Source organism: Acipenser ruthenus, chromosome 34 (assembly GCF_902713425.1).
Source record: "Acipenser ruthenus chromosome 34, fAciRut3.2 maternal haplotype, whole genome shotgun sequence".
NCBI classification, from domain to species: Eukaryota; Metazoa; Chordata; class Actinopteri; order Acipenseriformes; family Acipenseridae; genus Acipenser; species Acipenser ruthenus.
Genome location: NC_081222.1, coordinates 7422775 through 7494863, shown reverse-complemented (window position 1 = coordinate 7494863; position 72089 = coordinate 7422775). Strand labels below are relative to the sequence as shown.

The 72089-nt window shown below is 40.4% G+C and overlaps 1 protein-coding gene across 1 annotated transcript; it reads left to right on the top strand.

Annotated features, from left to right (window-relative positions):
* Nucleotides 1–13046: 13046 nt before the first annotated feature.
* On the top strand, nucleotides 13047–60786 carry LOC117402132 (adhesion G protein-coupled receptor E1-like). The gene is made up of 22 exons (XM_034913664.2): nucleotides 13047–13143; nucleotides 18661–18750; nucleotides 22711–22919; nucleotides 26396–26561; nucleotides 29234–29380; nucleotides 30260–30406; nucleotides 31859–32005; nucleotides 35032–35178; nucleotides 38217–38363; nucleotides 40028–40074; nucleotides 40769–40864; nucleotides 42794–42971; nucleotides 43999–44112; nucleotides 44708–44880; nucleotides 49378–49548; nucleotides 49929–50129; nucleotides 50917–51152; nucleotides 51767–51833; nucleotides 52426–52517; nucleotides 54472–54631; nucleotides 55102–55197; nucleotides 59324–60786. Exons 1-22 carry the CDS (start codon nucleotides 13122–13124, stop codon nucleotides 59351–59353), a joined length of 2883 nt encoding a protein of 960 aa, XP_034769555.2. The 5' UTR covers nucleotides 13047–13121; the 3' UTR covers nucleotides 59354–60786.
* The last annotated feature ends 11303 nt before the right edge of the window (nucleotides 60787–72089 follow it).

Here is a 72089-nt window from a genome sequence, read left to right as displayed (position 1 = left end):
GTCTACTCGTTTTGACAAGAAATTAGTTAGGTATTTAGTAATCTGGGAGTTTCTAAGAAAATATATAATAAACGATTTACTGTTTGTATATCTAATCTTCAGAAAGCATGACACTTGATAAAAATGCACCATTCCGGCTAAAAAAAGTGGACGTTAATCACACCTATAAATTTATGTTTCCAAAAACAAGATAAGAAAGGGATTCTTTGCAACATATAAATCAACATTAAAACTTAGCAGCCAAGGTCTTAAGAAAAAACCTGTTTCGGCTAATGGATTTTGTATGAACAAAGGACAGGGTCAAGCTTAGTTCAGTCATTATAAAATATAGAAAAAGTTGAATGCATTTATACTGGCCTATATTTGGATTTAAATCTTAGAGTGATTCACCAAAGAAATAAAGTGATATTATAAATTCCAGGAGCAACTGTTAAACTGAAGTAAATTAATTAAAAGTTTATCTTATAATGCCACAATTATAGTTAAAAAAGGTTCAGTGCTAATTGACACTGTTTATATTTTATAATGGTCAAAGAATAGAAATTAGACACAAAGGTATTGTAAATTAATAAAATAAATGATTAACACCTTTTTTAGACAGCACGATATTTGAAACTAAAAATAATCATTTGATTTCATAAGATTAATAATATGTTTTAAGTATTTGCTATAATAAGAAAACATATTATTTAAAACTGACGAGTATTATTGCTTGTTCATGACTTCACTGTATTGATAAGAAGATTAAAAGCTGGAGTAGTATTCGATTTAATTAATTGGGAAAGTGGTACAGTTTCTCCTTCTATTGAACAAAAAGACCTCTAGACATTATGATATCCATTGAATTATAGAATATAAAAAGGTGTTGTGTTATGTTTTTGTTTGTAAGTTTGTAATAATATACTATAATGTACCTTGTTGTTAATCCAGTATACTGTTGTCTAATGATGGTAGATAGAGTTATTATAATGTGGTTCTTTGAAACTGCTGCATGGAAAAAGGGGCCTCTCTCCTTATCAAAATGTACGGGCTGTAGAGAAAGGAGGGATCTTCTTACATTCCACTCCAGCAAAGCTGCAAGTCTTATAGATTTGGAATTTAAGGTTTATGGAGTTAGTGGCCTAGCACAGATAAGAATATATCTTGAAATAATATGCAAAAGTTATGGCTTAACAGACATTGATAGGTCATATATCTAAAAAAGTGTTTGCACAGACTTTGGCCTTGGGATGGGATTGAGATCAGGACTTTGACTGGGCCACTGTAGGACATTCACCTTTTTGTTCTTGAGCCACTCCAATGTTGCTTTGGCCTTGTGCTTGGGATCATTGTCCTGCTGAAAGGTGAATTTCCTCCCAAGCTTCAGTTTTTTGGCGGACTGAAGCAGGTTCTCTTGCAGTATTTCCCTGTATTTTGCTCCATCCATTCTTCCTTCAATTTTAACAAGATGCCCAGTCCTTGCTGATGAGAAGCATCCCCACAGCATGATGCTGCCACCACCATACTTCACTGTAGGGATGGTGTGTCTTGAGGCATGGGCAGTGTTAGGTTTGCGCCACACATAGCGCTTTGAGTTTTGGCCAAAAAGCTCTATCTTGGTCTCATCTGACCACAAAACCTTTTCCCACATCGCAGCTGGGTCACTCTCATGCTTTCTGGCAAACTCCAGACGTGCTTTCAGATGGTACTTTTTGAGTAACGGCTTCTATCTTGCCACCCTCTCATACAGGCCAGTGTTCTGCAGAGCTCTTGATATGGTTGACTGGTGCACCATTACTCCACTCCCAGCAGTGCCTGGGTGGTGTGATGCAGCTTCCACTTCCTGATCCAACTGTGCTCACTGGGATATCCAAACACTTGGATATTATTTTGTACCCTTTCCCTAATCTATGCATTTTTATTACTTTATCTCTAACTTCTGTAGAATGCTCTTTGGTCTTCATTTTCCTTCAGATTCACAGCCTGACCAATGATCCTTCAACAGTGGGGTTTTTATCCAGAAAATGTGACAGCAACTTTAATGGTTCACAGGTGGAGGTCAATGGTAAGGTAATTGTGTCCTCGTTAAGGCAATTTCTTTCATCGGTGTAAACTGGGAGCTTCCACAGCACAGGGGTTGAATACTTATGCAAGCAAGATACTTCAGTTTTTTATTTTTCTTAAAAATATTTTCCAACATAAAACCAATGTCACCTTTGACTGGGCCACCATAATGTCACCATATCACCATTGATTTTGAGTTTCAGTGTTTTAAAATAAAATATCAAACAGAACGAAATTTCAATGTACCATTTGTAATTCAGTAATGTAGCTATCTACACAATCTTGAGCCTCCCCAAGCCTTATGGCAGAACCTCCCAACATGTTTACTGAGTGTAATGAATGTTAAAATATAGGTAACATCATTAATTTGCAGTCGGTGTGATACCTCGAAAAAAATGCGCTGAGCCAATAAAGGCCCATGTAGAACACACGCGTGGTTGTACAGGAGTTCAAAGTAACAGTTAAAATGGATGGATATTTTTTAATGCCTACCCCATTACCATTAATGATTGTACATTATTAAATCAAGATTACTCATGACTTGAAGGTAATGTTGCATTTTACTTCCTGTAAATACATTTTACTCTCTCAGTGTTAAATTAGAGGGTGTTACTCCCAGATGCAAAACTTTATTTGGAGCGCTGGCAGTGACACTTGGTGCTTTCCTTACTGAGTTAGGAATATATGGTATTAAAAGATAATTTAAATAAAATCTATCCTGAATGGGACTGGAAGCCAGTGCAGAGATGGTACAGGAGTGACGCGATTTAGTCTCTTAGTCCCGGTTAAGATTCTAGGTGCAACATTTTGTAGAAGTTGCAGTTGAGATATAAGATTGCTATGAGTACCAGAGAATAGGGAATTACAATTCATGAGAAGGAAGTCAGTAGTTACAGAATCTTTCCTTTCTGTACTTCCTGTCATGTACAATATGTCTCAATTGCTTACTGCGTGCAAATTGCCTTGCAAATATCCTACTTTGAAAGTAAATGCCTCATAAACTTTAAATTTGAAATATAGCAACATGCATAACATTTGTTCTTGATTTCTTTTAGTCATAAACATACACAAACACACAGCAGTCATTGACTTGGTTTACATGCAGTTAGAAACTCCACATTCTATCTCCATTGTCATGACAATGTGACGCAGCAGCACATATCACACACACACTCCTCACACTATAGGAAGTGTAAGGCCAAAGCATTGCCATCTTATGCTAAAATATGTGCAAATGGACCAAAATGTGTTTTTTTTGCATGACAATAAGTTCAACAACTGTACCATATGAGACTTCAGCAGTGAGAGCCCATTTGTGATGTAAACTCACGCAACTTGCTACTATAACTAGGGCTGGGACAAATATCCGAATACTCAAGCGAATATTCTTTGACATGTATTCGGATACAAAAATCAGATGTTCGTATTCGCTAGAAATTACAAAAATACCTTGCACTTATTTACACCTCACCAGAAGTTGCGCGACAGTTTCAAAAATGGCAAATGAATAGAGTAATATGTGAGATTAAAATATTAAACAAAAACAAAAAAACAAATGCAGGATCAACACAGCAGCTCTTGAGCCTCTGTTTAAAAGTTTTAAACAGCAAAAAGTAAACAAACCAGATTATGCGCGCACGCATAGTGATCTCTATGGAAAGCCATCTGGGACAAAAATGCACAGTGCTGCTTTAGAGCTAACTAGAATCTCATGGGGCAGAAAAAAAGGCAAGTACGCCATTCTGATCCTGAGCAAGTCACTTAACCTCCTTGTGCTCTGTCTTTCGGGTTAGACGTAATTGTAAGTGACTCTGCAGCTGATGCATAGTTCACACACCCTAGTCTCTGTAAGTCACCTCGGATAAAGGCACCTGCTAAATAAACAAATAATAATAATAATAATAATAATAATAATAATAATAATAATGATAATAATAATTCTGAAATGCCTCACTTAAACAGTGCCCAACGTGCTGGAAATGTTGTATAGTGAATTATATAAATTGTATATATTATATATTTATTGTAGCGACTTTCTGTTATATGGAATATAATAAACGAGAACCAAAAGGTAATTTTTTCCCCCTTCATTTTACAACGCCATTTCCACGTTTGTTTTAAAGTTACATTTCAGTTTTTGTTTGCTTGTTTAGCTACAGAAAGTCACAAGTAAACCTCATGTTATTACTTCATGAAAACGTGTCGATGGCCCTTGTTTACCGCGAAGAAACGGCAATGGATGAAAAAAAAAGTAAATAAATATAATAAAATGCGGCGTCAACTTTATGTACTATTTATTTCGGGAATAAACAAAACAACGTTTAACTTGAACTGCTATTTGGCATCCGTTGTTTTGTAGTTAATTCACTGGGGTAAAGTAAGGCCTACACAATATTCTTAGTGATGGAACCCCGCTTCCATGTGTTGGGCCTTCGAAGAGGTGGAGCCCCTCTCTTTTTACATTTCATCTTGTCGCAGGTGACGCTGATAAAAAGATAAAAGCGCTGCATCTTTTATTATATTTAAAAACCCAGTGAGGATGCATGGCTGATCAGCTACTGATTATTTAACTAGCTGACAGTCATGCATCCTTACCAAACGCGTGCAGACTCTGGCCGAGGGATAATAAGATAATTAACTACTAGTTAATCCCTCGGCCAGAGTATATAAACCTGCAGCTCTCTGCACTCATGGTTGAGTGTACAGAGGAGAGTACGGGGAGCGGAGAGAGCGAGTCACATTTAAAAAAACAATTGCTAAAACATGCTGGATTATCCAGCACGACACTTACTTGTTTGTTTGTTTATTCGTTTGGCCCTCGTGCCCTTTTGTTTTGTGTTTCGTTAAAATCATTTGTTTGTTTATTAAATACGCTGAGTGCACTAGCATTCAGCTTCACCCGCCCATCCACTGTTTTGGTGTCAGTTACTTCCTGGTCCGTGACGTCATCCACCTCACCACTGCGAGCCAGACTGTCACAAGTGCATACCTTGCAAAATGACCCTGTGTGAACAAAAGGAAATATATAGAAATAATATGTACAGCTAAACGTGTCCAAGTATATTATAGGAATGAAGTCAGACCATGGAAATCCACACCTGTGATGCTAAACTTTGGATCAAGGGACTTCTTGTGGAACCAACTAGAGCTGAACCTGGTACAGAAGCTGAATCCTGCTGGGAACGGGCAGATATGCTGGACATGGACTAGGCAATTTCAAATATGGAATGTACTTTGATATAAAAAATAAAGGGTTAGAGGTTTTTTGAAGGAAGGATAAAGAGAGAGTATCCTTGTATTGTCAGTAGACGGCTCCCTTGCTCCATGAAATAGGTCAGTCTACTCGTTTTGACAAGAAATTAGTTAGGTATTTAGTAATCTGGGAGTTTCTAAGAAAATATATAATAAACGATTTACTGTTTGTATATCTAATCTTCAGAAAGCATGACACTTGATAAAAATGCACCATTCCGGCTAAAAAAAGTGGACGTTAATCACACCTATAAATTTATGTTTCCAAAAACAAGATAAGAAAGGGATTCTTTGCAACATATAAATCAACATTAAAACTTAGCAGCCAAGGTCTTAAGAAAAAACCTGTTTCGGCTAATGGATTTTGTATGAACAAAGGACAGGGTCAAGCTTAGTTCAGTCATTATAAAATATAGAAAAAGTTGAATGCATTTATACTGGCCTATATTTGGATTTAAATCTTAGAGTGATTCACCAAAGAAATAAAGTGATATTATAAATTCCAGGAGCAACTGTTAAACTGAAGTAAATTAATTAAAAGTTTATCTTATAATGCCACAATTATAGTTAAAAAAGGTTCAGTGCTAATTGACACTGTTTATATTTTATAATGGTCAAAGAATAGAAATTAGACACAAAGGTATTGTAAATTAATAAAATAAATGATTAACACCTTTTTTAGACAGCACGATATTTGAAACTAAAAATAATCATTTGATTTCATAAGATTAATAATATGTTTTAAGTATTTGCTATAATAAGAAAACATATTATTTAAAACTGACGAGTATTATTGCTTGTTCATGACTTCACTGTATTGATAAGAAGATTAAAAGCTGGAGTAGTATTCGATTTAATTAATTGGGAAAGTGGTACAGTTTCTCCTTCTATTGAACAAAAAGACCTCTAGACATTATGATATCCATTGAATTATAGAATATAAAAAGGTGTTGTGTTATGTTTTTGTTTGTAAGTTTGTAATAATATACTATAATGTACCTTGTTGTTAATCCAGTATACTGTTGTCTAATGATGGTAGATAGAGTTATTATAATGTGGTTCTTTGAAACTGCTGCATGGAAAAAGGGGCCTCTCTCCTTATCAAAATGTACGGGCTGTAGAGAAAGGAGGGATCTTCTTACATTCCACTCCAGCAAAGCTGCAAGTCTTATAGATTTGGAATTTAAGGTTTATGGAGTTAGTGGCCTAGCACAGATAAGAATATATCTTGAAATAATATGCAAAAGTTATGGCTTAACAGACATTGATAGGTCATATATCTAAAAAAGTGTTTGCACAGACTTTGGCCTTGAAAAAACAAGAGACTGTGGAAATTGCTTGCAATAGCATATTCTCAGAGTCAGGTACAGGTCAGAGCCTGGTTAGTGCATCTTTTAAGGGATAAATAATTGTAATGGAAATTATTACCACTAATTGACTTGAATGTTGTATAAGGCAATCTTTTGTCAAATACTCTGTTAGACAATAGTATATGGAATCAAAACTGACTAATTAAAAACATGATGAAACACAGTATGAGGTTAAAAGAAACACATACCTTTAATTTAGCAAAATATAATCAATTAGAAGATGATTCACATTAAGAACATCTCTCATATATAACACATATAAAAAGAATAATGTTTGCATGCACATAACAGTAGTGTTTTTATATTATATTATAAACCAAGATCCTGGGAACCTTGATTCACTTGACTTTTCAGATAAAGGAGGGGCTCGGAGGAAAGCAAGGAATGAGATCATAGGTTTGGAGTTGGACAAATGTGAAGTCTTGAATTTATTGGTACATGACTCCCATTAATTTTGAAAAGTTGGTCCGGATCTTTTGAAAACTATTATTTGTAAAAGGGATAAGAGCTGCCTCAACAGATTAATGACTGGATTTAATTGAGGCGTGCCATGTATTCCAATGAGACAAAAAACCTATATAACTCCTAAGTAATTACAATGGAGTACCACACTCACACCAGGCAGGGAGAGGTGGTCCATTATCTGCAGACCTACACAATTGAGCTGATTGAACTCAGTTTCATTTGCCTGGTGAAGACAGTCATATTCCTTTACGATTTATATTAAAGGGTAAGCATTAATCAATTATTATTTTATCTCACATGTATTGCATGTATTGCTATAAGGGACTCACGCTATGTTTAGAAAATAGGAGAACATTTGTTGAATGTGCTGAAATAGGCTACTGGGTGTTTTTAGTGTCGTGGTCATGGCCGGCCTGCAGGCTGCACGAATACATAAAGATGTATTAAAGTGTTAATGTTAATATCTGTTAAGACACTGGACTGCCCAGAACGTCTGTCAGCTGGGGATATGAAGTAGCCTGCAGCTACTCAATCCAATATTTAACCGTTAATAAACCGAATGAGTACTGATCATATTCTGATTCGTAAAAAACACTTTAGATACATGAGTCTGTCAATTTCTTGGGTACTATATTAGTCATCTGGATATATTGCGGGTCCAGAGCACGAACTATACCCCACTAGGAGTAATAACATCTCTGTCCTCCTAACGTCTCCCCTGAGATAAGAGTGTATGCTGAGCAAATAAAAAGAGTACGTAAAGAAATCTGAACACGCAGAATTCGTGACAATCTGTTACTAACTCCATGTTGTTAAACATCACCCCAGTGAACCCTAAGTAATACTAGCTGTTGTTGTTGTTGTTGTTATTATTATTGGTAACAGGGTCTACAAAGAAAAAACATTTGCCAAGGAGGTAAACAATAAATCTTGTTGTGACAGGATTGACCGTGGTTTGAGACTCAGAGACAGTTTGAAGTTCAAAAATAAAGTTTTTAATAAACAAAAATACAAAATAAACCAGCACAAGGGCCAAACAAAAAGGTTTTAAACATAAAATAAACACAAAGCAAAACTTACAAAATAAGCTTTCCAGGCTGGGCGTTGCCTTCACTGGAACCAAAAACTTACAAAAACACAGCACAAACAAAACACTCTTCTACTCTTCTACTCTTCTACTCTTCTACTCTTCTACTCTTCTACTCTTCTACTCTTCTACTCTACTAGAACTCTCCTCCAACTCTCCTACTCTCCTCAGCCAGGGCCTCTCCCCTGGCTTTTATCCCCTGTGGCTGGAGCCCAATTAATCAATAATTGCTGATTATTCAATTAGGGCTCCAGCCACATTCTCACATGTTTTCCTGGCAGGGAGGAATTTTAACCCCCTCCCTGCCAGTCCCAACCATGATCATAAAGACGGGGCAGTCCCCCGTCACACTTGTATAAATCAGAAAAGATCAAACTCTTTCCTGATGCCACTGTTAAATTGTTTAATATCACTGTATATTTTATTTATTTATTTATTTATTTTATAAATTTAGTCGTTGCCAATTAGTTTTTATTATTTTCTCCCCAATTTGAAATGCCCAATTATTTTTTTTTTTTAGGCTCAGCTCACCGCTACCACCCCTGCACTGACTCGGGAGGGGCGAAGATGAACACACGCTGTCCTCCGAAGCATGTGCTGTCAGCCACCCTCTTCTTTACACTCTGCAGACTCACCATGCAACCGCCTCAGAGCTACAGCGTCGGAGGACAACGCAGCTCTGGGCAGCTTACAGGCAAGCCCTCAGGCGCCTGGCCAGACTACAGGGGTTGCTGGTGCGCGGTGAGCCGTGGACACCCTGGCCGACCTAATTGAGTGCCGCCCCCTGGGAGCTCCCGTCCACGGTCGACTGTGGAATAGCCTGGACTTGAACCGGCGACATCCCAGGCTATAGAGCGCATCCTGCACTCTAGCGAGTGCTTTTTACAGGATGCGCCACTCAGGAGCCCCTACACTGTATATTTTATATTCGCAAAATCATATTGTTTTTTTAAATTCATTTTAAAACATATTATTGTTTATTAATGGGGAAAGAATATAAATACAGTATAACAACATACTGCAGAAATCTATTTGCTATAGCAGAATTGGTTTTACATTTCTGTATAAAAGATGCAAGATGGTAAGTGTACTTTGATTTTTTTTTTCAAAGCTATTATTGGAAACTGATCACTGATTGCACAGATCTCGCTCTTTCAAGATATTGTATTGCTTCACTTCCGGAGGGTCAGGTATTCTGCTTTCACAGGTCTAATGAAGGAGCACAATGAAAACACGCAAGCCATAGAAACAGCCAGTCTGTGAGGCTGCTGGCACTTTGAGTTCTTCCAGAAGTTGGTTCTACATAACCAATCGCTTATTTTCCAAATGTTTATTAATCTCCCCCCCCCCACCCGCCTACCCCAATATAATAAAAAAAAAAAAAAAAAAAATGAAGGCTGGGCATTTGCCTTCACTATAAAGTTTACGAACAAAACAGTTTCACACAGTTTCACTAACCTAACTCCCTCCCAACACAAAGGATGTCTCCTTCCTTTTACACAGTTGAGCATTCTGCAATTTTTAAATCAACAGATTTTTGATTCAGCTTGTATTGTGCAATCACTCTGTGTGCTTGTATCTATAACAAAAACTGTAAAAAAACAAGTTAGGAAAACGCAACAGCCGTTTAAAGTGGTGATATCAAACACAAAAGCCTAAGTTAGAAGCAAAAATTGTGTGAATGTTGGGCCCCAGCATCTTTCCAATTGTGCCTATTTGCTTGATGCTTGACAAGGTTGACCCAATTGCTTCTCCTAACTTGGGCTTTTGTGTTTGATATCACCCCTTTAAACGGCTGTTGCGTTTTTCTAACTTGTTTTTTTACATTGACATTTTACATTGTTATAGATCACAAACACAACACAAACAAATCCCATGCTGGTCTGCCCAGCACGAGTAGCAATTGCTTGCTTTTTTTAGGTTTTGTTTTTGCTTTTCTCTGCTCGCTCTCGTACTTTCCTCTGAACAACCACCCCTTCACCCCAAACAAAGGATTTCCCCCTTCTTAAATACCATGTGGCTGGAGCCTAATTATCCAAAAATCATTCAATTTAGCTCCAGCCACATTCTCACATGTTTTTGGCAGCGATAGGAATTAACCCTATCCCTGCCAACCATCACTAAAACACCACACTTTACAAGCAGGGCCCTGCCCTGACACACTGCACTTCTGAAATGTCTTAGCACACACCCTGTTGTGGGTTATTATTATTATTATTATTATTATTATTATTATTATTATTATTATTTATTTATTTCTTAGCAGACGCCCTTATCCAGGGCGACTTACAATTGTTACAAGATTTCACATTATACAGATATCACAGTATTTTTACATACAATTACCCATTTATACAGTTGGGTTTTTACTGGAGCAATCTAGGTAAAGTACCTTGCTCAAGGGTACATTGTTCACACAATGTAACGGCTCCCTCTGAGATACAAGATTTTGACATATCAGATGGACCCCTGGATCCAATTAAATCAGATATGACAGATTCTACTGGGTTATTTTTTAAGGGCCAATTAAAATGCCTGGAATTGGGATTCGGAATAATATACAGTATATGCTTGAAAAGTTTAAACAGTCACTGAGTCTAGCATCTAGAATACTGTATTGCAGTATCTGTAATTGTTGCTTTATAAATGGCACACGCCAAGTTCACACCTAACTTCGTATTTGTACAAAATTGTTTCCAAATCAGAGGATCAGCTCTACTCCTGCTTTGAAAGGCAAAAACAGGAAGGGCCTGGTATTCAGTGCCCTTGACCGGGAGGTCAAAGGTTTCCACAATTTTTGTACATCACTTTGTTTACCTGTGTGAATGACTTCTATGATGCACTAAAACAGAAAGTGTGAATGGACTGAGGAAAGCCTCATTCCATTTTGCTTTGAATGGCAAAAGATATGGTTGTTATTCAGAGTATAATTTCACTCACTGACATAATTTATATATGCTTGGAATATGCACCCTTTCTTGACAGTAGTGATTATATGTTTTTTCCAATAATCATGTGTGACAGAGAGCGAATGAATCCTAGTCAACAATCTCCCTCCCGATCTGTGAGGGCGCTGTATAACAGGAATATAACTCTGTTGCCTTGTACCGGTTGGTCTGGCAGTTCATTCCAGGGTCAGTCGGAAGCCAGCCAGCCAGGAAGGGGGCAGAGTCACAATGCCCAACATCATCGCCCTAAAGCGGTACGCGATGTGTCAGTCATGGATTGGAGGAGACGTGACTGAACTAGCTATTGCAGGGGGTGTCACTAAGGGTATAATTTGGGATGTGACGATGTAATCTGTTCCTTTGATGTGGTTACGAGATTGACCAAAAAGGAAACAGACTATGTAAAAAACAATCGTGAGTGTTAAGTGTTTTGTTTGTTTTGTGGAAACTAACTGTCTGTGTTTGTGACTGATAGACGGCTAACACGAACCGGGAGCTGTCACTACAGGCCAGCATTGAGCCCGGACTACACTGCATCACTTGTCACTGTAATTACCTTGCACCGCACCTGCACTCGGAGCACATACACTGTCAGGAGAAGTGACCGTGTCTGTGTTGTTTTGTGTATTATTATTTTGGGACCCCATGGTTTAAACGCTGACAATACCCATAGTTGGGTAGAGTCAGCATTATTATTTCACGGTCTCAAACAGAGAACAAAATAAATAACTGTTTTGAAATGTAACTTTGTGTCTGTCGTTGTTGGAGCACCTGTATCACCTATTCCCCTGAGCACTGCAAACCACACGTTCACATCATGACAATTGTATGTTGTTGTATTGTTGTATATATCCCTACCAAATAGACAGACTAAATAGACCATACTGGTAGCACATAATGGGGCTACATGAATCTTGAGAATCTTGTGCAGTTTATAACTGATTCATGCTAAGACTGCATACGGTAGGATTCGAGTTCCTAATCATGTATGCTTGTGGCAAAGTGGTTTGTAGTGCACAGATGTAGAGGTGATGCAGTGCTCAGTAACAACAGTCCAACAACAGTTCAATGGTGAAAATGAAGCTTTATTAATTGCTTTTAAATAATAGGACTGACTATACACAACCATGTGTATAGCCAGTCAAAACCACAGGGTTCAGTCTCAAAATAATACACACACTTTAAAACACCTGCATGATCACCAGTCCAACAGTGAGTGCTCCGGGTGCAAGTGGTGTTGTGAATACATATTAACAGTGATTACAGCAGTGCTGTGCAGTCCGGGTTTGATGCTGGCTTAACAGCGACAGCTCCCAGATATTTAGCCATCTACAATGACAAATAACAGTTAGTGACCATAACAAAGGAACAGATCGCTCAGCCACATCCCGATATACCTTCAGTCACGCCCCTTTTGGTAGCGAGTGCAATCACGTCACCTGCAATCCATGACTGGCACATCACCTACCGCAGTAATCCGCTGACTTCTAGTATTGTGGCTTCGCCCCCTTTTTGGATGGCTGACTTCCGACTGACCCTGGAATGAACTGTCAAACCATCCAGTCCAGGGCACACTGTTCCTGTTATACCGCACCCTCACAGGTCGGGATGGAGATTATTATTATTTATTTCTTAGCAGACGCCCTTATCCAGGGCGACTTACAATTGTTACAAGATATCACATTTATACATTATTTCACATTATACAGAAATCACATTATTTTACATACAATTACCCATTTATACAGTTGGGTTTTTACTGGAGCAATCTAGGTAAAGTACCTTGCTCAAGGGTACAACAGCAGTGTCCACCACTGGGGACTGAACCCACAACCCTCAGGTCAAGAGTCCAGAGCCCTAACCACTACACTCTGATGTGGAAGCATTAACAAGACTAGCTGCTTAAAAGAGTTTCACACGGACGTGCTCAAAGCAGCTCCTGAGAACACTGCAGACATGCAGGCTCACTGCAAACCAGGTAGGAAATCATTCTCTGTACAGCAGACAGGCTGTTACTGTGTGAAAGCAGGTAGGAAACCATTCTATCTATATTGTGGACAGGCTTTTATCAGGTGTGAAAGCAGAGCTATTTTCAAGGTGCTCGGTCACAGGTGTGTGTCAACATGCCCGGCAATGCAGGTACTCTGATGAAAGCACAAGCCGAAATGTTAGTCTGCTTTCCTGACGGCTGCTTACAGATCAGCACTAACCCTACTTTACCTAAATTAAATTAATCAGGGTCTGTGGACAGTAATAAGATATCTACCGTGGTTAAAGAATGTAATTTAGTAGCTAATAAATCGAAAAACCTTTAATACTGCATTTATAAATATATACTAAATTTGACCTAATTTTAAAACAGTACAAATCTAAAATGCTGCTACACATGGATATAAAAATGTTTTACACAGTAAGAAATTTTTCTCAATATTTCTAAGACTTCTCGTTGAAACTCTTGTCAAAGAACTACATAACCTATGATTGAAGAGGGGTTAAGGTACAGAGCTAAATTTAATGAAGCTTACTTAAGTTTTTCCGTGAACAGCATTGTTTTTTTTTTCCCCAATTCATGTTTGAGAAATTGAAATTCAATTTTCTGTCAAAAAAACCCGATAAATATTACTGTTTTCTGTTTAATTGCTCTAAACTGGTGGTGGCCAAAACACCAAACACTGAGATCCATTTTGGTGGATCTCAACGGGCTCCGCGATCCACCAGTAAGCTATGACCAGCAATTATCAGCGGGATTTAATATAATAGTGTCCAATATGTAATAGCAATAATAAAACAAAGCAATCACAACAACAAAAACATAACAAACGCTCTACAGCTAACTTTTTCAGTAACATGTGCACCTAAGTTTAAAAAAAAAAAAAAAGATAGACGTGCACTGAACTTTAGGGGCGCAAACACACACACACAAAATAAATAAATAAATAAATAAATAAATAATAATACAATTTTTGCTCAAATGTATTGTTGAATATCTACAGATCTCTTTTTCCTCCTGTCTTACATAACACTTGTGCATCAACAAAATTAAAAAGGACAACTTTTTTTTAGCTGTCTGGTGCATGTTCCTCAGAATGTGCTGCTTGCTGTTTATGGTAGCGGGCTGGGCTGCCTCTCCTTGTACTGTGTGCCGTTTTGAAGCACTGTGTTTAATATATTTTCATGTTTGAACTTCTGGCTCCCTGTTAAAAATGCAGTCTTGCCTGCCATCAGTTCCCCTGCATCCTGATAAAATGTGCAAAACATTATTTATTTATTTTTTGTCAAACTTAAGCCAGGGAAAATCTTTTAGCCACTGTTGGTTGAACTTGTATTTTACAACTGTGAACACGTTGTAGCTAACTAGAAGCTCCCTGTTCGCTTTCATCTTCTGACATACCTGCATTGCTCATTTCTTGTAAAGACGCCGACATCTATTAATTTGTTATTTTCCTCATCTTGGTTTGACAAACTGCCTGGAAACGAGTCGCCATCGCACTGATAAATCAGTGAAATTGGCAGGTTATGGGAGTTGTAGTTTTTAATGTGTGATTAACAGTGGGCAGTGGACACCAGTAAACTACATTCCCAGTATACATTATGATTGAGCTATGAGTTTAGATCCGACTGTGAGTTTTTTTTTTGTTTGTTTTTGTTTTATAATTTTCAGCTGAAAAAATAAATCACGTTTATTGTTTATAGTCAACCTTTAGGAATTTCTAGTCGCATACGTGTGCCTAAATTAAAATGTATGTTCGCGCAAGCATTTTGTTAGTCTCATGCAGAAACTGTTGGGGTATTTTCAGCTGTGCTACTGGACGACACAGAAGGCTCTGCGCATCAGCTGTAATAAAAACTGTTGTATGCTTATATGCTAGTGTTTGTTCTGATTTGTCCCAAGATCCACTGAAAATCTTTTGCGATCCACCCATGGATCACGATCCACGTATTGGCCACCGCTGATCTAAACGGTTCTAAATCATTGCATTTTCCTCTTTAAAAAAGTAAAATGACAAGGTGTGGCAATGTGCCCCGCCCCTGTGTGCATTTCTGTGTTGTATGTTGCGTGTGGTGTGTTAATGTTGGTGTATAGATATGGCTGCACGGGATATAAATGGGTGTGTGCAGCACGAGTTATTTAAAATGTATAGTTGTATTTAAGCACGAGGATTGCACATCACTTCACGTGCATTTAAAATATTTAATATATGAGCACGAGGTTGCATATAATTAATTCACGTGCTGGGATTCAAGTGAATAAGTAATTTGTAATTGAATCCCGGCACAACAGTATATACAGATGCACGTTTTACTTACTCGGGGTTGGGTGTTCGGTGAGTAGTGAACGGGAGAGAGGAGGAGAAAGATAAAGTGTAGTAATAATTGCTATTGCGTGCAAGAGGCACGATACTTGTTTGTTTATTCTTACTCACCGTGTTTGTGTGTCCGTCCGTCCGTCCACCGTCTGTGTAGTGTTAATCCGTTTTGTTTGTCTATTTATTTTGGTGCAAGTGCCGTGTCCTGTCTTCTGTTTTGTTTAAACCTTTTATTTTGTTCAATTAAAACACTGAGTGCTGCCGCGACTCAGTTTCAACACACTTCACTACTGTCTCTGTGTATTCCTTTCTGGTCTGAAGTCATCCACTACAGCCTTCTTGTCACACAAGGTCACTCCAATTCTTCATAGTTAAACACTGTATTTAGACAGTAGTAGTAGATACTCTATTGTTTTGAACAGACCCCAATGATTAACGTGTTAGATGTTATTTGAACATTAAATTAATATAGTCCAATCAATTGAAAGATAGTTGATGATTGTTTAACAAAAATAGAATGATATTATTAGTTATGATATGGGCTTTTGATTTTTGGTGTTTTTACTCTGACTTTTACACTCTCCTTTAAGAATTCAACTGATACCTGTTAAGTTATTCGTGTATCTCAAATCACACCTGAGAAACGTGTTTTCTGTGAAATGTATACTTTGTGTTCCAAAAACTGAAACATTAGAGATTAGCACATGAGATTAGAAACGGAGCAGCTAGTTTGGCAAGGTTTTACAGATTCTAGTAAAATAATCCAGTCTGTGTTTTATACACACCCAGAACCTGCACTCGATTTATAGCAGATGCTGTTGGACTAATGAAGTAATTGTGCTTAAATGTTGAAATGAAAGTGTTATCAACTTTATCATTTCTTGCCAGCGGTTAATTTCACATCATCCTCCCCACCACTTTTGCAAGCAGTTAAACAAAAATAAATAAATAAAAATGAGTTTACAGTTTTTTTATGAGCAACATACAGCACAGCAGATGTAGCACAGATGCCGTGGTATTTTACATGCTGACCCTACTATTAATAGGGAATTCTAACCCCATCTAGGCTTTAAACGATAATAATAACAACAATACCACGAATACAAATAATATAAAATAACACATATGCACACAGGGGCGGGTGTGCCCCGTCACACCATGTCTTTGAACTTATATTTGGTACTCAGTCATTTCCACTTGACATTTTTACCTTCTATACATAGTTCACTGAGCACATTATTCAAACTCACACGTATTCCCAATTTATTCTCCACTCGGAGCTGTAAAACTCTCTCACTCCAGTTACTGGTCCCCTTGGTATACATGATCATCACATTTCTCTACAGTGTGTTTAACATATAGGCTGATTTTATTTAGTGCAGTAATTAAAAGCAGCACATTTGGAATCCCAACTGGTCTCCCTGAGTCTTGTTTCACTTCCAACGCAGCGGTTCATTACTAATATATATATTGCCATATATATATATATATATATATATATATATATATATATATATATATATATATATATATGTTTGTAAGAATTTTAAAAAAGAATGAAAAGGAAGGGCGGCAAAAATCCTTGCGCCGGCCCTGGGTATTACTATCAATGTGTGGACAAAATTTGAGAAAATGTCCCCACAAAGATAGTAACTCCTGAAAAAACGACGTTGTGGGGACGTCCCCACTTGGTAAAACACCTTTTTAAGAACTAAATATGCCTTAAAATATTTAGTTTGTTGTTGACTTTCATCCTATGTGGAGATTTGTCTGACGAGTTAAAAATAGTAAATAAAAATATATTGAGTCAGTGAGAATTCCCCACAAATATAGGAATACAAACGTGTGTGCGTGTGAGTGAGTGAGTGTCAGTGTGTGTGTAAATTCTTCTACCGCTTCCTGACTAACCTGCCAGATTGCAAGATGATATGCCTTATCTTCACCAGCATACCAGATAACTTCCTCTCAAGTGTCTTGCTTTGCAATCAATTTCAGCCCGTAGCTGTGTTTAGAGGTAGTGTTGCCTGTTTCTTCAGTATTTACTGCAGTCATTTGATAATGGTGAATTGAGGATTTGCACACAATGTGGTGGTTCTCCATGTAATTCATATACGAATACCATCTAAAATCCTTACACCATGAACATTTATTTATTTATTTACTTTTTTTTTAATTACTTTTATATAGCACTTTCCATACCGAAGTACCACACAGCACTGTACATAACAAAAAACACAATACACTAAAATAAAAGTCCCCAGACATATTATCTTCCACAAATAAAAACATATTCAAAATAACAGATGACAAAATAAATAAATTAAAAAAGTAGCAAATAAGTTACATTAAAACCCACGAAGATAAAAATGCCATTTTATAAAAGTATGTTTTCAGTCTTGACTTAAATATTGTAATGCCCAGCTTCCCTGACGAACGAAAGCAGAGCACTCCGTAATTTAGGAGCGCTAAAAGAAAACCAGAACTCATTATATTTCCGTCACAGAGGTATATAATGATTTTGTTTTCTGGCCAATTTTTTTATAATTTTTATTATCAAGGATTACTGTATATAGTTATTTGTTGAAAGAACACGTTTGCTTTTGTTTACAAATAAAGTTTTTGTTTTTTTTAACTGAACTTTTGGTTATGCGTCCTCCCTGTTTAACATCAGCCACTCGGCACACCCTCACAGAGAGAGTCAGGGTCCGGGTTTTTCATTATGACCACTCAGCCACCCTAGGGGTCAACATGGTTTTCACAAGCTAGAAAACATCATGCAGAGTGGAGGGTTCAACATACCTTGTTCCCATGTGTGTCTTTGCTTTGCAGCTTGTTGCCATCTGTGCTGTGTGTCTTTGTCTTTATTACATTTCTTTTAGTACTTACAAAAGAATGTAAGTCAGCTCCTTGTTAAAATTACTGAAGTGATTTACCCAGCATGGCGGCAGAAATGTAAAAGCTGTCACACAAGGAACTGAACCCTGAAACCAATCAGGTTCAATACACCAGCATGCTTGACCACATTTTCTACATGGCTCCAGACAAACGTAGCAGTTTCTTATTGAAGATGACTTCTTATAGTACAAATTCACTGAACACGAATTCCCTGTGAGTGTGAATTCATATCTCTTGTGCTATCCATATTGTTGCAGTGTGTCTAAACGTGCTTTCCATTTCCTTGTCTTCAGGTATCATTGTGGGATTGCTGCTCTGGTGCTGTTCCTTGGCAGACGGTTCTTGTAAAGCTGGATTCACCTTGTTAAATGGTTCATGTGCTGGTAAGTTACAATGAAGAACGTTCCAAACATTTGATTCTTGTTTTCACCGGTGGGGGAGTGTGGCCAGCAAATTAACTGAGTAAAAATAGGTTTAAGAGAAATCTATTTTAACTTACAAAATAATAATAATAATAACACAAAGCATATTTTTATTAAGCATACTAACACTGGTGTGATATTTTTATTATTTATTTCTTAGCAGATGCCCTTCTCCAGGGCGACTTACAATTGTTACAAGATATCACATTATTTTTACATACAATTACATTATTTTTTACACATTATTTTTACATATAATTACCCATTTATACAGTTTTTTTTTTTTACTGGAGCAATCTAGGTAAAGTACCTTGCTCAAAGGTACAGCAGCAGTGTCACCCACCAGGGATTGAACCCACAACCCTCCGGTCAAGAGTCCAGAGCCCTAACCACTACTGCACACTGCTGCCCTTAAACAGACTAACACCATAAAAACATCAGGAAGCTAGTATTTTAATAGAATGCCATTCAATAAACATTACAAATAAAACTCCTCTCCCTGTTTTAAAAAAAAAAAAGAAACACAGATGAATGCATGATCTGATGGGTGTGTTTTATGGAATTTAAAAACGGAGGGCTTGTTAAATAAAAGCCAGGCTGCCTCACCAAGTACAGAAAAGAGCAGTAGACAATCATCACATTCATATTTTCAATCAAGAGCAATGTGCTCATGTGGTGGGTTATGGGAGGAAGTGATGTGACACAGAAGTGATGGAGACAGGAAGCACGTAGTTGGGGTTGGATTTTATTTACAACACCCACAAAAGTACAAAGTCCCAAGCAGTGGGTTTCCACACAATTGCAGCAAACAAACAAAAAAACTGCCTCTGTTACCAGCTATGGTAAGCAGAGGCTTGCAATGAAAACAAATAGTCTACACAGAACAGAAACACTGCCACGTAGTATCTCAATAATCCACACAGCACAGCAGGTGGCTTGGGCTCCCTCTCCCAAGCAGGATAAGTAGTTCCTGGAGATGCCAAGGATCACAGGGGGAATTCCGGGCTTGGAGGCAGCCAGCCTGGGAATCCTCAGTCTGGGTATAAGCACAACAAACAAATGAACAAAACTCACAGAGCTCACGCAGCACAACCGTCTCAGTCCAGGACAAGGAGACCGAATGGCAGAACCCCACAGCCTAAATAGTGCCGAGTCCCACCCCTGCAATCAGTGCACTGCCCCACCTCTGCCAATCGTCGAGCGCAGCACAGCTGATTGCAATAATGGGGGTCGACCATGAGGTCCTGCCCCAAGTTAAGATGGCCACCACCACTGTGGCTTCTGCCCCAACCATGACTCAGCCATTCTCCTGTGTCTCGGTCCTTCCTGCACAGCGCTGCCAGTAGTCGGGAGGGCAAATTACAAGAGGGACTCCTTTCACTCCTGTCCCAGCTCATCAATCTGACCTCATCTGACCTCCTTTTCTGACCTCATCTGACCTCCTTTTCTTTCCCTCCTCCTCCCCCTCCTCTGATCTCTCTATCTCTGTTCCTCTGGAATCTACCACACTCTCTCCCTCCCTGCCTCTCTTATTCCCAGCACATCTCCACTCTGGCACGCACTTGCCGATTCTTTCTGAGCTGAAGAATCCGACCCTTCCTCACCAACTATGCCACCGAGCTCCTGGTCCAGGCCTTGGTACTCTCCCGCCTAGACTACTGCAACTCCCTCCTGGCTGGCCTCCCTGCGTCCGCCACCAGTCCGCTCCAGCTCATCCAGAACTCCGCTGCCCGCCTGGTGTTCTCTCTGCCTCGCTTCTCCCACGCAACTCCATTACTCTGCTCACTCCACTGCCTACCGATCACCGCTCGCATCCAGTTCAAGACTCTTGTACTAGCCTACAGATGCCTTGACCAGACTGCACCCAGCTACCTCCAGACCCTCATCTCTCCCTACACCCACACTCGACCTCTCCGCTCCGCCTGCACTAGAAGACTGGCTCTACCTCCTCTACGCTCCCCTGCCTCCAGAGCCCACTCCTTCTCCACCCTCGCTCCCCTATTTTACTGCATTTAATCCTGTACTTCAGAGTACTGTAATCTGCCAAGTGTTTAATCTGTAGTATTTTGTATTTAATCATATCTTGATGTAACTATCACTGTCACTGTTATCTGCTGTATTATTGAATTGTATTTTGTCACACTTGTACTTGCTTGAACCAAAGTCATTGTATTTATCTTGCTCTTATTGTATTACTTGTACTGTAACACTTGAAATGTATTTGCTTGCGATTGTAAATCGCCCTGGATTAGGGCATCTGCTAATAAATAAATAATAATAATAATAATAATAATAATAATAATAATAAAAATAATAATCAATGATCAATAGACTGCATCATAAAAATAAATTCCATCAAATCTGGGATTAGGTTCTAGTGTGAACAGAACAGGCAGCAAAGCCGCATTAACTACTCCCAGATTTGATAGCAGATTCAACTCCTGGATTCATTTTGCTGAAGTGTGGAAACAATATAAATGGGCTTTGCTGGAGACAAAGGTAAAATAAAAATAAACACAAAAAAAATCAACATCAGGACATTAAGAGTAGGACGCTGTGAAAATCGCGGTTTCGGGCTACGCAGTAATCTGGAAATTAGCCCAATACTGTGATTTTTACAATATTCTTAAGAAATAAAAATAATTTAATAATTATTTGTATTTTATACAAAAAAAAAAATCCTGTGTGTAATATTCGCCATGCACATGATTATGTCATGTGACTATATGCAATCAAAACGGGAAATTAAAATACTACACACTGTAAACAAGAAAATGGATGTCTCTAAAAAGGCTAAAAATGTGTCTGCAGCAGATAATGTAAAGCAGTATCCAGCAGGAGTTTTACACAGCGATGGAGGTAAGCTCTTCTGTACGTCCTGCAACGTTACTGTAGATCACTACCAAGACTGACAGGCATTTAGATTCACCGAAAAGAGAAAGGCAGAATTCCAGACCAGTACTGTGACTGCTTTACTTGCAAAGAAACAAAAAAACAGTGACTTCCATATTCCAAAAGTCCACTTATTAAATTTTGACCTGACAGAGGCGTTTGTGTGCGCAAATATCCCTTTTGAAAAATTGGACGTAAGTTATGTAAATACTTCTGACAGAGTGTAGCAAATGGTGGAGTGATTCCTTCATCAGCCCAGCTGAGACATGAATACTTAACTAAAGTTGCCGAGTATCACAAGCAGCAGATTATGGAATTGGTAAAACAGCCTGGTTGCTTGTCAGTGGTCACTGACGAGTTGACTGATGCACGAGATCAGTGTAGGTTACAAACATTGTATTTGTTTTGCAAGACCTAAATGGTGAACATGCACCTGACGTACTAGAACTGAAAGCTGTCCTTGCAGATACACATTACCTACGGCAGTTAATTACAAAACACCGTTTCGCAAGCTATTGTAAAGTGCTTGAGTAACTTTGATGTTAATTTTGATGTCAGTGCATTTATCTGTATATTTGCTGTTTAAAAAAATCATAATAATTTGTAACATATTTCCATGCACATTCCGTGAAATACGATACTTTACCCGTGACACTGTCGTGAATTTTAAAGGAAATTTCCACGATTTTCACAGGGCTTTAATCATGAGGAAATGAAGAACACTTTAATTTTTGTTCTTTCTTATTTTTTTTTATATTACATCAGAAAAAGACCCACAACTAACCCGTCAACAGGTACCAGGGAAAGAATGAAACAAAGACAGGCTTCTTAATGGCTTTCAGAGATTTATCAAACATTACATGTTCATTTGACAGTTAATACGTGAATATAAAAAAAAGTAAGAAAATATATGAATGAGCATGTCCATTCCTATACACTCACCACTCTCTGTGTGAAGAAATGTTTTGAATAGTAGCCTTTGTTTTCTATACATGAACAGCTTTTCTAAGCAGTATTTTCTTTTTCCAGCGCTCTGTACTGTCCCCTCCTGTGACACCACACAATACCATTTAGTGACAACTCCGAAGACCTGGACTGAAGCGCAGAACCATTGCAGAAGCAATCACACAGACCTGGTCACTGTGTACACCAAGGAAGAAGCAGAGCACCTGTACAATATAACGAAAAATGCTTCGGCTGGACGCATCTGGATCGGGCTGCATCGTGACAACTGGAAGGCTAGTATTAAAAAGAGTCATTTTCTGTGCTGCTGCTAGTGCAGGAGGCGAACAGGGCCCAATCACTATGACAGGCTCAGCAGCATGAGTTACACGTAGGCTATATAGCGTGGTAGCTTTCTCTAGTTGTCTGGTTATATTTTAACATTGTAACATTAACATATCTCTACTTACTTTACTATAAAATATCCGTCTATTGCTTTCCAGTTGAAAGGGAGCTACACCTGTGCTTTCACAGAGATTCCAGTTTTGTGGCTGTCGTTCACAAAAACATAATGACAGGTTTTACAAGCAACGAATCCAGTCAAATGTTCATTATTTTCATTCGCTTTGATTCCAAAAGAATTCCACACTTCTGATTTACCTTTTGAACTATTATCCACTACCTGATATTAACCCTGCGCTATCTTTTGTTTCACCTCATCCACAGGCATTTTTAATATCACCAAGCAGATGTGATAAAAGGATCTTGCGACGTATCAAACAATCCGAGAACACTGCTTAGTCATCTGACTCCTCCCTAATTGCTTCCTTCTTTGGTGCAGGAAATACATTTACCTTCTAATACATGAATTGGGAAAGGGTTACAGACGAGTACTCTGAAAGGACAGAAAACGCTTTTGGTGATTCAAATTCAGACCCGAGCCTGACCCGAAAATTATTTGACCCGCACCCGAACCCCAAACCGTGAAAAAGATCACATTCCGACCCAAACGGGGGTTCTGGTGATGGATCGAGAATATTTGCATATGGCTTATTTTTATTGTCCCATGTAGTTGAATAATTCATTTCGGGGAGGTGTTCAAACCCCTAAAACCACTCCCTAGCTACTCCACTGACTGATATACCTTTGAGGAATTCCTCTCCTTTACCATCTCCCCCTCCTTTTACCAGCAATATGTACTAATAATCCCTTGCCAGAAACATACTAATCCGAATGAAGAGTGCTATTTACTCCTAATTCCTTACGGAGGGACCAGCTCTTTCTAATTGATATGTTGGGATCCCAAGGCGAAATACCACCCCATCTCCATCAGGTTGACTCCATCGGCTTGGGGTTAATTGACCTTATAAAGCCGAAACCTTTTCGCGTTCGGCTTGGGGTTGTCTTGACACACTTCACTTTACCCGAAGCCAATATAAAGAAGAACATCCAATACCAGAAATGTCATGTCATGTCAAAGTGAGACTAGTTTGAATTACCGATCTGAATTTTCATCCCTTCATGTTAAAGTGACACTAGTTTGGATTAATCTCCAGGGTAGCTCTAAATGTGTCAATCTGGGCTACTTTGGAAATAAAAAAAAGTTTTTTTAAACTTAACACGGTAATAAATACATTGCAGACCCACGCTTTTAAATACAATGATCAAACTGTCCGATGTATTTATTTATTTTTATTTCAGAAGTACAAAAGTGGACTTAGTAATGTTTAATCATTAATCAATATTGCAAGAAGCTTACAAATATCAACATTCCAAATTTAGAAACATGCACCAAAAAAAGGAACAGTGCAAAAACAAAATGCTAAAGCAAGTAGCCTCTATACCATCGAAATACTACATTAATATTATTTGAAACTGAAGATGTTCCTGTATGAAGAGAAATAAAAGCTAACTTACTTTAAGAAAGGAACATATTTTATTTAGCATATGTTCATCCACAACTTTGAACACTCAATTATAAATCTTACACAAAAACTACATATTTTTTAAACTATATACAATTCTACCCATAGACCCTGTTTATTTTCTTAGATGGATGAATGCTGAATGAATGCCTTTATTGTCATGTTATCAACTTAATAAAAATGTTTGAAATTAAAGAAAACAATTTAAATACTAAAATAGTAACAAGAGGCAGAAAGGTTACTTTCCAGCAGGTCGTCGAGCTACCATGACATTTAGAGTTACATAACAATCCCTGCAAGAAATGGTTCTCCTTCCGACAGTATAACCGTTTCAATTCTCCCGAAGTTGTCCCAAGACTGTAAAATCCGTCTTTTTCCTGTAGGACCACAGCCATGACATTTCGTGAGTCACCTCTACCTCTATAACCCTGCATACTTGTTTCTTGCTGCAGCAGTCACAGAGAACCTGAGAACCAAACTCTTCCTCCTCCTGTTCCTGAACAGTACAGATGCAATTTTGTCCACAACTAGTCAGAAAAAGTAAGTTAAAAACTAGAAAACTAGAAGCCTTATTGTTTTTGAAGGGAAACAACAAAACAAAATAAAATAAAACCCCCTCTAACTCAAATTCCCTGGTTCCCAGTGGTAGATGGAAGGACATTTTCCAAGTCTTCCTCGATGACAAAAAGAGTCCAAGATTTCTGCATCTGCCAAACCAACCCTAGCTCTGGTCCCAAACATAGCCTGATATGGAGAACGCTTAATTAAATTCTGATTGACACTATCTTTCTGAAGCTGAACAAAACGCAAGCCGTCTACACAGTGTTCTGATTCATCCCTGCGGTGCCTGTCTCTGACATCCTGGTTTGCCTGTTCTACTGTGGCAAGGTTTTCTGTGCACTATCTTTACTTCAGGCCACACTTCTTTTAGGTTTTCAATTATTTTATTGGCAGGTTCCTGACCATTGTCACTTTGAAGTCTGCAAGGCACCCCAATTATGCTAAAAATATCAATGATTACATAAGCTACTTCTTCAGCTCGCTTGGTTTTCAAAGAACGGAGAAAGCTGAATTTTGTCAGGTGGTCTTGATAGTTTAAAATGTAAGAGAGTACTCTATGCTTTTCTGTCTGCATGTCGATATGATATACCTGGCAGTAGGAATTCATACATCGGAAAAACATAGGCTTCACTACCAGCCCTTTCTTAGCATGTTGCTTTTTTAGTTGGCATTCTTTACACATGTGTAGATAAATCTCCAAAACAGCCCTGGTGACATTTGCATATTTTTGGTTCAGTTCTTTTTTTCATGCATCGCATTATCTTGTGGCCCACTTTAACGAGAGCAGCATTAATCACGTCAAAATAGTCAGGCACAGCAACAAAAACGTATCTTCAGTAGCATCATTTCCAGAAGTCATCGCTGCTAATTTAGTTACACCCCCTCATGGTAACTAATTGATAGTGCTTGAGATGGCTGTAGTTCTAGAAGACTGTATTTCACTAGTTTCACTTTTACACAAAGGGATGAAGATTTAGATCGGTAATTCAAAGTAGTCTCACTTCGACATGAGGGGATGATTTTCTGGATAAAGTGAATTGTTTCCGTTGTGATGGGGTCATTCGCAAGACAACCCCAAGTCAAACAGGAAAAGATTTCGGCTTTCTAAAAATGTTAATTAAGCCCAAGCCAGTGGGGTCGATCCAATGGCCATGGAGTCGTATTTCGGCTTGGGATCCTAACAGATAATAATTCCAATACACAGCTTAGCTGGAGGGGCACCAGGATCAGGGGGCGGAGGAGCCACCTTCACCGCCTCTTAAACCTGCTGTTGCTTTTTTAAACAGACACCCTGGAAGTGGTCTGATGGAGGGATTTCATCATTTCTGCACTGGCAAAAAGGGAGCCCAAAATACCAGGAAGACGACAACTGTGTAATCATGCTTCACTTAGCGAACGGTCAATGGGCAGATGTGAATTGCAGCATTCCCTTCCACTTCTTTTGCTATACAGGTAAGGAGCTCTATTCTCTTTCAGCTCAGTTGAGTGCATGTATCATACACAGTGTGCCCATAAGCACTGCCAGCCTCCTGTGTTGCAAAAAAAAAAATCTGATAAATGTAGTTCATGAAACATTATCTGCTTATATCCACTCGTTCCTTGATATGTATTAATGTTGTAACAACATATATACATTAAAACACGAGACAGAATAAATGTTCTAATATAATTATAAGTCAAATACGTTGGATTTACAGTGTTTTCCTGTCTTTTTAAACAAGTTCCTGTGCTGTTTTATTTCTGCGTGCTGTTGTAAACTGTCTCCGCCCTTTAAAAATCAAATGCCCGTCTCAGTGATGTCACACAAAAAAACAAACAAATCAGGCAGTGAAATGCAATCCCGCCCCTATCCAATGATATGTGTTTACAACCTGCACTGCAAAGTAGGCCCATCAAATAAATGAAGTGTGCTATTTACTGTGTTTACCCGATCACAGGCCCAGAATGACACTTCAGTATGATCGTGTTTACATGAATATGGTTCTTAATTCTTTGGTTTCCTTAGTCCCAGTGTTGTCCAATAAAAACTAACCCTTTCACGCCACACTGTTTTAACCTGGGCTTTATCAATGATACAGACCACATGCTTTGAAACAGTTCAAATAAAGTTCCATTACAGGAAGTGTCCAATGGACATTAACTGTTTCATTGCCACTTAGTTTTAACCTCTGACCATATTAATGATGCAGACTTCTTGCTTTCAGACAGTGTCTATACAAGATGTATTCTACGATTCTCTCAAAAAAGTTCCATTACAGACCATTGGATCAGATAGGACATAATATCAAGACCCAGCCACCATTCCCCACGTGCATCTGGCAGGAATGGAATTAAACCCAATCCTTACCAAACTGAAATAAAAAAATAATAAATCTTATTTACACACAATACATGCAAACACACTATTTGCATGTGCAGGGCTTCCACCCTGTCAGCCAGCTAACTTGTTTCTATCAGACCGATAGGAATTTTAATTTAATGCGTAAAAATACGCATAGCAATTTTGCTTCACAGCTTACCTGTATCCCCTAAAACTTCCACTAACAACTACATCTCCCAGAATAGAATGTCTTCAGTTACTAGGAAATTGTACACAAGAAAAACCAACCCAACAAACAATATCCAATCTCTGGCTAGTCCTGTTGTCTTTGCAGTCAATCACAGTAAGAATAAGAAAAATTCGAATTTACACAGCTGAAGCGTAAACACCCGAGTCCAGCTACAAATAATCCATCCAGAACCATTGTCAGAGGCCGCTAAAAAAAGGTGCCTATAATATAAAATGTTTTATAACTTATTAATGCATTTCCTAATTTTATTTATCTATATGGCTTTATATTGAAGCTTTAACATGTTCACTGAGTTTAAGAATTGAATGTTAAAATATAAATAATGTAATTCATTTGCAGAGCCAATAAAGAACCTTGTAGAACACACGCGTGGTTGTACAGTAGTTCAAAATAACATTGCAGCTAAAATTGAAGGCTTTTTTTAATGCCTATCCAATTACCATAAAAGATTGTACAGTGTTTATCGAGATTACTCATGACTTCAATGTAATGTTGCATTTTACCCCCTGAAAATACATTTTATTCCCTCAGTGTTAGAATTAGAGGTTAAGTTACTCCCAGACTCAAAACCTTATCTGGCACACTGTGTCACCACTCTCAAGCGCAGGTCTTGAAATCTCTGGACATTCTTTTAATGAAAACTGATAAATGCACCACACGTAAGCATAGCTGATGTGGATGCAGACGTTTCAAGCTCCCTGATGTGATCAATTGCAAATCACATTAAAATCTCTTCCGATACAAAAAATGACATTCATGGCAGTCACTGCTAAAGAAATAGGAGGTGATTTACAGAAAGGGTTTTAAACTACATTTCAGGTACATGATTGAAGTCTTTAAAATCTTAAAAGGAGTTGACAAAGTTAACCCTATCCAATACTTTAAGCACAATACAGAAACCAGGACTGGAGGACACAGATAGAAATTAAGTGGAGATAGACTTAGGACAGAGGGAAGGAGAAGATACTTCACACAGAGAGTTTTGAGGGTTGGAATGGGTTACCTCGTCATGTTGTTGAGGCAGAATCACTTGGATCCTTTAAGACCCAACTTGACAAAGTTTTGAGATCATTCAGCTACTAGGAACCGGACATGGTTAAATTGGCTGAATGGCCTCCTCTTGATCATAAATTTGCATTAAAACAGACGCCAAAAATGTGTCCCATTTATCCAGAACCAAATACTGCAGAAGCATCCACAGGATCATATCCTAACCCTTAATCATAATTTTACCCATAACCTTTAACTTAATCCTAACTAACAGAGCATTTAGCACCGGATGAATCAACAAACTGCACACATGCGACTGTCTCCTTGGGGTTAGTTACCAAAGAAGCCACACAGGACAGTGTGAAGATGCAGCTAATAGCAATATTGCATGAAATATTAATATTTTATAATGGTTTTTAACCACTGCTGTGCAGTATAAGGTTGCTAGGTAGCACAGAGGTACACTAGACTTTCACCTCTGTAAAACGGACTGCCCAATGAGAGTATTGGGAATGGAAACACAAATTGGATACTAACTGAAATTTCAAATGCGTTTTCATGCAGACATTGATGAGTGCGCCCAAACCCCCTGGCTCTGTGGTCCGAATGCACAATGTACCAACACTGTCAGAAGCTACACCTGCTCCTGTAATCCTGGATTCTTTCCTAATACTGGATTGAGATGGATACTCAATCAAACACGGTGTGAAGGTATGTAAATAGAAGACACCTTTCACTGGAGTTTACTAGAGCAGAATACGATTCCCACTAGGGCTGTGTTCAAAGGTTCGAAGGTTCGTTCGCTAGCCAGGAATTCGAAGGTAGTTCTAAACCTTGAAGGTTCGTCAGGTGGCATTCATGCACTGTCAGATGTTTTTTTCTTTTTTTTCTCTGTTAACAGAAACCGTTTGACAACGTGTGAATACTAAAAATCACACATTGCATGTCACTCACATGCAAAATGTGATCTTTTGATTTGTAATGTCTATCACTTAAACGAAAGTTGTTGTATTAAAATCCACTGCCAAATCGTTATACGTAGCAACTCTATATGGTGCCGTGTGATGGAGCAGGGTATAAATTTACCATGGTCACATTTTCATTCTTAGAAACTCAACATGATTTAAATAATCCTCCTGAAATGTTCTGTGAATATGGAAGTTGCATTAAAACAGACGCCACACGTGTGTCACGTTGTCAATTTATCCAGAACTAAATACTGCAGAAGCATCCACAGGATCATATCCTAACCCTTAATCACAATTTTACCCATAACCTTTAACTTAATCCTAACTAACAGAGCATTTAGCACTGGATGAATCAACAAACTGCACACGTGCGACTGTCTCCTTGGGGTTAGTTACCAAAGAAGCCACACAGGACAGTGTGAAGATGAAGCTAATAGCAATATTGCATGAAATATTAATATTTTATAATGTTTTTTAACCACTGCTGTGCAGTATAAGGTTGCTAGGTAGCACAGAGGTACACTAGACTTTCACCTCTGTAAAACGGACTGCCCAATGAGAGTATTGGGAATGGAAACACAAATTGGATACTAACTGAAATTTCAAATGCGTTTTCATGCAGACATTGATGAGTGCGCCCAAACCCCCTGGCTCTGTGGTCCGAATGCACAATGTACCAACACTGTCGGCAGCTACACCTGCTCCTGTAATCCTGGATTCTTTCCTAATACTGGATTGAGATGGATACTCAATCAAACACGGTGTGAAGGTACGTAAATAGAAGATGCCTTTCACTGGAGTTTACTGGAGCAGAATACACTTCCCACTAGGGCTGTGTTTAAAGGTTTGAAGGTTCATTCGCTAGCCAGGAATTCGAAGGTAGTTCTAAACCTTGAAGGTTCGTCAGGTGGCATTCACGCACTGTCAGATGTTTTTATCCTTTTTTTTCTCTGTTAACAGAAACCGTTTGACAACGTGTGAATACTATAAATCACACGTTGCATATCACTCACATGCAAAATGTGATCTTTTGATTTGTATAATGTCTATCACTTAAACGAAAGTTGTTGTATTAAAATCCACTGCCAAATTGTTATACGTAGCAACTCTATATGGTGCCGTGTGATGGAGCAGGGTATAAATTTACCATGGTCACATTTTCATTCTTAGAAACTCAACATGATTTAAATAATCCTCCTGAAATGTTCTGTGAATATGGAAGTTGCATTAAAACAGACACCACACGTGTGTCACGTTGTCAATTTATCCAGAACCAAATACTGCAGAAGCATCCACAGGATCATATCCTAACCCTTAATCACAATTTTACCCATAACCTTTAACTTAATACTAACTAACAGAGCATTTAGCACCGGATGAATCAACAAACTGCACATGTGCGACTGTCTCCTTGGGGTTAGTTACCAAAGAAGCCACACAGGACAGTGTGAAGATGAAGCTAATAGCAATATTGCATGAAATATTAATATTTTATAATGTTTTTTAACCACTGCTGTGCAGTATAAGGTTGCTAGGTAGCACAGAGGTACACTAGACTTTCACCTCTGTAAAACTGACTGCCCAATGAGTGTATTGGGAATGGAAACACAAATTGGATACTAACTGAAATACTGGATTGAGATGGATACTCAATCAAACACGGTGTGAAGGTACGTATATAGAAGACACCTTTCACTGGAGTTTACTAGAGCAGAATACGCTTCCCACTAGGGCTGTGTTCAAAGGTTCGAAGGTTCGTTCGCTAGCCAGGAATTCGAAGGTAGTTCTAAACATGGTCACATTTTCATTCTTAGAAACTCAACATGATTTAAATAATCCTCCTGAAATGTTCTGTGAATATGGAAGTTGCATTAAAACAGACGCCACACGTGTGTCACGTTGTCAATTTATCCAGAACCAAATACTGCAGAAGCATCCACAGGATCATATCCTAACCCTTAATCACAATTTTACCCATAACCTTTAACTTAATCCTAACTAACAGAGCATTTAGCACCGGACGAATCAACAAACTTTACACGTGTGACTGTCTCCTTGGGGTTAATTACCACAGAAGTCATACAGGGCAGTATGAAGATGAAGCTAATAGTAATATTGCATGAAATACAATGTTTTTTAACAACTGACTGCCCAATGAGAGTATTGGGAATGGAAACACAAAGTGGATACTAACTGAAATTTCAAATGCGTTTTCATGCAGACATTGATGAGTGCGCCCAAACCCCCTGGCTCTGTGGTCCGAATGCACAATGTACCAACACTGTCGGCAGCTACACCTGCTCCTGTAATCCTGGATTATTTCCTAATACTGGATTGGAATGGATACTCAATCAAACACGGTGTGAAGGTACGTAAATAGAAGATGCCTTTCACTGGAGTTTAGAGCAGAATACACTTCCCACTAGAGCTGTGTTCAAAGGTTCGTTTGCTAGCCAGGAATTCAAAGGTAGTTCTAAACCTTGAAGGTTCATCAATGTGTGAATACAATAAATTGCACATTAAATGTCACTCACATGCAGAATTTGATCTTTTGATTTGTATAATGCCTATTACTTAAATAAAGGTTGTTGTATTAAAATCCACTGCCAAATCTATACAAAACTAAACAAGATAGAAGACAGAAAAAAAGAGAACAGAGAAACCTCTTGTTTATCTATAGTTTGCAGAAAGATGTTCATCCAGCCTGAAGTATTTCGCTGAGCTATGTTTCGTTTTGGAGAAAATTTGCATTTATTTTGAACAGGCTAGGGTGGGACCAGGGGAATACATTTTATAAAGATACATCAGGGTGCTCTGCATTGTGCAAAAAAAGTTGCACAGCAAGCAATAAAGTGTAAGTATTAATTAATCATTATTCTGTAAAGGTTACAACCCTACTTTTTGGGTTAAAAATAAATTAGCAAGAGCTGTATCTTAAGATCCCAACCGGAGGTTACAGTAACATCCGGTCTGTGTTTGGAATGGGAACCCCTTCAACAGCTGTGTGACAGGGTGGCTGTGCGGTGACGTCATGGCAGAAGCAGGAACGTAAACACACTGACACCAAGTACTGCAGTTAAAGGCGGCGTGCGCCGTTTTATTTTTAAATAACAAAAATAAATAAAAAGTTCAAACACAAAAAGACTTGCTCACAGAGCGAAAATAAAAGGTTTAAATAAAACAAATCACAAACACAAAATAAACCATACAGGTCAGACTGGGCAGTCGCTGTCACTTTCCCTGTATACTTAAGTTTCGTTTTGTTTTCTCTCTCGCTCCTAATACACCCACCCCAAGTGCCGAGAGCTGCAGGCTTTTATATTAGTGACCGAGGGATTAACTACCTCTCAATTATTTAATAATCCCCCGGTCACATTCTGCATGGGTTTTCTAATTATTCCTGGCAGAGGACGAGTACCCATTCTCGCCTCTGCCAGAACACATTTTAAATAAAACAACAACAAAACCCGTGGCGCTTCGCCGTCATGTAAACACATACAATAATAAATCATAAAACAAAACAAATACAAAATAACACACTGCACAGGGGCGGAGGGGGAAACCCCGTTCTAAAAACAAATAAACAATAACTGTACAGGGCTCCTCGCCCTGTTACAAGCTGAGATTTTTTAATCGCAATTTAGAACTTGTATGAATTAGAAAGCATTTTTTAAAAACGCTGTTCATTTTTCTTTTGTAAACAAGTTAGCAAAAACATGACACGTTACAAAAACTGTTACTGTGACAGGGTAGCGTCCCAGCCCAAGCTGTTACTGGCAGGAATGAGACTCAGAGACAAGGAAGCTGCAGTTTAAGCACTAGAGTGCACATTTAATAAACAAACAAATACAAAAACAAGAACAAATAAACAGGCACAAGGGCCAAAATAAAAGGTTCCAACAAAACAATACAACCGCGTATAGGCTGGGCATTAACCTTTACTATACCATTTAAACACACAGGAAAACACAGCTCCAAAACACTAACCTAACTCCATCCACCAAGTTTTTTTCCTTCCTTTTATACATGTTGTCACTCCCCAATTAGCACCAATTAACTAACTGGGAAATTGCCACACCTGTGATTGCTGGCAGGGATAGATTTAACCCCATCCTTGCCAACCTTACATTCCCACACACACACTACTTACTTTACAGACGATAATCGAGAGTAGAAAATTGCATTATGGTCCATCACGACTGTATATGTATCGGTAAGTATCGCAAGCAGCATCAATTACGTGTACATAAATGTGACAGGATGCAATTGACGTGGTGCAATAAATACAATGTCCAAACCAGATTCTCCCAAAATATCTGTGATTTATTTAATAAAGTATAAGAAACAAAATAACAAAAATAACAAAAGAAAAACACTCCTAATCCACAATCCTCCGCGCACGAAAACTGTGCTCTGTTATTCCAGGGATTGTGGTGAGTGGTTGGTGCCGTGCTGTGAGGGGAGTGCTCCGGGGATTGTGCTGGCTCAGTGGCTGCAGCCCCTCGCTCCTACTCCTCCGCTGTAAAAACAAACACAGACAGCACGTAACACGAAAACAAAACGAGAACAGCTCCGGCTGGTGGCTCATTTCTCTCAGCGCAAAAGCCCAGGTACTGACGTAGCTGCTTCCCCTTTGTACCCAGCAAACTCCTCCCTGCAGTCAACGCGCCTCCATGGTTTCTCCAATAGAGGGCTGCCCCGCAGCTGACTGCAATGGAATCGTCCGGAGTACTTGCAGCTACGTGCCCCTCCTAATATGGTCACCTTCTGGTTTCTACCTTCCACCGAGGTGGCAAATCTAGGAGGCAGCGTACCTTCCCCCTTACACAGCGCCCTTTCTAGTTGGGAGGGAGATTTACAGCATTGATCCTTTCTCTCTTTAACACATAGAGAGTGGTGAGGGTTGGAATGGGTTACCTCGTCATGTTGCTGAGGCAGAATCTCTTGGATCCTTTAAGACCCGACTTGACAAAATTTTGAGATCATTCAGCTACTAGGAACCGGATATGGTTAGAATGGCTTTATGGCCTGCTCTCGTTTATAAATTTGCATTAAAACAGACGCCACAAGTGTGTCCCATTTGTCCAGAACCAAATACTGCAGAAGTATCCACAGGATCATATATTAACCCTTAATCACAATTTTACCCATAACCTTTAACTTAATCCTAACTAACAGAGCATTTAGCACCGGACGAATCAACAAACTGCACACGTGTGACTATCTCCTTGGGGTTAGTTACCACAGAAGTCACACAGGACAGTGTGAAGATGAAGCTAATAGCAATATTGCATGAAATACAATGTTTTTTAACAACTGATTGCCCAATAAGAGTATTGGGAATGGAAACACAAAGTGGATACTAACTGAAATTTCAAATGCGTTTTCATGCAGACATTGATGAGTGCGCCCAAACCCCCTGGCTCTGTGGTCCGAATGCACAATGTACCAACACTGTCGGCAGCTACACCTGCTCCTGTAATCCTGGATTCTTTCCTAATACTGGATTGAGATGGATACTCAATCAAACACGGTGTGAAGGTACGTATATAGAAGATGCCTTTCACTGGAGTTTACTAGAGCAGAATACACTTCCCACTAGGGCTGTGTTCAAAGGTTCGAAGGTTCGTTTGCTAGCCAGGAATTCAAAGGTAGTTCTAAACCTTGAAGGTTCATCAATGTGTGAATACAATAAATCACACATTAAATGTCACTCACATGGAGAATTTGATCTTTTGATTTGTACAATGCCTATTACTTAAATAAAGGTTGTTGTATTAAAATCCACTGCCAAATCTTTACAAAACTAAACAAGATAGAAGACAGAAAAAAAGAGAACAGAGAAACATCTTGTTTATCTATAGTTTGCAGAAAGATGTTCATCCAGCCTGAAGTATTTCGCTGAACTGTGTTTTGTTTTGGAGAAAATTTGCATTTATTTTGAACAGGCTAGGGTGGGACCAGGGGAATACATTTTATAAAGATACATCGGGGTGCTCTGCATTGTGCAAAAAAAGTTGCACAGCAAGCAATAAAGTGTAAGTATTAATTAATCATTATTCTGTAAAGGTTACAACCCTACTTTTTGGGTTAAAAAATAAATTAGCAAGAGCTGTATCTTAAGATACCAACCTGAGGTTACAATAACATCCGGTCTGTGTTTGGAATGGGAACCCCTTCAATAGCTGTGTGACAGGGTGGCTGTGCGGTGACGTCATGGCAGAAGCAGGAACATAAACACACTGACACCAAGTACTGCAGTTAAAGGCGGCGTGCGCCGTTTTATTTTTAAATAACAAAAATAAATAAAAAGTTCAAACACAAAAAGACTTGCTCACAGAGCGAAAATAAAAGGTTTAAATAAAACAAATCACAAACACAAAATAAACCATACAGGTCAGGTTGGGCAGTCGCTGTCACTTTCCCTGTATACTTAAGTTTCGTTTTGTTTTCTCTCTCGTTCCTAATACACCCACCCCGAGTGCCGAGAGCTGCAGGCTTTTATATTAGTGACCGAGGGATTAACTGCCTCTCAATTATTTAATAATCCCCCGGTCACATTCTGCATGGGTTTTCTAATTATTCCTGGCAGAGGACGAGTACCCATTCTCGCCTCTGCCAGAACACATTTTAAATAAAACAACAACAAAACCCGTGGCGCTTCGCCGTCATGTAAACACATACAATAATAAATCATAAAACAAAACAAATACAAAATAACACACTGCACAGGGGCGGAGGGGGAAACCCTGTTCTAAAAATAAATAAACAATAACTGTACAGGGCTCCTCGCCCTGTTACAAGCTGAGATTTTTTAATCGCAATTTAGAACTTGTATGAATTAGAAAGCATTTTTTAAAAACGCTGTTCATTTTTCTTTTGTAAACAAGTTAGCAAAAACATGACACGTTACAAAAACTGTTACTGTGACAGGGTAGCGTCCCAGCCCAAGCTGTTATTGGCAGGAATGAGACTCAGAGACAAGGAAGCTGCAGTTTAAGCACTAGAGTGCACATTTAATAAACAAACAAATACAAAAACAAGAACAAATAAACAGGCACAAGGGCCAAAATAAAAGGTTCCAACAAAACAATACAACCGCGTATAGGCTGGGCATTAACCTTTACTATACCATTTAAACACACAGGAAAACACAGCTCCAAAACACTAACCTAACTCCATCCACCAAGTTTTTTTCCTTCCTTTTATACATGTTGTCACTCCCCAATTAGCACCAATTAACTAACTGGGAAATTGCCACACCTGTGATTGCTGGCAGGGATAGATTTAACCCCATCCTTGCCAACCTTACATTCCCACACACACACTACTTACTTTACAGACGATAATCGAGAGTAGAAAATTGCATTATGGTCCATCACGACTGTATATGTATCGGTAAGTATCGCAAGCAGCATCAATTACGTGTACATAAATGTGACAGGATGCAATTGACGTGGTGCAATAAATACAATGTCCAAACCAGATTCTCCCAAAATATCTGTGATTTATTTAATAAAGTATAAGAAACAAAATAACAAAAATAACAAAAGAAAAACACTCCTAATCCACAATCCTCCGCGCACGAAAACTGTGCTCTGTTATTCCAGGGATTGTGGTGAGTGGTTGGTGTCGTGCTGTGAGGGAAGTGCTCCGGGGATTGTGCTGGCTCAGTGGCTGCAGCCCCTCGCTCCTACTCCTCCGCTGTAAAAACAAACACAGACAGCACGTAACACGAAAACAAAACGAGAACAGCTCCGGCTGGTGGCTCATTTCTGTCAGCGCAAAAGCCCAGGTACTGACGTAGCTGCTTCCCCTTTGTACCCAGCAAACTCCTCCCTGCAGTCAACGCGTCGCCATGGTTTCTCCAATAGAGGGCTGCCCCGCAGCTGACTGCAATGGAACCGTCCGGAGTACTTGCAGCTACGTGCCCCTCCTAATATGGTCACCTTCTGGTTTCCACCTACCACCGAGGTGGCAAATCTAGGAGGCAGCATACCCTCACCTTTACACAGCACCCTTTCTAGTTGGGAGGGAGATTTACAGCATTGATCCTTTCTCTCTTTAACACATAGAGAGTGGTGAGGGTTGGAATGGGTTACCTCGTCATGTTGCTGATGCAGAATCTCTTGGATCCTTTAAGACCCGACTTGACAAAATTTTGAGATCATTCAGCTACTAGGAACCGGATATGGTTAGAATGGCTTTATGGCCTGCTCTCGTTCATAAATTTGCATTAAAACAGACGCCACAAGTGTGTCCCATTTGTCCAGAACCAAATACTGCAGAAGCATCCACAGGATCATATCCTAACCCTTAATCACAATTATACCCATAACCTTTAACTTAATCCTAACTAACAGAGCATTTAGCACCGGACGAATCAACAAACTGCACACGTGTTACTGTCTCCTTGGGGTTAATTACCAATGAAGTCATACAGGGCAGTATGAAGATGAAGCTAATAGTAATATTGCATGAAATACAATGTTTTTTAACAACTGATTGCCCAATAAGAGTATTGGGAATGGAAACACAAAGTGGTTACTAACTGAAATTTCAAATGCGTTTTCATGCAGACATTGATGAGTGCTCCCAAACCCCCTGGCTCTGTGGTCCAAATGCACAATGTACCAACACTGTCGGCAGCTACACCTGCTCCTGTAATCCTGGATTATTTCCTAATACTGGATTGAGATGGATACTCAATCAAACACGGTGTGAAGGTACGTAAATAGAACTAGAGCAGAATACGCTTCCCACTAGGGCTGTGTTCAAAGGCTCAAAGGTTCGTTTGCTAGCCAGGAATTCAAAGGTAGTTCTAAACCTTGAAGGTTCATCAATGTGTGAATACAATAAATTGCACATTAAATGTCACTCACATGCAGAATTTGATCTTTTGATTTGTATAATGCCTATTACTTAAATAAAGGTTGTTGTATTAAAATCCACTGCCAAATCTATACAAAACTAAACAAGATAGAAGACAGAAAAAAAGAGAACAGGAAACCTCTTGTTTATCTATAGTTTGCAGAAAGATGTTCATCCAGCCTGAAGTATTTCGCTGAGCTGTGTTTCGTTTTGGAGAAAATTTGCATTTATTTTGAACAGGCTAGGGAGGGACCAGGGGAATACATTTTATAAAGATACATCGGGGTGCTCTGCATTGTGCAAAAAAAGTTGCACAGCAAGCAATAAAGTGTAAGTATTAATTAATCATTATTCTATAAAGGTTGCAACCCTACTTTTTGGGTTAAAAATAAATTAGCAAGAGCTCTATCTTAAGATCCCAACCGGAGGTTACAGTAACATCCGGTCTGTGTTTGGAATGGGAAACTGTTCTGAAACAGCTGAGATTTGTTAATCGCAATTTAGAACTTGTATGAATTAGAAAGCATTTTTTAAAAACGCTGTTCATTTTTCTTTTGTAAACAAGTTAGCAAAAACAAGACACCTTACAAAAACTGTTACTGTGACAGGGTAGCGTCCCGGCCCAAGCTGTTACTGGCAGGAATGAGACTCAGAGACAAGGAAGCTGCAGTTTAAGCACTAGAGTGCACATTTAATAAACAAACAAATACAAAAACAAGAACAAATAAACAGGCACAAGGGCCAAAATAAAAGGTTCAAACAAAACAATACAACCGCGTATAGGCTGGGCATTAACATTTACTATATCATTTAAACACACAGCAAAACACAGCTCCAAAACACTAACCCAACTCCATCCACCAGACTAAGTTTTTCTCCTTCCTTTTATACATGTTGCCACTCCCCAATTAGCACCAATTACCTAATTGGGGAATGGCCACACCTGTGATTGCTGGCAGGGATAGATTTAACACATACCTGCCAACCTTACATTCCCACACACACACTACTTACAGCAGCAGCTTCTGCCCTGCCGCAGAATAAATTATATATTGATTAAGCCAATAATCACAATCATCGTGATCATTTACAGCTGATAATCGAGAGTAGAAAATTGCATTATGGTCCAACACGACTGTATATGTATCAATAAGTATCGCAAGCAGCATCAATTACGTGTGTATTTTTTTACAATGTGTATTTTTATTTAAATTAAAACATGATTACTGTTCTGTAGAACGTATTTTTAAATGGCATGTGAATGTTGTATTCCATTTATATGGATTACCTGTAAAATAATAAGATTTTCAATAAAATATGATCTAGTAGCTACGGTGATGGTCCCTAGTAAATTATGCAAATTAGTACCATCGAAGGCTCAAACCTTCATTCAGTAATGTGTTCCGAACCTTTGAAGGTCAAAATGTACCCTTCGTTACAGCCCTACTTTCCACTAATTATATTTTGTGTTAGTTCCTGTTACACGGAAACTTATTCTCGTGCTGTTTTGTTTTTTCAGATTTAACAAAGATCCAAGATGGGAAAACCTGCAACATTCCAATTAATGTAGGTGATCAGTTTGTTAAAAACATCTATACTGCTCCAAACAATTAAGCGCTATTCAGAGAGGTGTATATTAAAAGGGGTGCTGTATTCAGAGAGGTGTATATTAAGTAGGGGTGCTGTATTCAGAGAGGTGTGTACTAAGTAGGGGTGCTGTATTCAGAGAGGTGTATATTAAAAGGGGTGCTGTATTCAGAGAGTTGTGTATTAAGTAGGGGTGCTGTATTCAGAGAGGTGTATATTAAGTAGGGGTGCTGTATTCAGAGAGGTGTATATTAAATAGTGGTACTGCATGCAGATTACCTGTTTTTTGTTGGCAGATATTAAATGAACCTGTTGAAAATGTGATCATTTCACAAAAAGAAAAGCAGCCTTTCCTTTGTTTGGCCTCATCTATATAATTGAGTATCAATCCACGGCAATGGAATCTGCATGGAGAGATTTAAAAGCTGCTTGGAGGCTCATTTTGTTCACCCAAGGTGCTGACATTGTTACTGGTGCTGTAAACTGTAACACAACATGCAGCAAAACTAGCAAATGCCACCGATTCATCACATACCATTTCCTTAGCCTTACCTTCAGAGCTAATCGTCCTAAATTAATCATCTACCGGGCTTGTATACTGGGAGATGGAATGTTTCCATTCTGTTGCTATTAAGATAAATGGTAATATGTGCTTGTCTTTGTTTTTTTACAGACAGGGACATCGAGTCACCTAAACAGTTCCTCGGCCTGGTTTTGTCTCATCACTAACTTCAATTCCACTAAGTTTACATCTGGATATCAGGTGCAGGTCAGAATCACAGTTCAATTACCCTTATCAGTGCAGCTGAACACAGCTTACTAAACCTGAACCCTCCCTCTCCACCCACGAGCTCTCAGTACCTTCTGCTGCACAGGACTAAAGAACATAAAGCCAGTCCATTTCTCCCCGCTCACTCTCCTTGCGAATGACTGCTTTGTTGTTTAGTCAGTTAGAGCACAGGCCTCAACATAGCCTATTAAGCCTGAGGGTGACCCAATTCGACCAGAAACGGTGCAAGATGACAGGAATCAGAAAGCCACATTCCTAAAACTCACACCGCTTGTCCACCTCGGCTCAAACAGACAGCGCCTGCAGCTGAGAGCTAGAGAGCTAGCTGCAGCTTATCCCTTTTAACAATAAGCTTTATTTACAACTAGAAAAACGAGTCACAATGCACTATCACTACCTGTGCTGAAGGTCAGCTCCATGCTCTTGCCTCACTCCCATGTTCCTAGCGGCACTCTGACAGGCCAATAGCTTTCCTTTGTTTCCATACCTCTGTTGATCACTGCCAATGCGCAGAAAGCAGTAGTCTCTGCGTATAAGAACACCTCCTAAGAGAACACTTCGCCTAAGAGAACACCCTTGTGGTGAAACAGATTTTTCCCATTGTAAATGCGCCGACTAAAGAAACAGGAATTTAACTTAAAATAACACCTTTTTGGCACCGATAGCTATTCATTCACAACTGATACAGTACTGTTCTATAAAATATTTTTGTGCATGTCTTGATTGCTTCTGTACAGGTATTCATTGATAGTTAGTTTATTAACGTTAGTTTGTCTGTTACTTTATTATTATAGTTTATTAACATACACTTGCCTGTTGCTTTTCTCTTACTTATTCTGTTCATTTCATATGTTGATGCATGTGCGTCATGACACATAATAAATATGTCTTTATTTATTGATTCATATTGTATCGGGAGGTCAACTCCATCTTAAGCTAAGAGAACACTTTGCTTGCTTCCTGAAGGGTGTTTTCTAAGGAGGAGACTTCTGTACTTGGCTTCACATATTCTTCATAGGATTCTGTCCACCGAGAGAGGCCGCTCACGTCATTTTAAAGTCAATTGTTTATTATTACCTTCATGCCTGGCAAGCTATAGAAAACACCCTTTTGAAATCTGCCATTGAATACCCTAATAAACGCTATTACATTTTATTGATATAGTGGCGTGTATCACTTGGTATTTGTAATTCCCCGGGTTTGACCCTTTACCAAAATGTCCAGTTTCACACACCAACACTAAACACAAAACACAAACACAGTTCTTAGTGATAGTGAATACGTGCAAGTGGTGTAATACAGTTCTCCGTGAAATGCAGGGGTGAAAGTGATGTCCGGGTTTATGCTGGCTTTCGCTACAGCTCCAGATCGTGCAACTGGTAGTCTACAAAAAACAGACGACAGTTAACAAAACACTAACAAACACAAGACAAAACTCACGGTTCACGAAACAGCACAGACTCCTTGTAGGTTTTCAACACTAACCATTTACCAAGGAACCGATCATGTCAGCTATGACCACTATTTATATCCTTGCTCATGACCCCTAGGTTAACGAGCGCATCCGCTCCTCCAATCCTCAGATGCCACACCGTTTACCGTCTGGGTCATTGAGTTTGGATACCGTAGCTGCGCCCCTTTCCTAAATGACCAACTTCCACCTACCCTACGGAATAAATTGTCGTGCCATTTAGTTAAGGGTACTCTGTTCCCGTTACACAGTGCCCTCACAGGTCAAGAGGGAGATCTAACACCAAGCACCATTCGATCTCTGTCACAGTCATCATTATCAAATAATGTACACAGACCACAAGCCCCCCCTCCCAGTGTGCAGTTTGTACATTTTCTGACAATGAAGGTAATTTTGCATGCCCCCTTAAGGAATTAATGGACTTCCATTTCTTTCAGCAAGTGGCTGTTGTTTTAAGCTCTGCTCTGAACGACACTTCCTTGTGGAATAACCTGACCAGAGGTGAGAAGTCTGTTGCAGCTGAAGCATACCTGGACACTGTAGAGAGGGCAGTGCTGCAGTTGACTGAGCCTTCAGATGCTCTGTTAAGGAAAAATGTGCGCTCAGACAATCTAGGTAAGGAGGAGTCCTTTACCCATTATCAATAGAAGTAGAACATGGAGTGATCGAACTAGAACAGGCACAGCAAGAGAAAGACCTTGGTGTTGTAATAGACTCATCGCTGCCAGCAACCACACAGTGCGGGGAAGCAATCAACAAGGCAAACAGCATGCTTGGGTATATAGACACAACTGTAGAGTATCAATCCAAGGAGGTTATGATGAGGTTGTATAATGCACTGGTGAGACCGCACTTAGAATATTGTGTCCAATTCTGGTCACCGCAGGATCAAAGGGACATTGTTGTCCTGGAGTCCAAGGAAGAGCAACCAGACTAATTCCAGGGCTTAAAGGACTGAGCTATGAAGAGCTGAATCTATTAGCCTAGAATAAAGAAGAGTTAGGGGGAGTGAAGTATTTAAAATCTTGAAAGGGAATGACGTAGTTAACCTGAACCAATTAAGCACAGTACAGAAACCAGGAACAGAGGACACCATTGGAAATTAAGTGAGAAAGACTTAGGACAGAGGAAAGGAGACACTTCTTCACACAGAGAGTGGTGAGGGTATAGAATGGGCTGCCTAGTTACGTAGTTGAGGCAGAAACACAACACCTTGACAACACTCTGAGATCAATCGGCTACTATGTTTAGATGAGCCTAATGGCCTCCTCTCGTTCATACATTTTCTAAGTTCTAATATTGTGACCAGGAGGTAGCAGCTCATTTAGTGTGGATTTAATAAAAAGTACATGCCTGTGGAATCTCTGTGCTCTTTGGTTAAACTTTCCAGAGGTGTGGTATATACAGTGTGGAAAGTGCTGGGTCAGTACTCAACCATACAAATGCATTCACGTTTTTGAAACTATTTGGTAAGTAAAGATACATGATGGGATTATGGCAATGGCATGGAAAGGATGCTCCAGCCACACCCACCAGGCAGATATGAACTTTGTTATTTTAATGTACAATGTGTTCAACACAACTTACTTCGTAGGAAACCCACTTAGCAATTCCCTTACTTCAAATTGCCTTTTCCTTCAAGATATGGAGTTGCTGATTATACCATTCAAACACAACACGTCAGAGGAACAGTTACGAGCCAATAAAAATACACTGGAGATTAAGTTGGGAAAATTTATGGAAGAGAATAAGCAAGGTAATGGCTGATAATATACCTCTAGCAATTCCATTTCCTTACTTTGTCAAGGTTTGTATCTCATTAAAGGCAGGACTGTGCAATTGCTGTAAAATAAAACTGTCTGTCAAACATCCATATATCACACTTGCTTACTTACACTGGTTGGCCGCTTTATTAGGAACATTAAGTTATTGAGGGTGTCAGAATTTTAACAGAGGAACCTGTCGGTCTGTATGTCATTGTGACAGTGTGCCCCGCCCTTGTGTGTATTTGTGTTATATGATGAATGTTGGTGTATAGATATTGCTGCATGGGATATAAACCTGCACAAGCAAGCGCCTTCATCATTTCATTTCACTTCAGTACTGTGTGTGTTTCCTTTCCTGGGTCTGACGTCACCACTCAGCCAACCTTGTGACAGTCATTTACATACACAGTAAACCAAGTCGTCATGGTGATAGTCATGATACTGATAGCTCTGATTCTGTATTTAGTCTAACTGGGGGGTGTCATTACTGACATACATTTTAAACATTCCATTCAGGTGAATGGGGTTATATTGGGTAAAATCTAAAAATCATAAAACCCAATCCTAAACTGCTTGTGTCCACAGGTCAGGTAACAGTTGGGTTTGTCTCATACACTGGGATGGAGTCTGTCTTGGATGGGAGCTTTTACAAGAATCAATCATCTATCCAGTTAAACTCACAAGTGGTCACTGCTACTATAGGCAGAAACCACCACAAACTTTCAGAGCCAGTCCATTTAACCTTCCATCACAATGAGGTAGGTGGACAACACTTAATGAAAGCTAATCAAGGTTTTAAAATAATAAGAGTAAGTAGCTTCATTTTAATTGCTTTTTACATGACTGCTTATGGTGTTTGAAATCATGTTGAATGTTTCTGGAATCTGTTTCTCCAATAATGAGTTTGTATTTTTTCTGTCTTTGAAACAAAGATGATAGTTTTGAAGTCCTGATGTAATGCTTCATTCTTGATTGTCTGGAATGTATTATTATTTATTGACTAGTTATTTGTGGATTTCAGTTGTTTATTTGGATGGAGGTTGTGCTTAATGAACACAGTGTGATGAAGTGTGATGAGATCACTTAGAGCAGAATGCAAATCTGCAAGATATATCTATTATTTATTTACCAGCTATTTGAGGATTCCATTGGGTTATTGTGATGGGGAGGTTCTTGTGTGCTCACAGAAAACAACAAATCTGCAAGATGTTATTATTTATTAGTTATTTGGGGGGTTCAGGTGTTCTTTGATGTATTTTTTTATATATACAGCAGGTGGAGAGACAACTCAGAAAAGAAAAGATAATGGCTGTTTTTTGTAAAACGCGATTAAAGCTCAATATATAGAAACCTGTAACCTTTACAATGTACAGACAGACGGTTTAAAAACATTTGCAATGCGATACTGTCTGGTGACAAAAGGGTCAAATAAATGTGTTACCCTTTTAGACACCTGATCTAAAACAAACAGTTTTAGAAACAAAACCTGCTTAAAAAGGATTATCATTTTCAAATGCTACGAGATTATTTTAGTTCAACCAAAACAAGGAAAAGAGGGTGTAAATGTTACGTGTTAATAAATAACCACACACAAGTCCAGTCACACTGTGTTTCAGTACTTTGTATTTAACAATGATAGGATAATGCATGTGGAAACCCCACACGTGCATTCAATTTTACAAATATATTTACAAGCACAGTACACATATACACAAATAACTGCTCTGTTGCCGTCTCCCTCGTGTTGTCCAGGGCTCGTCAGGGCTCTCACTCGCTCACCAGCAGTGTTGTTGTGTACAGGGTGCCTCTGTCTCTCAGCCTTCCCCCTTCCACCACTTCTTCGACTCGCCCTGTAGTGCAGTTCCCATCCCAGAGAGAAAAGCAACACAGTATCCTGCAGCCTGTGTATTTTTGTTTCGGTTTTGATTTCGATTTCTGTTTTGTCCCGTCTCTGCCTAGACTTATGTCTTCCACCGTTCAGCCCCCTGCTATTCCACACTGACCCCTTATGTACCCCAGATCCCGCCTCTATCAATCCATCACAGCCAATCGCTATTCGATTACATTTCTGACCTAATCCGGCTTTGACATCAGTGCAACCTGGAGCACCTGTGCTTCTGCCTTTCCCAAGATGGCTGTCACAACTGGACTATTCAAAGATCTTGCACATTTTCTCATCTTTCTCGCAGCTCTGCTTGCATTGTGAATGTTTTGCGTAAAATCGCAAGTGAAATCTAAAAGAGTTGCAGAGAAACTGCAATTATCTCAGCGCTGCAGAAATTAATAAATTAACATTAATTAACACAGGAAATCAACCGCAACTCTCTCTCGCGGTAAATAACCATCGCAAGTTTTTGCAAAATGAAGACGCATATTTGTGCTTGACGAGGCATAGCTGCAGCACCTCTTCAGCTGTGAAAGTTAAAAATGTCATTAAATATTTTGCTCTCAAAAGCGTTTTCTTACAATTCTCAACACAGTTTTATCCATTCTGCAAGTTCTTGCTTGCGCTAAACACAGACAGTCCACTGCCAGGGACATTTAATTACTTTACCATTTACGTGCCATAAAGATGACACTGGCTGCGAAAGAATAAACAACACATTTTTAATTAAAACAAATATTGTAGCCTACTTCACTAAAGTGAAAGCTAGCTTCTGTTACTTTTAACCCTTAGCGGTCCTATGTTGGACCTGGTCCGACATTGCAATTATTCATATCCGGTCCAATGTCGGACCCTGTCCGACATCATCAAAAAGATGCAAAAAACAGGTTCAATGGCCGAGTGGGAGTAACAGGAGCTGAGACATCTAAAAAAAAAAAAAAAAACAAAAAAACAAAAGGCGTATCTCATGAATAGTCATACTTGCCCCTGGCATCAGGTAACGGCGGCCATAAGGAAACAAGCTGGCTGCTACTTCGTCAGCGCTCAGAGAATATCACAGACATTTCCAGAGCTTTTTTCAGATGTTATAGTAATAAAATAATGACTTGGATCGAATTATTGAGGCGTTTGGTGATAAAACGAGTGATCAGGCGATGATTGATCGGTATGTACGACTATTATTATTATTATTATTATTATTATTATTATTATTATTTATTTCTTAGCATATGTGAAAGCTATAGCGAACGAAAGGGTGGGGTGGGGCTGGAGATGCCTAGTGAGTGCTTTGTTGATATGCAGGGCCTTTTAAACCCGTTTGACTGTGGAAAAAAAATACTTTTAAACAGCGCGTCTAAAATTAACTGCACGTGTGAAAATAAATTGGACCTGACACGCACTTAATAAATGGACTGCAAAGGGTTAAATACCACTGCTTCCTATTGTACTGCTGCTTAATAACAGGAACAACATTTTATTTAGGGTTAGTGTTGAACTTAAACACATTCATGCCTGCCTGTTCCCCTACCCCCACGCAGGAACATTGCCCTGCTAATTTCCCCAATTAAAAAAATATATAAAAACAATAACAACGGTCTGGTTCTCTCTTTCCTTCTTTCAATGAATAGAATTTAATTGATAGAGAATAAAAACAAACCAAGCTAACAACTATCTAGCCTAAACAGAAATGTATTTATTTATTTATGTACAGTATTTATTTATTGTTTGCAATCTCCATTAACTGCAGGTTCTGTTGCATTCACAGCACTGATAATGTTAGACATAGCTGGATATTACTACAGCGTGGACCATGGGTCAAACCAATGTTTGTGTCGGGTGCATGTATGTTTTTTTTTTTAATCAATGTCGGCCTGCTGGAGTCATCCGTCCGCCCCCCCCAAAGAGCGGGAGGCACTGCCCCCTCCGCCCTATGGGGTTCCGTGCCTATGTATACAGGCATATTTCTTTTTTTTTTGTCCTGAATTTGCCTTTAATTTATTTTTCTGCACATACTACTGCTTTGCATATATGATGTAGAATACGTAATTATAAAAGCTAACGCTAGTACGTACAATACTCTTTCAAACATTATGATTTTGAATTGTGCGCTTCTTAAGAACGCTATTATTGTCATTGCTTGTGCCCCGACACCTCTTTCTTTACAAATTAAGCACTGGTAATTAGTATAGTTTAAAATAAACCACAAATAAATTAAATGTTTGAGTTGGAAATAAACCAAAATGTTTATGTTTATGAAATAACTAAGAGGAGTTTAACCAGTCTTATGTGATTTACATGCAACATTGTGATTTGCGAGCAATTTAAGTTTTCAATTTAGCTCGTGGTGGTGAACTTGCAGGATTACTCATAACACCTCCCCCAAATTTGTGGGAAAAGCACTTGCGAAAGAACAACCCACAAACCCAATTTTTCCAGTGCAGCATCTATTTTGACTCTCACTCAGAAACGCTACTTTTTTTGCAAAAAAGACTTGTGGAAAAAAATCTCTACAACTCCCCTTGCGACACACGCAAGACATTTGAATATTTGGCCCTTTATGCTTAAGGCATGTTCCATCTTGGTGAGGCCCTGCAGGGGGGTCCTCTAGTGCCTCCACCTGTCTGGAGGCCAGATTTCACTCCTTTCATCTCTCATCACCCTGCTACAGAGGTCTTGAATTTAAAGACGCCGCAAGAAAAAGTACCCTGTTTAACAGCACAAGAAACCCCTTACCTTTGTTAAGATAAAACACTGTCCTCTTACAGGAGGGATACTTTACTATTCCTGTGCTTTTTAACAAAATGCACAGTGGAAGAAAGCAGTAGCTGATGGCCCGTCCTCCTTCTCCCCTGGATTGGCTCTCTACTTCTATACTTGAGATTGACTGTAACCACTGCAGTATTGGAACCATGAGCTGTTTAAAATAAAGAAATGCTGTATTAATTGAACTCAGGAAAGTACTTGTTACAAGTACTCATTTGTACTTGGTGCTCGGCACGGGCCAGGCAAACATCATACTTTGGTAAATGAAATATAAAAAAAGCAATAGAAATGAATCTAGTTTCTCTGTGCTAAACTCAGACACCACCCACTAAGTTAATTTGGCACTCTATTAAAATTTGCTTTGTTGTCACTTAAACAGTTTTTAGAGCATTCTGTGTTGCTTATTAGATGGAGAGCACACTTTTATTACTACAGAGGTTAATTACACAATTTCTGAATGTAAATGTTACATCTTTGAGTTGGTTCTTTGTGTAAAGTGTACTGTTAGGTTTACTGAAGTTCACAAATATTTGTAATCATGGAAGCCCTTGTGGACACATAATGTACACAGTTTGTGGTTTAACAGTTTTGCAATGTTTTTTTCTAGTTAAGGAAAACCAAAGAGGAGGTGATATGTGTCTACTGGAAATATAAAGGGAAGGAAAGCTCTTGGTCCACCGAAGGCTGCACAAAGTTACACTCCAACCAAACACACACTGTGTGCAGCTGTGACCACCTCTCCAGCTTCGCTGTATTAATGGCACTAGACGAATCACAGGTATTTACATCACACAAATGAAACAGTAGTTCTTAGATAAATATTAATATTCCAACAGGTACGTGTTTAGAAGAAGAAACCCATTCATTATCGCAAGAAGCAGCAAATATAATCTGTATTCTAGAGTCTGTAGCCAGTTACCTTACACAGAAATCATTTTCACAGCAACTGCACAACCTTGAAAGTCAAAAGTAACCAAGTGTGTACTTACTAGTAATAATTAAAATCGGTTCGATACAAAAACAACAGGTTTTATCAGTAATGTAACTGATAGTTGAGACACATTGTTCCATACTATTTTTTTTTTAAAGAGAAAATTCCATGTAAAAGACATAACACTGAGAAGACATTACGTCCTAATCACCACATTTTTTTTTCAGATGCAAGAAAATGTTGCCTTGACAGTGATCAACTACATTGCAGTGATCGCATCCCTGGTCTGCCTCAGCCTGGCTATCTTTACATTCCTATTCTGCCGTTCGATCCAGAAAGCCAACACCACCATTCACCTGCACCTGAGTGTCTGTCTCTTCCTGGCTCACTTCCTGTTTCTAGTTGGGGTGTCCAGAACCGAAAATAAGGTGAGTCACTGCCTGCAGTGCAGGGTTGAGGTTGTGTTGATATAGAGGGGTTTTCAAGTTACAAAACAAATGGGAAACAGAACAATAGAAGACTTTAAAAAGCACACACTTTAACGGTATAGTTTGTAGCAATGCCAGGTTAAAGGTTAGTTTACTTTTCCACATAAAGCTGATGTGGTGTTTTCCTGCTTGAGTGTCTGCTGTTACAGTACATCAGCATCTACAATGAATAACTTGTAATGAATGACAAAAACTTGGAGAAACAGGGAACATAGCTTTCCAGATTTAGCATTGCCTCAACCTGCAACAACACTCAAATGAAAGGTAACCTGACGTGGTTACCTTTGTGAATCTGGGGGTTGTGGTCTGAAAACTTCATACGATCTCACCAGCATGGAGAACAAAAAGGCAAACAGAATGTTAGGTTACATGGACAAAATAGCAGTATTCAAGCCTAGGTAGTTTTAGTTAGACCATGCTAGAATACTGAGTGTTATTCAGTTCACCTCACTATGAATAAAAGAAGACACTTAAAGGAGCAGAGAAGGGCAATCAGGCTGATCCCCTGAAATGATTAGTTTTGTAATGAAACTCTCAGTTTTGTTTTAAAATGAGAGACTTTTTCTGGATGCGTTCACTTCTATCAACCAACGTGTCTCACCACCTGTGTTTGTCCCACATTGAAACTAGTCACTCCTGCCTTTCTGCAGTCTATGGTATCATCACGCGGGATGCTGTATATCTCTTAACCCTCAGCTGACCTGCCCCACTGCCTGTCCTTTCTCAGGTGCTGTGTGCAGTCATAGCTGGGCTCCTGCACTACCTCTTCACAGCCAGTTTTGCCTGGATGTGCCTGGAGGGAGTGCAGCTCTACCTGCTGGTGAGAAACCTGAATGTGGTGAAGTACAGCAGCAGGCAGGGGCTGCGAAGGAGGTACCTGCTGCTGGCTGGGTACGGCTCTCCTGCTCTCATCGTGGCTGTGTCTGCTGGAGTCTTTAAGGAGGGGTATGGGACCGACACATTGTGAGTATTAATTCAACCTCTTTATTTTTAACAGGTGCTGTGTGATAATGTAATAACCAAACATTATATTGCCTAAACTCCATCATTAGCATACGATTCTCACAACTCTCTTAATGTTTACAAATTGGTTTAGCATTGTTCAAAATGTGTGTGTTGAATGTACAGAGACTATACAGAGAAGTGGTGTCTATTACAAGCTAGCAAACAATCTAACGGCTGGTTACACAGACCCCAGTTAGTACTGATTGTGGACTACCTGACCTAAAATAACAATACAGTAGGTCGTCCAAGATGAGTGTTAATCAGGGCCTGTGAAACCAACCGCAAATGTTATAGCTTTTTATTTTTTGACGTAATAATTGTTTTTGTTTGTAGTGCACTTTGATTTTCTTGTATAAACTGTGCTCCAGTTCCTGTTGTTGGCAACTAACTCTTATAAAAGCACAGCAGTGTAATAAAGCACAGTGAAAGCATGGCAAAGCATATTAAAAAACAGTGTAAACTATTATAAGTGCATAGTATAATGATAGGAAACCCATGGTAAAAGTGCAAAAATAAACGTTTACAAGGGAAAGTAGTGTAGGTGTAATCGTTACTGTTATTGTGCTCCTCAGTTGCTGGCTGAGTCGTGACAGAGGATTTGTCTGGAGTTTTCTTGGTCCTGTTTGTGTCACAATCGCTGTAAGTAGATATCCATGCCGTGCTCATGATGTATGCACAATCTCAAGTGTGACAGACAGCCTCCACATACCCACAGATTATTATTATTATTATTATTATTTATTTCTTAGCAGACGCCCTTATCCAGGGCGACTTACAATCGTAAGCAAATACATTTCAAGTGTTACAATACAAGTAATACAATAAGAGCAAGAAATACAGGCGCTCTCTATAACCCTGTGTCAAAGAATGTCCAGAGCAACTTTAATCACAACTGGACAGACAAAGAGTGGCATACAGTATGGACGTCCACCTCCACTATTTCACACTGAAAAAATAAACAAGAAACTTGAGCCAAGAAGAAAATGAGCACCCGTCCCTGAGCCCAGCCCCTGTGCACCATCGTGCTCATCCAGCGTTCAATGAAAGCCTCTGTCAAGACTCCATGTATCCTTATTTAATATTTAAACAATGGTGGTATTCACAGTACATCTGATAAGACCCCTTGAATTGAATAGACCCTTTGAATTCTGTTATTATAATTGCTTGTTCTAGTTTTGTAAAATGAACAGGTGTTGCAGAGATTTAAACTGTATGCATCTTTGCCCTGCAGGTAAACACCATTCTCTTCATTGCAATTCTCTGGACTTTGAGATCGCAAATGTGTGGCCTCAACGCGGACGTGTCCAAAGTGAAAGACACCAGGTGGGTATCTCTGTCTACTTCTGAAGTACGCTGCTGAATTCTGTTCCGTACATCATCAATATTGAACCTTCTTTTTCGTAGAAACAACAACCTTAAAATGGGACTCTGAACAATACAAAGCTACACAGAGCTGGGAGATGCATGCTACTAATGTAATGGGGGCACCCTTTTATGTTATGTAATACAGGGCCATTGACAGATATACTAACAACACAGGCCGACTCTAGGGTACCAACTGCCTTTTATTTTTTTTAAAAATGTAACCACTTCCCCCCCCCCCCCCCACCTCGGGGCTAAAGGTGGTTCCCTAAAATCTCTTTTTTTCCCTGCCTTAAAGACATATTACCCCTTACTTACCACACTAAGGTACCCTACTGTAAATAGTTTTGTTGCTTCAGTGATTCATATTCTTTTGGGTGCCACATTCTATTGTGTTTACCTTTAATGAATGTATCTATTCTTTGTACTATACGCCCTGTAAAAGGTTGTGGAAGTCCACCATTTTCACTGTCTCGATCCACCCACCACATCCCTGCAACTCAGCTGTGTGACAGTCACATTCACTAGAACTGCGTTCTATTGGACTGCGTGACCCAGCGTCACATTCACTAGAGCTGCATTCTGCTGGACTGCATGACCCAGCGCCACCTTCACTAGAACTGCATTCTGCTGGACTGCGCAACCCAGCGTCACCTTCACTAGAACTCCATTCTGATGGACTGCGTGACTCAGCGCCACCTTCACTAGAACCGCATTCTGCTGGAGTGCGCGACCCAGCTCCACCTTCACTAGAACTGCATTCTGCTGGAGTGCGCGACCCAGCTCCACCTTCACTAGAACCGCATTCTGCTGGAGTGCGCGACCCAGCTCCACCTTCACTAGAACTGCATTCTGCTGGACCGTGTGACCCAGCGCCACCTTCACTAGAACTGCATTCTGCTGGACCGTGTGACCCAGCTCCACCTTCACTAGAACTGCATTCTGCTGGACCGTGCGACCCAGCGCCACCTTCACTAGAACTGCATAAATCTGAACTATGTAACCTAGCGCACAGGAATTTTTAGCGCTGTCCTTGAAAAATATATATATTCAGAACTAAAAGATCTACAGTACAACATCAGGGATAATGTTAGTGCACCTTTAAAGTGGGCATTAATAATTGTTCTAGTCATTGATACTAGTCTTCGTTAGTATTATACACCCTGTGGCAGGATGACATGTGCTCTGTGAATAAGTGAATGTCCGCACAGTAGTTTATCTACCAAAAGAACGTTCGTATTTATTTAAGTTACACACAAATATAAGAAGTCGCCCCTATACCAGCAATGGTATAGGGGAAACCAATGCAGCAGGTTGCACACTCCTTAATCCACAATCCTCAGTGCACAAAAACTGTGCTCCTAGACTCACGGGGAAAGTGGTGCTTGGGTCCATGCTGTGCTGTGCAATGGGATAGTGATCTGGGGGTACGTGCTGGCTCAGTGGCAGTAGCTCTCAAACTCCTCAATCCTCCTCCGTAACAAGACAAACACAAACAATAACAAAACAAACATGCACACGCTCCAGTTGAGAATCACGTCTCAGCGTAAGGGGCTGTACTCACGTAACTGCATTCCCTTTGTACTCCCCGTGATCAGCCTGGCACCAGGGTTTATCCAATCGCCGCCTATCCCACAAATGACCACAATGGAGTTGTTCAGCAATTTTGCAGCTACGTGCTTGCCCCAAAATGGCCGACTTCCGGTTACCACCTTCCGTCGAGTCCACCCATCTATGGGGAAGCGTACTACCCCCCTTACACAGTGCCTTTGCTGGTCAGGAGGGAGATTTACATCGCAGATTCCTTCTCTCCCATCACACACCCATATGAATGGGATGAATAGTCTCAGCTTGGTTGAAAGTTAAAACAATCTGTATTATAAAAAACTAATTCTGTGGATTTGTGTTTCTTTAGACTGCTGACTTTCAAAGCCATTGCACAGTGCTTCATCATGGGCTGCAGCTGGATCCTGGGATTCTTTCAAGGATTGGAGTTCTTCAGATTTGCGTTTGTCATTATTAACTCACTGCAGGGTCCCTTTATTTTCCTGGTGCACTGTGTGCTAAACCAGCAGGTAAGAAGCCATTGTCCGCATCTACCTATGCCATGCTACTATCCAGTATTTTGCAGGGATATCCTTGAGTTGGATCACTGGTCCTGCAAGTTGCAATGACCATTATATACTGCTCTGCAACTATTACTGGGACTAATGAATAAATGCATTGGAAGTGAGGCATCTACGGGCAATTGGAATAGATAGTCTTTCCATCCCATCCCATTTCATTGGGCCGTAAGTAGCCCACAAAGTATCTATTAACGGCCATGTAATTTGTTTTTCATTATATCCCCAAAAATGGTTTGCGCAATGATGACTGCCAAGACAGGAAGCACGCTGAATGGGTTTCTGCAGAGTGACTGGTAATACTGGTACCACAGTCAATACAATATCAGTCTTTTCAGTCAACGTTATAGAAACCCATATTCCCCAGCCTAGGGACTGAACGTCACGCTGGCATATTGTTGATTCTTTTTCATTATCACCAGGTGAGAATGGAGTATAGGAAATGGTTTGGATGCATCTACAAACAGAAGGACAGCTCAGAGCTTACATCTTCTGCAGTTCCAAAGGGAAACCTAATGGTGAGACATGAATACAGGCATTATTATTATTATTATTTATTTCTTAGCAGACGCCCTTATCCAGGGCGACTTACAATCGCAAGCAAATACAAATACATTCAAGTGTTACAATATAAGTCAACAATAAAAACAAGAAATACAATAATTCTCAAGTGTGACAAACCACAATTCAATAATACAGCAGATAATAGTGAAAGTTACATCAGGATATGATTAAATAGTGATAGTTACATCAGGATATGATTAAGTACAAAATACTACAGATTAAACACTTGGCAGATTACAATATTCTGAGGTACAGGATTAAATGCAGTAAAATAGGGGGCAGATAAGAGCAAAATAAAGCATATTTAAATGAAGGGTGATAGTGTCCCAGGATACAACAGAGGAGTTCTACAGGTGCTGTTTGAAGAGGTGAGTCTTAAGGAGGCGCCGGAATGTGGTCAGGGACTGGGCAGTCCTGACATCTGTAGGAAGGTCGTTCCACCACTGCGGAGCAAGGGTGGAGAAGGAGCGGGCTCGGGAGGTAGGGGAGCGTAGCGGAGGTGGAGCCAGTCTTCTAGTGCAGGCGGAGCGGAGAGGTCGAGTGGGGGTGTAGGGAGAGATGAGGGTCTGGAGGTAGCTGGGTGCAGTCTGATCAAGGCATCTGTAGGCTAGTACAAGAGTCTTGAACTGGATGCGAGCGGTGATCGGGAGCCAGTGGAGCGAGCGGAGTAGTGGAGTAGCGTGGGCGAAGCGAGGTAGAGAGAACACCAGGCGAGCGGCAGAGTTCTGGATGAGCTGGAGCGGACGGGTGGCGGACGCAGGGAGGCCAGCCAGGAGGGAGTTGCAGTAGTCTAGGCGGGAGAGTACCAGGGCCTGGACCAGGAGCTGGGTAGCATAGTTGGTGAGGAAGGGTCGGATTCTTCGGATGTTGCTCAGGAAGAATCTGCAAGTGCGTGCCAGAGTGGAGATGTGCTGGGAATAAGAGAGGCAGGGGTCCAGGGTGACTCCAAGGTTCTTAGCTGAGGAAGAGGGAGAGAGTGTGGTAGATTCCAGAGGAACAGAGATAGAGAGATCAGAGGAGGGGGAGGAGGAGGGAAAGAAAAGGAGGTCAGATTTAGAGAGGTTGAGTTTGAGGTGATGCGAGTGCATCCAGGAGGAAATAGCAGACAGACAGGTAGAGATACGGGAGGAGATGGTGGAGTCAGAGGTGGGGAAGGAGAGGAAAATCTGAGCATCATCAGCATAGAAATGGTATGAGAAACCGTAGGATGCGATGAGGGGGCCCAGGGAGCGGGTGTAGAGAGAGAACAGGAGAGGACCCAAGACTGACCCTTGGGGGACTCCAGTTAAGAGAGGGTGAGGTGTGGAGGTTGCTCCACGCCAGGTTACCTGGTAAGTGCGGTTGGAGAGGTAGGAGGAGAACCAGGCCAGAGCAGTGCCAGAGATCCCCAGGTCAGCAAGAGATGATAGTAGAATAGAGTGATCAACAGTGTCAAAGGCAGCAGAGAGGTCGAGGAGAATTAGGACAGAGGAGAGAGAGGCAGCTCGGGCACACTTAAGTGAGTTGGTGACAGACAGGAGGGCGGTTTCAGTGGAGTGAGCAGAGCGGAAGCCAGATTGGAGAGGGTCAAGCAGAGAGTGGTTGGACAGGAAAGCAGAGAGCTGGCGGTGTACAGTCCGCTCGAGGGTTTTGGAGAGGAAGGGTAGGAGGGAGACAGGACGGTAGCTCTGGAGGGAGGTGGGGTCGAGGGTAGGTTTTTTGAGGAGGGGAGTGATAGAGGCTTTTTTGAAGGCAGAGGGGAAGATGCCAGAAAGTAGAGAGGTGTTGAGGAGGGAGGAGATGAAGGGGAGTAGAGCAGGAGCAGCAGCTTGAAAGAGGTGAGTGGGGAGGGGGTCCAAGGCACACGTGGTGGGTTTGTGACCCTGGAGCAGGGAGGAGAGGTCAGAGTCTGAGAGGGGCAAGAAGGTGGAGAGGGAGGGCGAGTTAGTAGGGGATGTAGTGGGTGTAGGGGTTGGAGCAGGAGGGGGTGCGGGGGAGGGAGAGGTGTTAAAGAGTTTGCGGATATCTGAGATTTTAGAAGAGAAGAAGGAGGCAAAGTCGTCAGGGGAGATAGAGGAGGGAGGAGGAGGAGGAGGGAGGGTTTAGGAGGGAGGAGAAGGTAGAGAATAGTTTACGTGGGTTGTTAGTGGAGGCTTGGATTACAGATTGGAAATAAGCACATTTAGCAGAGGAGAGAGTAGAGGAGAAGGAGGAGAGGAGAGTGCGGTAAAGGTCTAGGGCAGCAGGGAGTTTGGTTCTCTTCCATTTCTTTTCAGCAGATCGCAGTGTGATTCTTGCCGAGCGGAGCACAGAGGAGAGCCAGGGATGGGGAGGGGAGGGGCGAGCAGGTCGGGAGGTGAGGGGACAGAGGGAGTCGAGGGAGGAGGTGAGCGAGGAGAAGAGGGTGGAGGTAGCAGAGTCTACGGAGAGTTGTGAAAAGGAGTCGATAGGAGGGAGGTGAGAGAGAGCAGTGGAGGCAAGGACAGAGGGGGAGAGAGAGCGGAGGTTACGGCGAGAGGTGACAGTGGGGGTAGGAGGAGCAGGGAGAGGGGGGAGAGACAGAGAAAAAGAGATGAAATAGTGATCAGAGAGGTCCAGGGGGGTGACAGAGAGGTTGGAGGGGCAGCAGGCCCTGGAGAAGGTGAGGTCCAGTTGACGGCCAGCTTTGTGGGTAGGAGGGGATGGAGAGAGACAGAAGTTGAAGGAGTGAAGGAGAGGGAGGAATCCAGCAGAGTGGCTGGGGTTGGAGAGATGGATGTTGAAGTCACCCAACAGGACAGTCGGGGTAGACAGAGAGGGGAGGGCGGAGAGTAGATAGTCGAGTTCATCCAGAAAGTGAGTGAGAGGCCCAGGGGGGCGGTACAGAACAATGAGCAGGAGTTGACAGGGAGAGGTTAGTTGGACTGCATGAAATTCAAAGGTAGTGACAGAGAGGGAGGTGAGATCGGAGGGGACAGAAAAGAGTAAGGAGGGAGAGAGGAGAAGACCCGTCCCACCTCCCCGTCCGGTGAGACGCGGGGTATGGGACAGGACGTAGAGAGAGGACAGGGCAGCAGGAGTAACAGTGTTATCAGGGGACAGCCAGGTTTCAGTGAGAGCAAGGAAATCGAGCGAGAGGTGGGAGGCAAAGGCAGAAATGAAATCAGCTTTGTTAGCAGAAGAGTGACAGTTCCAGAGTGCACCAGAGAGTGTGCGGGAGGGGGGGAGAGGCAGAGAAATGAGGTTAGAGGGGTTGGAGGAGCAACAGCGGAGGGAGGGCAGAGGACGAGGATGGGAGGACAGAACAGGGATGTGAGAGACAGTCATAGCAGGACAAGCAAGACAAAAGGCACAGTAGGAGCAGTGGGGTGGAGGATACAGACCTGACTAGTAGATGGCTTCTTCCAGAGCGCTGTTAGGTGTGGATCTATTCGACCAGTGTCTTAGCGCTGGACTCCCCTTGCTGGACTCCCACAGCTAGACTCCCGGCTCTTTTGTTGAGGCATCACAAACACCCAAAATTGAAATATCCATGTAGTTTCTTTCAGTCTATCTCTCCATCTATCCATGGCGTAAAGACCATTATAAGCTGGTAAGAGATAGTGATGGGTTCAGACAACACCATAGTAAAAAAACTGTAGTATTTTCTGGACTTGAACATGCCAAGAACTCTTTTGGTGTCTTCAAAAACTGTTACAGATGTTTCGGCTTCACCTGTTCAGGGCAACAAACATGATCAGGATCACCCAAAATAGTCAAGTTTTTCAAAATAACTTTTCAAGTATCATCCATCATAACCAATAACAGTTAATACACAATAACAATTCTAATAACATAAAACAACGTAATGAATCCACTGCTATTCCCAGAGTCACAGCAATCAAACCAGAACTCCCAACATGCTTTGCATCTGCTGTGATGATTCTGAACCCTACAGGTGAGACGAGCTCTGACGCTGTTCTTGTGAACCAGCCTGGCTCTCCAGTGCAGTGGTTAGACACTCTGGGAAGTGTGTGTCCGTCTCCACTCTAGTACATTAGCACACTATAATACCCCAATTCTTCAAGGTCCATTGTCTGACAGTATCGTCTGGACTAACTCATCTTTATTTGTCTTCTTCAGGATGGAACCACAACAGAGACTGAGCAATAATTGCAGCTCTAAGCTCAGGGGAGTACATGTGCAATGGAGTAAAGAAAGTCAATAGACATCACTGTTAAAGAATGAGTGGGAAATTGCCCTTCTAAAATTTTAGGCAAAAATCTAAGAGGTTTTATATATTTCTGAAAAAATCAAACCATGTTTTTTGCCCAAATTTGCAATATTTTTTACTTGTCTCTGTTTTGAACCAAGCTGATTTTTTAAAGGTGGTAACATAAGGTCACATTGTGATAAGCTGCCTATCCACAAAATGCGAATGTCTCCATTACATGCCCTCCTTCATGGCACCGATCCTTTGCAGGCTTTGGGTAATTATAGGCTTTACATTCTAAAGCACTAATAATTCATTAAGACACTTTATTGTCATTGTTTTTAATATAGTCAATCACAATTTTAGAGTTGAATCAACTGGTTCATTAGGGTATCAATCCAAGAGTGATGTTAATATATCTATTTCATTATGTGTGTGTTTTTTTTTAAATAATTGCACACATTGTTCTGTAGGAATGTGTAAGCACTGAACGTGCTTGGACTAAAGGCTTGACCTCCTCAAATGTATACACTGCCCCTGCAGGTGGGGATGATGTAATCTAATAGAGATCAAGCTTTAAGTGATGTCTTACTTCTGTCTGCACCTAAGCTTTGCAGCTGATGTGATGTTCCAATGCAAATCCCTTCCCCCGCCCTCAAGCTGGTGCGCTTTGCCTGAGGATTCTCAACTGTGCAACAGTGCAAATTATAACATTTCCAATTCTCAGCTCCACTAATGTGAAATCTAAAATGACAGTAATATTTACAACATATACTGGTAAGAATGTCTTAACGCACACTCTGTCGTGGGTTATAATGCTTATAAAATTGTTCTGTTTATTTTGTAAAAAGAAAAAAAAAACCTAATAAGATTTTAAACAAAAATATTTGCAACAGTGCCATATACCTTGGCTGTGGAGACAACAAAGTGACTTGAAGAATTTATTACTGGTGAAGTCATTGTTCATTTATTTTTGTACAAGATAGGCACATTTATTAACTTATTTATGTTTATACTTCAGTTGATGTATTGCTTTTTCTGAAAAATACAAAAATGTAGAATAAAACTGCTTACCAACTTGATGTTTACATTAATGATGCTCTGCACCTTTGAATTTCAAATGCCAAGCCTTCGTTTGTTTTCACCACCAGTTAGGCTCAGACAGGGAGGCTTGCTGACTTGCTTGCTGGCTGTCACTCAACACAAACAGATCTGTTTATGCATTTTAATACACACTGATGCCTGCAATTACTGTACTGTGGTTTACTTTATTACTTCCTTCACTGACTTTAAAATTGGAACCAACTTGTTTTTTGTTTAGTTTCTTCATACGCAGTCTCTTGGTTGTTACGGTCAAATGCAGCCACGCTCTACCCCAGCATTCAGTACAAAAGACCGGGGCTCTCACCGTACCCGACCAGATCGAGAAAAAAAAACATCAAAAGAAATTGATTAACATTTAATGTATATGATTTTGTTTACTTTCTGACAGTGTTAGACTAATGTATAATTAGTGCTGTATTTTTTCACTGTAAACATTGGCTTATTTCACGGCATTTCAGTCTAAAAATAGGTATTTCAAGATATTGAATGATTAAACATAATATTTCAAAATTCATAATTCTCTAGAGTTATTATACAACAGTTGTTCCTAAATGTTGAAATGCTTACCTGAAAAACAGTAAATGCTTCATTGCAGAATATTTAGATTTTTATGTCCAAGTTTTAAAGACATGCTATTCTCACAATCAGTGAATTATCAAACGAAATAAAAACAAAAATATATGTAAAAATAACAACGGGCATGTGAAATGTTCCCTTCTTCTACTGGACAGAGCGATTTTTAGCAGAAATGTTTCCAATCTTTGCTGCAGCTGGTGTCTTTTTCGTTTAAAGAAATCATGCAGCTCTATGGAGTGTGTTCAATCATTTACCGGAAGCAAACTAAACCAGCTGCCAAGTTCCTAGCAGTGTAACAGGTAGTGGTGGATAAGGCAAACATTTGCTGTATTTATTCTTAAGTGATAAAAAAGATCTATATGCTATACCAAGTAGTTCTTTATTAACAACTGAGATATGTTGAAAGTAGCCCTAGCAACCTTCATTGACCAAATAGAATCACACAGTACAAGGGGTTTAGAGAACTCTTCATTTTTTTTATTTGACACCATTTATTCAACGTTTCAAATTACTGCCATTTGCAGGTAACTCATATAATGATAGTATGTTATAATTTAGCTGTTTCATAAGCAATGTTATAAAAAAAAACAACTACTGAAACTACGACAAAGTGAAAAAACACAGCCCTTTGCAAAAAATGTAATCCATAAATAAATAACAAAGCCCTCCGCTCTTGCGGAGCGCAGAGGAGAGCCAGGGTTGGGGAGGTGAGGGGACAGATGGAGTCGAGGGAGGAGGTGAGGGAGGAGAAGAGGGTGGAGGTAGCATAGTCTATAGAGAGTTGGTAGAAGGAGTCGATAGGAGGGATGTGAGAGAGAGCGGTGGAGGCAGGACAGAGGGGGAGAGAGAGCGGAGGTTACGGCGAGAGGTAACAGTGGGGGTAGGAGGAGCAGGGTGAGACAGAGAAAAAGAGATGAAATAGTGATCAGAGAGGTCCAGGGGGGTGACAGAGAGGGTGGAGGGGCAGCAGGCCCTGGAGAAGGTGAGGTCCAGTTGACGGCCAGCTTTGTGGGTAGGAGGGGACGGAGAGAGACAGAAGTCGAAGGAGTGAAGGAGAGGGAGGAATCCAGCAGAGTGGCTGGGGTTGGAGAGATGGATATTGAAGTCACCGAACAGGACAGTTGGGGTAGAGGGAGGAATCCGGCAGAGTGGCTGGGGTTGGAGAGATGGATATTGAAGTCACCAAACAGGACATTTCAGGCCATAGCATCATCCTCCTCCAGATCAGCAGTCGACATCACTCCTCCTCACTATTCAAACAGAATCTCCATCCCCAACTCCATACACTCTTCACCCCCCCCTGAGTAATCCACAAGGCAAGGCAAATATGGGCGCAGAATCAATTTGCAGGAGGAAGACAAATCTGCAAAAAATTTCAATACCGGTTTCTGTTCAAACGGCTTTTCAAACGGACTCAATCAAATTCCTTCTTCCTCCTTTCAAAGCAAAAACCTCCATTCTGCTAATCAAGAACTAGAGTCAGTTCAATTTCTCATTGAAAAAGAAATAAAAAAAGGATTTATAGTCGGCCCATTTTCAGCTCCCCCATTTCCAATCTACAGGATTAATCCTACTGGCATTGCCGCTCTGAAAATGTCAGGAAAAAAGCGTCTCATCATCGATTTATCAGCACCTGGGGGATCAAGCACCAGCATCATCAAATCGCTCATCCCTCATGATCAATTCTCTCGTCATTACATTATCATCTCAGATGCAATTCATGCAATCAGATGCAATTTATACAATTAAATTAGCAGGCCACGGTTCATGGTTAGCAAAAGCAGGTATATCAGACACATTTAAAGTAATGCCAATCCATCCTTCTCTTTGCCACCTGTTTGGTATATGTTGGGAAGGAAAGTTTTATTTTGCTACTCATTCAACTTTCGGCTGCCGCAGCAGCCTGAAGATATTTCACAATATTTCAGGAGCGTTATGCTGGATACTTCTTAATGCATACCATGTTCAATTTTTGCTCCACCTACTTGATGATTTTCTTTTGATCTCTCCCTCAGATCCACCAGCAGAAGCAATCACTAATCCTAAGAGTTTATTTAAAGAAGTTGGTGTCCTGATTTCAGAAGAAAAAACAATCGGCCCCCTTCATTCTCTGGAATTTCTAGGAATCATACTGAACACAGGAAAGTTCGAAGCCAGCCTCCCCGTATCTAAACTCAATCACATTTGTTTTCTTATTCAGAACTTCCAGATCAGTAAAACAATCAGGAAACGTGCTCTGCTCTCTTTGCTGGGTCATTTCAACTTTGCAATTCACATTATCCCCCCAGGGGCAGACGTTTATATCTCGATTACTTGCTCTTGCATCGTCAGCAAAAAACTTGGACTCCTACATCAATATTTCATCAGAAGCTATGAAATACATTAAAATGTGGTCCGCTCTTATTCAGAATTGGAACGGCCGGTCTATGCTTATGGACGCCTCATTTTTGGGTTTTGGAGGTCTCTTGAACAAACAATGGTTTTCCAGTGTATGGCCTACAGAAATCGAAAACTGCATCAAACATCCACAGCTCTTCTCAAAATGTATCCAATAGTCTCGGCAGCTCAGCTATGGGGTCATCTTTGGTCTAAGAAATCAATATTATTCTACTGCAATAACATATTTACAGTGCATATTATCAACAAAGGACAATCCTGTTCCCATCTTATCATGCAATTATTACGGCGGCTAATATGGATTTCAGTATCTAATAATTTTCTAATACAAGCTTGCCATCTACTGGGCATCTATAATAATGCATCAAAAAATAAATAAAAAATGGACTATCCTCTATGCCCATATGCTTCCATGCAGAGCGCAAACCCATTTCATCTTTTGACACCCTGTTCATCAATTCAAGCCGGTCTGTTGTATCAAGGCATTGGTTCACTTCTCAACTCTCCACTTTGGTTTCCAGAACAGGACTTCCCCTGCAATTCTACACTCCTCATTCATTCAGAATTGGGGCAGCCACATCAGCAACACGAGTGAAAATTAACCAGCACCTAATCAAAAATATGGGGCGCTGGACCTCATCAGCAGTTGAGCTTACATTTGTTCTTTCTGCCAGGGCCACCACAGGTTTCCCCCTAAAAAGAAAGGGGGTTTTCCCTTTCCACTGTGTAGATGGTCTACACATAGTTAGTAGGGAGCAACTTACTAACCTCTTTGTTGTGTTAAATGTTTTCTTTTCTACTTGTGTTAAATGTTTTCTCTTTTTCTTTGTTTTCTATATGCATTGGCGGTTCTTTGTCTGTCTACACATGTAGGAGTATTTAGTGGGGAGCCAGGGGTCCATCCTTTGGGGGGTTAGTGATTCCACTTTCTCCAACCCTTTGTTAAGCTGTGCTTCATTTACCTCTAAGAGGAGGGTTCTACTCGAGTCAGAGGGGACCCCCGGCCAAACCCCACCTTTCAGCATCACATGATCTTTTCTTCCTCTCAAGTTCTGAAGCCTCTATTTATGTGTAGGCCCCCAAGCGGTGGAACCCCTCTTCGTATGTCGGGTCTCCTTAGTGACAGTGACCCCTCTCCTGTTTGTCGGGTCTCCTCAGAGAAGATGACCCTTCTCCTGTTTGTCGGGTCTCCTCAGTGACGGTGACCCTTCTCCTGTTTGTCGGGTCTCCTCAGTGACGGTGACCCCTCTCCTGTTTGTCGGGTCTCCTCAGTGACTGTGACCCCTCTCCTGTTTGTCGGGTCTCCTCAGTGACGGTGACCCCTCTCCTGTTTGTCGGGTCTCCTCAGTGACGGTGACCCCTCTCCTGTTTGTCGGGTCTCCTCAACGACGGAACCCCCCTGCTATATGTTTGACCTTGGAAGAGACTGAGCCCCTCTCTTTATATGTTTTAATATTTACTGACTCCATATTTATTCCTTTCTGGCTCGCGAGCCTCTTCTTATGTCGGGTCTCCTCAGAGGCGGTGACCCCTCTCTTGCTTGTTGGGTCTCCTCAGTGACAGAACCCCCCTTCTATGTGTTGGGCCATCGAAGAGGCAGAGCCCCTCTCTTTCTATGTTTCATTTGTTACTAACTCCATGTTGTTAAACATCACCTCGGGTGGCCTTGCTCCCGCCCCGTGAAGTGGGAAATGTGAGTGAGTAGGGTAGCCTATTGTAGACCTACTACCAGTATTTTGAAAATGTACTCTACTAAACATTTTGACTGGATATTTTTTATATCATTAACCCTTTCCGGTCCATTTATTCAGCGCGTCTCAGGCGCGTCAGGTCCAATTTATTTTCACACGCGCAGTTTATTTTAGATGCGCTGTTTAAAACTATTTTTTTTCACAGTAAAACAGGTTTAAAAGGCACTGCATATCAACAGGACACTCAGTACTGCATCTCCAGCCGTGCCCCACCCCTTGTTCGCTGTATTTTTTACATACCTCTACATAGCAGTGCATACTGATAAATCATCTCCTGATCACTCGTTTTATCACCAAACTCCTCAATAATGTGATCCAAGTCGTTATTTTATTACTAAAACATCTAAAAAAAGCTCTGCAAAAGTCTGTGATATTCTTTTTTTTTCGGCTTCTCTCGGCTCCTATCTGTCTCACTCGGCCATTGAATGGTTTTCTCGGCTTTTTCCGGAGAAAAAACGACTAGAGACCTGTTTTTTACATCTTTTTGATGATGTCGGACAGGGTCCGACGTTGGACCGGAAAGGGAAAATTGCAACGTCAGACCAGGTCCGACATAGGACCGCAAAGGGTCAACCTGAAGTGCTGGATTTGTTTTGTATACCATAAAGATCAGAATTACTGTAGCTACCCTTCTGTAGGAAACCTTGTATATATTTTATATGTAAAATATGTATATAAATATATATGCAGTCAAATAATACATAGTAAAATAGGAATAGTAAAAAGCACTCTTATGGAATGTTGGTATACAGTATATACTATATATATATATATATTCAATGGCAAAAACTTCGTTAAAGTAACGTTAAGGTTTTGTTGTCTAAAAGGTTAGGAAATTGCAAGTTTATATTTATGTTTACCGTCACACTTGACATGACATATGACATCATCAATGACATCGGCAACGACATCACTAAGCACATGACAAATTCTCCCCGAAGACTGGCCATAAGGGACATAACACTGGGAAATCATAGTTCTTGTGATTGGTAACATGTTGAGTAACTGCATTAGCATTCCCACACTGAGTCACACTCAAATGCATTTTAAGAAGAAACCGTTGGAACAAGCACTCAATTCCTTGTGTACCTTAAGAGGTTATAACACAAGAGTACTTTTTTAAAATTCATCGTAAACTGTAAATGATAAACTTCTGCCTTACTGTACATTTACATTTTTTTTACAAAAATGTAAATTCTTAAGAGCAAGTAGCTTCATATTGAACTTATTTTTGTTTGTTACTGTTTCCTTAGCCGTTATGAAAGCTTAATCTGCCAGTGTCTCTATGCAAGTACCAGTATGTGACAAGGATGGTGAGTGGTGAAATGATCAGTAACAACAACGTTCACTCCCAAAAACGCCTGTGTTTTTTTAATTGAACAAAACAAAGGTTCTTTAAGCAAACACGGCGGGTTGCAGTCCCAAACAAAACAAACAAATACACTCCGGTAACCACAGTCCTCCGTACACAAAACTGTGCTCTTGGTACAAGTGTCCTTTTGAGTGTGGGTGGTGCTTTGCTGTGCTGTGCAGTGAAAGCGGTGAGTCAGGGTCAGTGCAGCAGCTCGAGTGCGGGTGGTGCTTTGCTGCGCTGTGCAGTGAAAGCGGTAGTCAGGGTCAGTGCAGCAGCTCGAGTGCGGGTGGTGCTTTGCTGTGCTGTGCAGTGAAAGCGGTGAGTCAGGGTCAGTGTAGCTCCGTTCCACTCCTACTCCTCTGCAACAAAAAAACAAAAACAAAAACAAATGCAGGCTCCGGCCTCGTAATAAACATTCAGCGTAAGGGGCAGTACTCACGTAGCAGCATCCCCTTTGTACTACCCAGCTCCTCCCTGCAATCAGCCTGGCAACAGCCTTTCTCCAATCGTTGCCTGCCCCGTAGCCGATTGCAAGGGATCCGTTTCGGGTATGCCGGTCTTGTCAAATGTAGTCTGAATGGATGGGGTTAAATCCCCATCCCGATAAAGATTGTGGGAATGTGGTTGGAGCCTTAATAAGGTAATAGTACGTCAAATGAAAACCCACTTACAGTACCATGCCGTACCTGCGTATGTCAAGTTTCCCATTCTATTCTATGAGCGGTTTCTCAGGCTAGCATTTTAGGTTTCATTCCCTAAGGCAGTGCTGGTACTGTGGAATGTGCAATGAAAGTCAGGGCAGGGTCAGGTGACATTTGTATCCAATTGCATGTTGTGTAGAGATTCCAATCTACCGAAGACTGAGATATATTGCGGGAAGCCATTCAACTTTTACAAGTATATAAGATTTGTTTGCAAATGTCCAAAAGGTTAGAAAATTGCAAGTTAAGGTAGCCACGCAACCTTAACTCTGCACCCTTGTGTGTATGTTTCCTGTCACACTTGACATCACATGACAAATTCTCCCCGAAGACTGGCCATACGGAAGTCATTGTGATTGCAGTTACAGTTACAGAACATGTTACCATTCCCACAATCTTTACTGTCAAGCTCATTATTTCACCAGTGTTCTAAATAAAACCAATTAACTCAGAATACAATAGAGCTCATTAATTAGTTGGGACCTTCCACAAGCCATATTTCTCCAAACTAATATTGGAATCCACAACATTGGCTTTCTTGTATGAATTACACTGTTTCACATGGCAAAAGGAGTCACTGCATTTTCTACAGTATTAATTTTATTTTTGCACTGTAACCCATTCTTCTTTCAAACTTTATAGTTCAGTAAGAATTCTTGCAATCATAATCTTATGGCTGGAAGCCAATTATGACATTGACATTTTTAGATACAATTGCAGATTTCTGCAGTTCAATGAAGTACATAAAGCAGAAGTGGATTGTAATGCGTGGATTTTATGCTTCCAAGAAACATAAAACACCGCTTTGTGTACCACAGTATACATGGAGCAGCAGTATACCATACAGTACTACAGAAGATTCCTTTTCTATTTCACTGGCGCCTTCTGAGTGAAATTTAATGGAGAGTGTTATCTTACATGTAGGGTTTCACATATTGCATGTCCCATCCATTTTCAGGTACTCCTTTCCAAACATCAAATACTCATCACTACATACCTCAACATGAATTACACATTTCTGAGTACATGGAAATCTGTTGTTGGTTAAAGCACATTGACAGCAAAGATAATGCAGTTACTGAACATGTTACCAATCACAATGACTTCCGTATGGCCAGTCTTCGGTGCTTAATGATGTCATTGCCCATGTCATTGATTATGTCATATGTGATGTCAAGTGTGACAGGAAACACACAAGGGTGCAGAGTTAAGGTTGCGTGGCTATCTTAACTTGCAATTTCCTAACCTTTTGGACATTTGCAAACAAACCTTAACGTTACTTTAACAAAGTTTTTGCCATTGAACTTCCATAATTTTGCAGAAGGCATCTTGGAAAATCAAACAACCAACAACAAGTATGTAAAGTTTAAAAAAAAAAAAAAAAAGCCAGGTTTATTGAGGCAAAATCAAATGTTGTTAATCCCTGCCCCTGAGGCTAGAGGAGTGGGGAAAGCAAGGACTGTACCCAAGGCTGGAGAGGTGGGGGTAGCAAGGACTGTACCCGAGGCTGGAGATGTGGGGACAGCAATGGCTGCCTTGGAGGCTACAGAGGTGGGGACAGCAAGGACTGTACCTGAGCCTGGAGATGTGGCGACAGCAACGGCTGCCTTGGAGGCTGCAGATGTGGCGACAGCAACGGCTGTACCTGAGACTGGAGATGTGGCAACAGCAGGCAGTATTTATTTAATGTGAATCAATGTGTTCCTCGACAAACAAGAGTTTTGTTCAAGCCGGGCCATGTAAAGCTGTCAGTCAGATCATTAGTTTAACAAAGCAAATTACAACTTTGATAGAAACAAATAATCACAAACCCAATAACGATATTCAATAAACAAAAAGCAATTTGAGTTTAAAATAGGAGGTGCCATAACAAATACATTGTAGTCTTTACTATTTTTTATCCGTTTGGTAGACATCTTTATCAACAGGGTAATACTGTAAAGCACCACTGCATTCTCTGTTTCACTTGCTTGTTTCTCTGACCGCCGACGCCGTGTGTGTGTGTGTGTGTGTGGAATGGAACACGAACAGTTTCGATGAACTCCCGACCGTATCATAAAGTGAGGGGGAGGTGGGGTGGGGGGAGGAAACGTATTTCCTAAATGAACAAATTAGTTTCCCCAGTACTGAAGGCACAAACACTAATTACACCGTGTAACAATTTTTTTTTTTTTTTGTTCCTGGGTAGTAAATGTTATTTCCTAATTGCTTATGCCTCAAAAGTATAGAAAATGGCTATTCCCCACAAACTTTGCTTTTGTGACCAGGACAGTGATATTTTGAAATTTACGTATTTTCCAGAACATTCCAGATAGATTCAGTGCTGAGTAAACTTGGAGTAACTTCTAGAACTTTCTAGTAATATAAATAGTAGTATAAATACAGGGGCCTTAAGCCCACCAGTTCAGTTTAGTTCCAGCTGCCTAAGTGGATACATATCCGCATTTTTCTGAGATGGCATCAAGAGGCTGCAAGCATCCGGTAGACGCATTTTGCTATGTCTGCGGCCAATTTATCAAGACAAGAGCGAAAAAGTACTCCGTGGAAGCATCTGCTAAGATGTGTGAGGCCTACAAGGCATATTTCGGCATGCCTGTCGGGGATCAAGACAAACCCTGGGCACCTCATTTCACCTGCGAGCGCTGCAAAAAAACTCTGGAAGGCAAGATGGACAATTGTTGCTCAGAATTGTTATAAAATTTGTTAATTTTTAAAATTGTAAAAGTTTTTAATTTTAAAATGTTTTACAATTTTCAATGTTATTGAAAAAATATATCATATATGAAAAATGTTGCGAGAATCTTACACATTAGTCATGGGTGAAATAAACGTATTTTTGTAGGATGGTACAGAGGGGAAAAGAGAGCCATGAAGTTCGCTATCCCAAGAATTTGGCGGGAACCCACTGACCACTCAAGCAACTGCTACTTCTGCATGGTGGACCCTTCCAAGCGGACCGAGTTCTCTGTGGGGAGGAACAACGTCAAGTGGGAGCCACTGGTGGACCCCCGAAAGGTGCCGATGCCACCACTGCACATCAAATTGGGCCTTATGAAACAATTTGTCAGAGCTCTAGATAAGGAGTCGGCAGCCTTCAAGTACCTTCAAGACTTCTTCCCTAAGCTGTCTGAGGCAAAGGTCAAAGCCGGTGTCTTCGTCGGACCACAGATAAAGAAGATCCTGGAGTGCAATGAATTCCCCAAGAAGCTCACTAGTAAGGAGAAAGCGGCTTGGAACAGCTTTGTCGCAGTGGTTCGGGGCTTCCTGGGCAATCACAAGGCCGAAAACTATGTGGAGCTGGTTGAGACTCTGGTGAAGAACTACGGCACAATGGGCTGTAGGATGTCCCTCAAAGTCCATATCCTTGATGCTCATCTTGATAAATTCAAGGAGAACATGGGAGCGTACTCGGAGGAGCAAGGCGAGCGCTTCCACCAGGATATACTGGACTTTGAACGCCACTACCAAGGACAGTATAACGAGAACATGATGGGAGACTACATTTGGGGGCTGATTCGTGAAAGTGATTTACAGTATAATCGTAAATCTCGAAAAACTATTCACTAAATCTTTTGTAGTCATTTTTGTATTACTTTAGTATAAATACATGTTAATTTGGATTCATATGTTGTTTTTTTCTGACTATGTGAACGAAAAGACACAAATTCGCCTGTTTTCTCATTGGAAATAGGTAAATTTCAAAATATCACTGTCCTGGTCACAAAAGCAAAGTTTGTGGGGAATAGCCATTTTCTATATTTGAGGCATAAGCAATTAGGAAATAACACTTACTACCCAGGAACAAAAATTGTGTTACATAGTGTTATTATCACCGATACCAGTTTTTATCCAGACAGAAACACAGATCTGACCCGTGTGTGCTGAACTATAGGCTATTCAATGTCTCCCTATTCAGTGAAATGGAACCGTTGAACGCAATGCTGCCAAGCACTGACGTCAGACCGTTATCTTTATGGTTCAATTTCAGTAAAACCAGGACCCTCCTGACAATATGAATACCCCGTTGCACATCTACACTCCCGGGACTCTGTGTATACCAAGTGTGGTTCCTCAATTGACAGTACTTTGAGATACGGGTGTATACAAAAGCGACTTAATTTTTTTTTTCTTTTAAACAGCTGTTTTTATCTCCACTCTGTATCTCAAAGTATTTCACCTAATGCTACCCCGTTCACAGGGTTTGTTGAGCCTGTCAATCCGACCACACACACACACCATTTTTATGCATATCTATGGATTTACCCCCTTTTGAGCTGGTTGTAAAATTGACTTTAAACAGAACCTTCGTTCAAATCTTAACTATGTCTGCGCAACCGCGCAAACATACAGTAGGGGTGCGTTCACGATACGCAGACGGAAAACCTGTCCAAATTTGTCGTCTGCGTGAACTCAGCCGGAAAAGAAGTCACCAGATCACGCATCCACAGGCTTAAAAGTCTGCACAGCCGCACAGCTTCTCAAGAGGTATGCGCTGGAGCAGCCGCGGCTCAAAACAATAGACGAGCGCTGCCTGATAAAGAAGTGTGTAGGCAAGCAGATACAATCCTCACTCCATGTGCTACTGCCACCTAGTCAGGGGGTGTGAATCGCCTTCGAGTCATGTCATTAATTACCTTATGAATTATTTGTAATACAAATTTAAGTTATTTGACTTTTTCCACACAGTTATTTCTCTTTTCAAATATTCATATATTTATTCTAAAGTTTAAACATGTAAAAAAATAAAATAATGCTAAACGGGTGAAATGAACTTAAAACCGCTCTTATTTTCAGCAGGTGTAATTGGTTATTG

Excerpts from the sequence above, each read along its gene's own strand:
- LOC117402132 (XM_034913664.2), top strand. The coding sequence starts at position 13,122 with ATGCAGGCTCACTGCAAACCAG. Across the intron at positions 18,751-22,710 it reads GTTAAATGGTTCATGTGCTG|CGCTCTGTACTGTCCCCTCC; the intron begins GTAAGTTACAAT and ends TTCTTTTTCCAG. Across the intron at positions 32,006-35,031 it reads CAATCAAACACGGTGTGAAG|ACATTGATGAGTGCGCCCAA; the intron begins GTACGTAAATAG and ends GTTTTCATGCAG.